Source organism: Leiobunum rupestre, chromosome 2 (genome assembly GCF_980474605.1).
Source record: "Leiobunum rupestre chromosome 2, qqLeiRupe1.1.hap1, whole genome shotgun sequence".
NCBI classification, from domain to species: Eukaryota; Metazoa; Arthropoda; class Arachnida; order Opiliones; family Sclerosomatidae; genus Leiobunum; species Leiobunum rupestre.
The window spans coordinates 22,396,316-22,468,404 of record NC_143385.1 but is presented as its reverse complement, the minus strand read 5'-3'; the positions used below and the strand labels follow the sequence as shown (position 1 = coordinate 22,468,404).

Sequence of the window (72,089 nt, the reverse complement as noted above, 5' to 3'; positions counted from 1 at the left end):
TACAATTTCGCCGTTAAGGAAAAACGATTTCATTCGTCAACATCAAAGCAACCTATCTTACTGGAGACCTAGCTAACTACGCTTTCTTTTATAACGCGACTCAAAAGTAAACAATCCATTTTGCTTGTCACAACAGCCAATATCTATCTATTACGTCCTGAATAGCTATGAACTAACATCTCATAAATTGAGCGAAAATGTCTCTATCGATCAATTAGGTCAAATTGGCGTAAGTGGCAATTCTATTTTCATCAAATCTCTTGTTAAATATATCATAGTATTTTGCTATATATTTCGAGGAAACAGTTATACCCAGAATGAAACCATTTCAACTTAAGGTGAAAAAGTATATGGAGTCAATCTACTGTAGATTGACCTGTAACAGGTATCATGGTCTCGTTTTGCCTAGAAAGGATGAAAAATCATCACCAGCTTTAGGGAATTAATCAGATAACAGGATATTTTGAATGTTTAGGGGGAACGAGGCTAAAATTGGTCACAACTTAGCTATTCTCTCTACATAAAAATAAATACATTTCATGACCATTTATATGATTTTCAATTTTAATTAAGATTTTTTTAAGGTTATTATTTTATTATTAATAAATTATTATATTATATCGTAATATATATTTTGCTTTTTAAAAGATAATTATAATAATAATAATCAGCTAGGCTAATCCCCAAGGTACACCACCTTAAGCCCAAGTCATCGAACGACTTTTATTGCCTTTAAACAGGGGACATTTTAGAACTTGTATGTGCAAAGATCGTTTCGTTTGTAAATTCTGATATCCCTTTTTAGAACAACTAAACTAGAAACATTAATTTGAAAATAAATTGTGTGGAGCTTTATGCTTACGATATAAACTAAAAGAGACTTAAAACGGTTTTAAATTCACAGTATATTTATTTATGAAATCAAACGTTTCGGAGGAACTCTTTCTCCTTCTCCGGGGACTTTTACAAGTCTGACAATATAATGGTAAAACGCGATCCAACATCCAGATTTAAACAGGGTGTCTGATTTTGTTCGTAAATGGGAAGGTAGAGTTTTAATTTTTTAGGCTATACGTATGAAATAGGGAACTATCAAATTTTTAAAATATAACAAAATTAGAAGGTTTTTCCGTTTCTAAAAATTAATGTTTGACAATTAGATGATATACAAAAACTGTCCAAAAAAGTGGTGCACCATACTTTAAAACGTACAAGTAAGATTGGTTTGGTTGCAAAACACCATATTCCGTGGAAAAAAGATATAACGAGAACAAAATGTTGGTCATATGATAAAATATAATTTTTTTTAAAATGTTTGACATTTACTTCGTGTGTGCCTTATTTGTATCTTATCATCATAGCACATTTGATTAGTCGATGATATACTTACCCCAAAAACAGAAAGAAAGAACGGCAGTTTCAGAGAGCTTATAGAGCTCGAAAGGTCCCAGCTGCCTTGATGTATCTTTCTTAAAATACGTCAATAATTCACGTATTCTCCGAAATCTTTCTCCTCACAATCTGCAAGTACCAAGTGCCGACAAATTTATTTTACACATTAATTTTATTAATTTCAGAAAATTGATGTTAACACTAGGCTTTTTCCTATGACAACAATAAATACTAGTGTGTGGTCACCAATTAATACGGTTTTTGAATCAGAATTAATAATAATATCTGGAAATCCTCGTAAATACATACTGGACCTGTTTTCAATGTTCGAGCTTGTAAACTACAAGGTATGTATATATTATGATTGTAATCTATACGCGTTTACAGGCCTAACTGAAAAATCCACATTTCCTCAACCATCAGAAATTATATATAGGTCAGAAACTTTTAGAAATAGTTTGTTTTTTAAACTATGTATACAAAAATAAAAAAATTTAAGAAACTGAATAAGGTAGTTAGACACTGAACCAAAATCCGGCGAATGTTGCAGAATTTTCTTGAATGAAAAATAGATATGAAGCTCTTAAGCCAAAGTTATATATTTTAAATCTTTTTTATGTTACGCCGTTAGGGGAATTAGATTGTAATTATTTTTTTTAAAAGAAGCTGTATCAGGCTCATTTCACTGTGTTTCCTCGTTGATAACGCCGAGCAATTACGACGCCCAGATTTCGGTATTTTAAACGACTCGATACAAATCATTTTGTATTGACAAGACGCTTGACCCGAAAGCTTGCGTTAAAATTTTTAAATGTTTTTAAAAATAAAAATTTTATTATTACTTTGTAATTATTTTTAAAATATAAACATAAATGGATAATTTAAAGATAAATTTGAATCAATTTTACAACCTTACACAGGAAATGAATTATAGATTTCTTCTTTTACCAATATAAGTAAATTATTATATTTATCCCCGTAATTTCCAGCTTCTTAAACCTTCTTTATCAGTAAAATCGTAGTTTGACAATTTTTATATATTTTACTCTACGTTAATTTAATGTATATTATATAATTTTATAAAAAAAACAATTTCTGTATTAATAATATTACATTATTATTTTACAGGTCTTATTGTTTTGGTTTTTTTTCATCTTGCTTTATTCAACACATTCATTTTTGTTGGATTTCTTATTTCAAAGGAAACAGCAACTGTTAAGTAGACATTTGGTAGGAAACCTATCCAAACTTGCAATATTTCCAAAACAATTTAGAGATTTAAAAGAAAAATATAAAGGTTTTATGCCACATTTTGGAATGTTTGTAATTACGGCGCTCTTTAAACGTAAGTTGCAATTCACTAAATGATTAAGGTTCAAACAAAAATCCCCTTCTTTTAAGACTTTCATAAAAAACCATGTAATAAATAATATTTTATTTCTATTAAGTAAGAAATTGCCTTGCATCTTTGTATTTCCGGTATGAGGTTTTTATTGCTCTTTTTGCACAAGGAATTTAGATTATTTGATATACGTTTCGGCTCCCTTAAAACGCTAAACCCACTTCCTCCGACACTTCTTTCTGTTAAACTACTCTATGCTTGTGCACAAGTAGTACCATTAACAACCATTTAAAAGCAAACACAATTTACAAAATGACTCACACTTTTAGGGTGTAAATCATTTTAATTTAAATATTCAAATAAGAGATTTCTGATTTGTTACTTTTGAAGGTGCTCTGGCCCGAAAGCTTGACTTTAAAGGGTAACAAAAGTGGTGTTTGGGGAAAAATGTTTAGGGGGAGAACTACTTTTGAAGGAAATAACTACACAGGAATTTAGGCGGAAAAGAGGCCTATCACGTGATTTCCGGTAAAACGTAGTACGATTATTTATAAATCGCGCTGTGTTTTTCTCGGCTTTTATTCTAGTCATTCAATTGATAAAACCAAATCTCCATTAGATTTATTAGTATTTTGCCATGGTATAAGTCGAATTGTTTGGGAACAAAAGGTAGAAATATCTGCTTGGGCAGACTGAAAAACCAATAATGTAACTATGGACGAGAAGGAGTAACATGCAACAATGTAGACTATTGTACAAGGCCTACTACAACAAGTCAAGTTGTTTCTCTACCAAACTATATAAGTGGTTTTTTAATCCTCTTAAAATACATTGTATTCTGAATGCTCAAACATTCTGTATATATTTTATATAAAATGTAAGGCTAGTCAAAACAAATTCAAAAAGAGAATTCATATTGAAACCTTAGACCAGGATAAAGATTCCAATGATATTGAAGTAAGTGTAGGTCAAATTATTGGTATTCATCAATTGATTAAAAGTTTCTACATTTCAGGAGGAATTTCGCGTTAGTATGGAAAAGTTGAAAAAGGAAAAAGCAATGAAGAGAACAAGAATTAATGGGAAAGGCAAGAAGAAGTCTGCCAAAGAAAACCACGGTGTGTTTCGAACGCTTTGGCCATCACCGAAGCTACCCAATGTTTGGAGGATCCGAAGAGAAGAAAAAATAGTAGGAAAGCTCAGAAGATTTCTACCAAAGATAAACCCCAGTGTGATACGAACTGTTTGGCTATCACGGAAGTCAACCAAAGTATTACGGAAGCTAACCAATGTTTGGGGGATTTATCTGCACCAAACGCAGAGTCAGTTACAGCTGAAGTATATGTTAATTCTTTAACAGAAATAGAAGCAAAAACTGCACTTAGCAATATTTTGAAGGAATTTAATTTAAAACTTGGTGATTATTTGGCATCAGGTGGATCATTGTCATCTTTCGCAATTTCTATACCACAAACCCCAACTCAACCACGATCATCGGGAACTGGATTAGATTTGCCATGGTGTTTTTGTGGAAATTGTATAGAAATGCCAACACCCATTGAACGCAAATGGTGTACAGATTGACCATAAGTTACCAAGTTTGATGATGTGTTGTTTCATTTCATTAATTATAGATACAATTTGATTCTAGAAATACTGGATGCATTACGGCTCCGTGTTATATATTTTATCGCTATATGTTAGACCGTGTAATGTTACCTATGGAAATGGCGGCTAGATATGTGCTTGTGGCAATAATAGATGGAGATACCAACAGATAATATCGACATACAGGACATCGATTTTTTACCTATTGGTGCTTTGGTAGGCTAGGTGCTAAACAGAGGAAGGTGGTTCCAGCCTGTTCAGTAAAACTCATTCGTTTGGAATATCCTAAGCCACCAGGTGCAAGATATACTGGGGTTTTACCAGCTCGTGCAGGGGCTTACAGGGTTAATTGAATATATTACTTTAGTTAAGAATAAAAAAGGTTTTATTCGAATAATAGGTTTTTTCATTGCTTGCTACATATTTTACTAATTTTACGGGTACAGCTAGAGGTCGACGGAATAAATAAATTAAGCGGCAAAATTTCGATTAACCATAAAAAGTTTGGTTAACTGTTTTTATGAACATTTTATACGAATAAACAACGATTTAACATGTAAAAATAACAGTTTTTTCGTATATTTGGATAATTTGCGGTTATGAATAATAATAAATAATTGGATAACTTCTTATTCAAACGCTGATCTCTAGGCACAGCTCTGGTATTTCTGTCATTAAGTCTGTTGACTCGAAAGGACTGTATTTCTGGTGTGCAAGTAGAAGGGTGTCTTTATCGGGGCATGGGACCTTTGCAATATTTTTGGCAATATTCTGAGTATTATCCGGATATATATCTAGACCACTGGTTACGTTTCGTTCTGAATTCAGAGTCAATGCAAGTATATTTCTCGCAAAATCATAAGATTTAGCTCATTTGATTGAAGCTAAAGACCATTTAGGACTTCCTTTGGAATATTTTGACTTAATTCTAAAAAATACCAAAACTTAAATATCCATCAGAGCCAAATAAACCGATTAACCATTACCTGTACTCCTCATTTTTTATGCATGAGGTCTATGTATATTTGAGTTAAAATCTAGTAAAGCAATAATATTTCTCACTATATAGTCCTTCCATCTAATTACGAAAAAAAAGGTAAAACTTCACTAATTTCACCTGTTTCCCCGAATCACTTACGTAAAATTTATTCTTTTAGGTGCGTATACTTCAGAATCCAATTGTGGAAGGATTCAAATGACCCTTTTTGTGTGTCTAAAACGAATATGTATAATATAATTCTTCTCTATAATTCATTATTACATACCTGAAATTTCAAAGTAATTAAAACTTAGAAGAAATTCCCGGTCAAGAATAAAACTCTCAATCTTGTTATAAAGACGACTTCCATATTCTAGCCAAGGCTTATCTCTTTCATCATCATCATCTAAATCACCATGCTGACGTTCTCCTAGTAACAACTCGTGCCTATTTTGAACATGATGCAAAAACCCAGCCCAAAAAACCTAAAAAAAATAATGTTTAAGGGTAATATATACAGTAATTAAAACCTGAAAAATCCCCTATTTCCCTATTTTTTGGTGGAAGCCCTGGATATTGTATTTTCTAATTTGAAAAAAAAATCTGATTAAAGTGATGTCCAATAATTGTATAACCATTTTTTTCCTGAATTTTTTTACACAATACGTTTTGCAGGAACCGAAAAAAACTAGAATGTTTTTCATGATTTGTAATTTTACAAAATCGGTTATTTTTAAATTTTTATGTAAGACTCTACCAAATAAATAAAAGGTTTTTGTCTCATTTTTATCACTCTTTTGAAACACAATTACATTTTTATTTTCAAAGTACGGGATCAACCTTAAAAAATTAAGTACTTAGTTTTTGAAATTTTAGTTTATCGTATTTAATAAAATTTTAAAAATAACAATTTTGACTTTATAAATTTTATTTTCCCGCCAAAATGTAGGTAAATAATTTTTCATTGCATTGTTACAACCTTGAATTTGTATGGAAATAAATATTCAGTAGACTAATCATGCTTTAGGAAAACTGTAATAAAGTTCAGATTTTAAATGACTAATTTTGACGTCGTCGTATATGCTGGTTTAAGTTGAGAAAGTAGAGTCCATTGACTAGTTTGAATTTTTACGACAGTTAGTTTCTACTGTTTTATAAACAAGACCTCGGTGAAAATAAAAAAAACAAGGTAATTATTTTCCAGGTCATCCTTTTTAGAACTTTTCATAAAGTGGCTAAAAACACTCACAAGATGTTCAAGAAAAAATAATTAATTGGTTACACAATACACTTGAACTTTTATTGCGAATATCTTAGGGTTGAGCCGGTTTCGTAATATAAACAATATGTATCACTGCCTGAGAACATTTCGACCATACATGGTATATTTATTTTTAGTTTGGTTTGACTTACTACTAAAGCGAAAAAAGGTACTGTTTCTCTTTTGGTTTTGTGTGTATCCCATCGAATGACTGGAGTAAAGAATTTTCACGTTCGGCTGTATCTTTTATCACCTTCAGATGTTAGATTCTTCGACCATTTTCAAAGAAATCTTTGCGGTTTTCCGAAGGTATTGGATCTTGGGTAAAAAATCCTGGGGTATACCCAGAGCTTTAAACAATTTTTGTTAGTTTTGTGACAGAAAATGGTAAAACTCTTTCGTTTGAACTGCTCTTAGCTCAACCATTAAACATAGTAAAACGTTTTCGGAACTATGTCATGGTCTCTCTTTGTTATTAATATGCAGATGCGTATTTGTTGGTAAAGCATATTTTTTTTTATTAAAAGAGGGTAAGTATAAGTTTGAGATTATTTTGCAAAAGCAATTTAGTGGCCACGAAACTCCTCTTTCTTTAGTAGACCCAGTAATAAGATTCTCGAAAATGAACATATATTTTCTTGTTTCACGAATACAATACTGCTAATTTTAAAGCTATCAATGTTTTACAGCGAGTCAATTCCTTCCGCAGAGTCCCGGAAGTCGTTTGTTGCTGGGAGTATGGATGAGCAGTATTTTCTTCGTTAATCAACTGCTAGCTTCCCATATCATCAGCGATATGGCATTTATTGGTTTACCAAGGAGAATAAAGACTTTGAGAAATATCATTGAAAACCCACATATAACGCCGTTAATGGAAAGGAATGCTTCTATATTCCTCAATGTAAGATCGAGTCCTTTATAATCCTAAAACCCAACTTCTTATTGACATCATAAACCGATTTGTTTTCCTATTATGAAATGTAAGTTCTATTATTGAAGTGTAGAATCCTTCTCCCCAAATTAATTGGTGAAATGTTTTTCGTCGTTATAAGCACAAACAAATGAAATATAAATAAAATTTGGATTAGTTTTGTTTCCGAGGCCAAATATTACTTTCAATTTGTAATCTAAGTTATACGACGGTGAAATTTCTGTCACGCAGCTCAACGGAAACTTAAGTCCTATTGAAAAAAGGTAACTCTTTACGAAAATGGTGTAACAAAGTTTGAACCAAATTTGATCAAAAATTGGACAGATCAAACGGGGATCCAATAACAGACCTCTCTTGGTATAATTTTGGATCCAACTGTTATCTAATTGGGATCCAGTCGGGATCTTGTTTTGATACAACTTTATTTGATCAAACTTATTTGGATCAAACTTGGATCCCATACTTAGTTTAAAGATTTTTTTGGATCCAAATATAATTATTTTGATTATTTGATCAAGAAATAGTTGGTCCTTATTTGATCCCTTCCGGTTATAGCTTGATCAAAATTGGATCCATTGCCCAAAACTGGATCAAGTCATTTTCGAAAGGGATGTGCATCAATCAGCCCGAGTATGTGTTAAAAAAATTTACGAGATTTCTTGCGTATGTTTTCCGCACGCTCTGATTAGCGTTCTTAATTTCCAATTGCAGTCGCACGACAAATTATTTTTTCGACAGTCTTTAAAATAAAAGAAACTGTAGCTCAATAAAGATTCTGTTTGCATCCTCACCAAATAAATTTGAAAGATACACATTATTCGCATGATGTACATTTATATATAGCGAACCTTTGGCTATCAAAACTGTCCAAGATTAATTTTTTTAACTACCAGGAAGTAAAAATTAAATCCTCCCAATAAACTCCCAACGAACCACATTATTTTGACAAGCCAAATAAGCTAATTGCAAGTCAAACTTATGACTTTGGTATGACTAAGAAAAGTCTTGTAGACGCACATTGTTTCATTCACGCTGGTATTCCCAAAAGGTTTGTAAGTCTTAATTATTGTCTCCTATACGTCTTTAAACAAATTTTTTGGACCTTGTCTTAAACGCAAATGGCTGGGACTTGAGAAAAAAACTAACGCGTTTTAGGATCTGATTTACTGTGAGTACAAGCGATATAGTGAATCGCTTTTAATAATTTTCCACAGAAGTCTGATAAATCGCTACTCATGAACATTTATCAAATAAATGCCAACCCAAAGAAATAAAATTTTCACTGGCATTATTTTTAGTTATTTGCAAGTCATCTTCAACCTTTACACGGGAATTACCATAAATACATTTTGATTATTTTTATTTAGAAAATTGGAACTGCAGAAGAAAAGTTGATCATGAACATTGCGAAGAAAAAGAAATCAGTCATGAGATTTTTCGAAATTTTTAAATTTCTCGACACAGATGTTCATGATGGTACCTCCGTTTACATTTTCGAGCGTTGCATGACAATTGTTAAAATATCCAAAAGTAAGAAAAGGAATTTCCATTTAAGCAAACCTTGCTGCACAGTTTCGCTACAAGCGTTTTCCATTAATTCCAATTTGGATACTTCCATCAAAGAGGAAATCAATAAAAGGTAATTATATTTTGCTTTACCTTTAAGGCAAAAGATAACAATGGAACTTACTTCACGTTTAATAGCACGGTCGTTCTATTAACTGTATACCTGTAACTCTCGTCATTGTATTTTTTTTAATTTTAGGTAGAGTTAGTAGAACTAGTTAATAATTTAGAGGCGTATCATTTTTTATTAGGTGGTGACAAATCTTTTTTCTTGGGTTTTTCGATTAAGCAGAAAACATGGTGTATATGTTTTTATCATCAAATTATGTTCTGATATTAGTCTCTGGCTGTTGTTTGCTTAAACGTTCCATCATACTTAAACTTCGATGGTGTTCCTGTAAGAAATATATCAAAAATTAACGCATCAAGGTAGTATTTAAAAACTTAACCACGCAAAATCAAGATAAACATTGTTGTTTTTTTAAATACGTACATTGTGTAAAAAAATAATAAAGTATGTAGTAAAATAAATTATATTCATTTGGAAATAAATTTCACAGTGATTTTGAACCCAGTAGGTGTAGACACGGGGTAAGTTCGAACTCGAACTCCTCTCGGAACAGTGTTTAACATAAATCTTTGCTTTATGCACTAACTGGAAATCCAGAAATACTCTTCCAGGGACACACTAGCATTGGAGCTGGTCTCACGCCATCTCAAATGAAATGGGACAACATTGAGCATGGCGGTTAGCTGAAACTTCATTGGTGTTCTGTACGTCAATTGGCAAAATTGAACAAAACGTAAAACGCTGTTGTGGACCTTTAATATCTGTCCCTTCCAAGCCGTAGTATTTAAAAGAATAAACACAGTTTTTTCAGTTCGGAGAACTGTTTTCGTATATTATATGTCCCTTTATAGCTACGATAAGTGAGTGTGTTGCACCTCCGTTAAACTTATATTATGCAAAGTCATTTTTAAAACATTCTTAACATTTAAAATAGTTTAAAAATACAGTTACAATACGTTTCGCCCGAAAGAATTGTATCACTAATTGTTAAGCAAATTTTATATGATTTTGACTTATGAAATTTGCATAATTATCAAGTGGCGGTAAATATTTAGAGCTAAGTATACGTTCTTGGGCGCCATCAAGCTTGGAATTAAGGGTCCCAACATCAGTATTGGATGGTGATCACGTGAAATAGTAGCGTTCGTACCCACATGGGACGCACCAAACCTATTAATAATATCGATTTACGCGGTTTTCACTCTAAATATCCAGTTACGTGGTTTCCGCTCTAAACATTTAGTTACGTGGTTTCTGCTCTAAACATCGAACTACGTGGTTTTCGCTCTAAATATAGGATAAATCTTAATAGGGCAAATAGGATCTAGGGACAACTTTAAATTTTTTTAGTTTCCAAAATCGACCGCGTGGAGGAAATGTCATAAATACTGCTCTGAAAATATGGTTATAATTCCGTTTCTATTCGTCTACTATATTATCTTAAGTTTAAGTATCACCTTTAACCTAAAGTTCCTTTTCCTCCTACCGAAGGAGTTACGTGGGTTTCGCTCTAATATCGAGTGACGTGGTTTTCGCTCTAAATATCGAGTAACGTGGTCTAGTAGTAACTTTTGCAATTTCTAATGCCCTTGATCAGTTTCCAAAATCGACCGCTTGGAGGAATTAGGAATAGCTTCCAAAGCCCTTTATCAGTTTTTAAACTCTTAAAAAGGTTAGGTTGTTTTCAACCCAAAATGGGTTAAAATTCAGCCCAAACCTGGGTCCGTATTTACCCAAACCAAAATTTGGGTTGTTTAGACTCAACCCATTTAAGGTTAAAAAAAATACTTGATTTTGCGTTGAAATCTACCCCGCCTTGGGTTGAAATTTACCCCGCCTTGGGTTGAAATTTAATCGCGTGATTTGCCGTGCAGCTAGGTAGGTAAATTTTAGACCTGAAAATTTCCGTGTGCCTATACAGGGTGTTACGGATAAGAGTACCGAAACGTTCTATATGCATTCTATGGGTCTCTATGAGTAAAAAATATCCATTAAACAGGGGTCCTAAAGTGCTTAGTTTCGGAGGTATGGGCTCCCAAAAAACTACCCCAAAACCCGGACACAGCCTTAAATCTGGCAAACAATATTCTTCCTTGAACCAAATTAATTTCATTAAACTATCAATTGTTTTTTATCCGTAAGGCGAGAAACTTTAATAAAAAGTGGCAAACGTTCATTAATGTCCTTTTAGAAGTAAAATGAGTTTGGAGACAAATACAAGCCATTTTAATTTATTGATACGATTTTAATTATTTAATCGAAAGATAAAAATGTCTTAAAAATTCTAAGGGAATGGTTTTAAAATTGTCTAATATTGTAGCTAATATGGCACATTGGTCCAGGAACGCTTATTGCACGGACGGGCTCCAGAAAAATGGGTTAGAAGCTTTAAGATTCAACCAGCAGTAGATTCCTAAAAGACTGGTGTTAGATCGACTGGCGTTTGAGTCTGTAAATAGACGGCTAAGAGAAATACAAGAAAAACTCCTATAGTAGATCCTTTAGTTTCTCATATTTTCTTAAACGGTAAGGAGTTAGGGCCTAAGACGTTTCCGGAAATCACGACATTGGGAGCCTGTGGAGCGGAAACGGTAGATTTCCGGAAGTTTCACCTCATTCAAACGTTGTTCCGCACAACGAGTTCTATCAATTAATAAAGTTTGGCTAAAATTCACCGAAACCCATTTTCAATGTTAACCGTGCGGGGTCCTTTGGGTTGCAGTGAGACAACCCAATTTTTTTAACTCTTCATTTTTAGGAGTGTACAAAATCGACCACTTGGAAGAAATAGGAAAAGATTCCATTATGGAAAATGCATGTTATTTTCAAAGTTTAAAAAAAAATACTTAGACGGAAGCAAGTGTTTATTAGGGGTACGCCAAAGCACAATCTTATTTACACTTTTTAATATAACAGAATTTATGTAGCTCAACTGCTATCAACCGTTAATTTGAATTCTTGTTTCAGGGTGTGTGACGCACTAACTTATAGTTTTCAATGGCGCCCTTTTTCTCTGTAAAATCACATTAGTAAATTTTTTCCGTCGACAAAAATGTTGCCAAACAGATTTTGGCGGCCCCAATAGAGTGACGCCCGGTTTAAGTTACCGGCCCTCGCCCATGTCGGTACGCCACCGTTTTGAATAACTACCGAGTTTGGAACAAACCAACATTTTGTTCCAAACATAACTAAAAATACAATCGTATCAAAACTGCCCCTCTAAATTAAAAAACTATAGCTAAATTTACTTTGTGTTAAAACCTAAAATAGATCTGCCGCTATTCTTGTAAAGTTTGTTTTGAGAAATAAATGTACTTACCAAAAACACAGCAAATACACAGGCCTAGAATTCGCGTCTTAAATCAAATTTTCCTAACAAAACAAAGCGGGTCACGTGGGTTTAAAGGTCGCATGACTCGCATCAATCCAATAGAATTTCGTTCAGTCATTTTCCTCTCTCTGGATTTACACTTCCCCAGCGTTCATTCCCCCAACGGCCTTCCTGAGATTCGCTTAGAGTTTTATTATCGAAGTTAAAATTACGTAGTCCTTTTTAAATCAATGATTTTGCAATTCAAATTAATGGGAGATAACTTAAAACGTTCCAATGGGAGTAGTTTGAAACGTCAAGAATCCAGTGGTCGTCTCAAAATTTGTCTGCAACGACTGGTTTTCTTGCTGCAATTGCGCAATTGATATCTCAGTGCTCGGGCCACAAAACATCTCATTTTCGGTTTAATAGAATTATGATTCGCAAAGCCATTACAGGTGTAGATGAGGTACGATCGGCCCTCGAAAGCCATACCATTGCCCAAGGTGGGACCCAGGGGTAAGAAAAAACACTAAAGCTATCGCTTTACTTTAAAAATAAGTGCGACCCTCTTAGCAGAGCTGTTCAAACTAATCGATATCTCTTTAACCCAGTTCTCAATATCACGCAAATAAAAAAATAAATACATGGCGTCATTGCAGTATCCTAACAGCGTTTATAGAATTTTTCATTTTCGAATTTGCGTAAATGAATTTTGAAATATTTGTATTTTGCCTAAAATGTCATTATTTTTGTTTCGACGTCTATTCTTAATAAATTCACAAATGGAACACAGTCCTGGCGTGAGTATCACCAAGGTCAAAGAAGTGGAAAGGGTGTATTTCAACGTATTTTCCCAAAATTTTGCTTGGTTGCATTTCAAAATTATATTTACGTTTTTATTGTTCAGATTGGTATTATTTATATTTAATTTTATTATTATTGAGATGATTTTAATTGTACACTTGGTTAAACTGGGTGTTATTTCAATTATAGTTATATGATCATTTTTTATATTTAACCCTTAATCAATATATTATAAATGTGGGCTTCCAGACCACCGCACCATTTCATTACAGACACAAACAATCGCAAGTGGCGATTATCAACAGAAATATATAACAGGGTGTTTTGAACGCTCTGACTAGACATTTTTTTAGATACTGCAAGAGACAGAGTTGTGAAATTTTCATGGTATTATTTTTAGTATAGGATCGCTTTTAATCCAAAATTCGGAATAATCGGAAATAATTTTAGGTTTTTGAAAAAAAATATTTGTTTACTGGTAGGTGCTAGAAAAAACTTTTCAATGAGAACGTTGTAGAGTGCTGTCATAAATGTTCAAAGAAATTTGTTTCATTGGAAAATAACACGTTTTCACAAAGATATGAGCTGATTAAAAAAACAAGCTGTGCATAGGCGCATTTTTGTAAGAAATGTCTGAAAGATTTAATTGGGCATTTTATTCGAATACATATCAGAATTTTACAAAAGATGTTCTATGATACCTCCGTTTGCCGTAATACATGTTTGGGAACAATGATGCATGTTTTGAAACGAGCGTCTGATCATATCAGGAGTGACAAGTTCGAAGGCTGAAATGATTATCTGACGCAAATCTTCGATGTTCTCAACAAACGTCACGTAACTTTGTGTTTTGATGAACCCACACAAGAAAAGTCCATCGGAGTTAGGTCCGGAGACCTCGCAGGCCATCTAACGTGACCGTTCCTGCCAACCCAACGATGAGGGAACTCGTTGTCAAGATGGTCCACTATTTACGTGGGCGGTGTGCCATCATGTTGGTACCACATCTGTATGTAAGCTTCCAGCGGAATATCTTCTAAAGCGTCGGCTATTTCATTCTGCAAAAGCGCCAAGTAGCGTTGTCCAGTATGTCGAGCTGGGAAAAAAAATGGGCCAATAATTCGATCATCGAGTAAACCCGCCCAAACATTTAGTCGGAGTTGTTGTTGAGGATGGTAATGAAAACACTAGGGAGGATGTTAGTCACCCCACATGTGGGTGTTTTAAAGGTTGAAAGGCCCATCTCTCCGAAAGCAACACTCATCGGTCACCAGCATTTGATTGATGAAATTTGGATTCTCATCAGAGATCGTTATTAGCAAGTTTCAGAAATCAAATCAACGTTCCTTATCTCCTTCGTGCAGAGCTTGGTGGAGGGTCGCTCGATACGGATGGGAGTTGTAATTGTGAAGAGTGGTACACACGTAGTTCGTCGATAATCCGAGTTCGTTGCTTGCACCTCTGACGCTTTATGTTGATGCTTTGATGACCTGGTCCACGAAATCTGGGATTGACGATTCCGTAAGTCTGAAAACATGAACAGATCCAAGAAAGGTGTTGCGGCTTCGTCTTCTATCTGGATATCGAACGATGAACAATTCACTAACCCTATGCGCGTTACGATCGGCTTTACCATAATATCACTCGACCATAAAAGTACGCGGCTCACGAGAATAATTTAGTGGCATGTTGATTACCCTCAACAAACGTTAGATAATGGTTGAAAACCAAAATATTTCACATTAAATACTAATTGAAAGCTTGACTTTTGTGCGTAGATGGCCTTCTGATACTTTTAAGGCCTAAATTGGAGTTTTGGTAAATTACATGTACTTTTTTTTAAGGAATTTAATCTTTTAACTTGGTTTCTTTCATTTACGAACTTAAATGTGAAGGCTTTTGGCCCCTATGGACAGCTTGGTTTTTTCATTAGCTCATATCTTCGTGAAAAAGTGTTCTTTTCCAATGAAAGCAATTTCTTTCAACATTTTCGACACCACTATATAAATTTCTCCTTGATATTTTTTCCTAGCACCTCCCGGTTATTTTTTTTTACAAAAACCCGAAATTATATCCATTTTTTTGAAATTAAGGATTTAAAGCGATCCCACACAAAAACTTATACCCTGACAATTTATCTCTGGCAGTTTCTGAAAAGAAAATGCCCAGTCAGAGCAATTCAAAACACCTTTTATATATGTCCACATCATTCAACATTTTTCTGTTTTATTGCTTAGGCCAAAAAAAATATTTTTAAGTTTTCCATTTATGGGATAATAAGACTATACTTTATGGAACGCAGCTAAGAAAAATTAAAACCAGTTTATTTATTTAAGGGATTTTTTTTTTCATTTCTTGGAGGGTCGAACTTGTATTTTATACCCACTGTCTGAAAGATCATCTGTTAAAACGAGCCGCGGTTTATTTATAAAGTGACCAGCAACAATCCCCTTTAGATTATGCTAATCTTGAATGAAAAAAATTTAATTTTCTTGATCTGCAATAAATAAAGAAGTTCATACTCCCTTTAATGAAATCATATATTATCTTGGACCTTGTGTTCATTTGGAAGCTGCTCAGTTTGACCAGAAACATATTTAATTTGGTCTATTAATACAATTCTTTATTTTAGGATCCTCGTCTATCTGGAAGCTGGACATCAAGTTTGGTCTAAAAATCAAATAATGTTAAAGGGAAAATCTTTTTTATCACAAAACACACCGTTGGTGGTTTATTACCCAATATCAGTCGTTCACACCTCTCCGTCTTTCATTTTTTTTACTAATTGGATGCACAGTATCTTTCGTGTCACTCGTTATAGAAAAACTCGTTAGATTCGGCAAACATTTACATTGTTTTAAACAATTTACTACGAGGGCTTAAAAGCGAAACCCTGAGAAATGAGCTGTATGGAAATGTGTTAAAGTTTCGAGCGTCGAAATAAACAGCTTATCTCGTTTTGTGAAGAAGCGATCGGTGATGCGTGGATTCGCTCTTAGCAAGTGTCGCTTATCTCTCGAGTTTTTATGGTTTAGTTATTTGCCAGGTCATAATCCAAATGCTTCGTTATGCATGGCCACCATAAGTCTGCGGCGCATAGAGTCAGACGAATAGATTAAAAACCGACCTGAGAGACTTTATAGCTCCGAGCGTCGTTGAAAGCAAAAAAGTTTTAATCCTCGTATCTTCGATCCAAAATACACAAATCTCTTGATAAAGCTTGGATAAGTCTGCACCTGAGATGTTTAAGATTGTGCTGTCCCTTTTAAGTAAATTTCATTAGTTTAAAGTAGTATAAAAATGAGAGAACTGCCCCACGGAAAATGCATTTTCCCATAGGATTGTACAGGGAATATATGATTTCCCGTTGATTCTCTATGGGGATTTAATCAACCTTGAACGACCTTGAAAAGTACCGGCTCAAAGTGGTTGCATTCGCCGGTACCGAGAATTCGAAAGAGACCGTCGAAATATTGAAACGTCAAATCGAAATAAGCTCTCATGTTTCGGCGGGAGTAAAAGTACGAAAGTGGCAACGGGATTCATAGTCGAGCGTTGAAGAAGAACGTGGGGAATCGAATGATTTCGAAGCTTCAGTCGGCAATCTAGCCGTCTAATGTGTACGGGGTTTCTAATTTCTACTAGAAGCCGATAGTTCTTACGAGCGACTCGTCGGCGCGTCGAGCCTAGGGGTGCAGAGTCACCTTTAAGTCATCGTCATTCAAAGCGCTTACGAGAAGGTGAATCCTCATTCAATAACAATGGGGAATCAAAACGCCCTTGAAAAGTGTATTCGTGGGTTTCGTTACCGTTCTTTCACGCTCGGTGTGGGAGGAATCAGAGAGAGTCTTCGGGAGAACCCGGATAATGTATACGCTATCGAATTTCTTTTGAGGGGAAAAAATATTTCGCCTGTGTTTTTAATAGAATACAAAATAAACGTGCGACAAACTAAATCTCCAAGTTTGGGCTTGATTAATAATTATGGAATTTCTCGTGAAAAGAAAGTATTATAAAACAATTGAAATTTCTTAGGGTTATGATTTAAATGGAAATTTAGGCAATTAAAGTGCAAAGTACGAAAAAAAACATATATAGGGAATGATTTCCCTCCAAATTTCATTAGAATATTTTGGTTCTTGCTACTTTCACGTTTTGGATTAGGGAGTAAATCGAAAATGTAAGTTTATAATGTCAAAAATGTACCTTTGATTTCTTTCCCAAATGAATCACGCTCATGTAATATTTATTCAAGGTCAGAGGAAAGGTCATATATCGTGGAAGTCAACTTTCTCAGAGCCCGTGGTGAATATATCTTAAAAGAACTCGCGTACTTGAATGTGGAGACCAACTAAAGTGGTGTGTACGCGTTCAAGCCACCGTTCCCGTATCACGAACTAAGTTTGCGAGACAAAAGTCAATGCTCGTGGATTTCTCGCAGTATTTGCAGCTTACTATGGAACGATGGCGACTACCACTTGGAGCAGTTGCCTGACATTATTTCATTAATATCGGCTAAAGCATCGAAGTTTTACGCTAAAGGACACCAAAAATGCAGCATTCTATCAAACTATTTCAATAAAGAAATCATCAATGTTGAGAAGTATAGTTGTTCCAAGTTAAATGAACTACCCATTTTAATAACTCTAATTGTGCAATTATCAAAGCTTACAAATTATCGGTATGGAAAAAAAACTACGATGTAGCGTAATAAAATTGAATTTTTCCTCTTAAACTATTTGCCTGTTCATATTTATTGATAGTCTTATTAAAATCTCAGCTTTCAGGCGCCATAATTTTCTGTCGCCGTTAGAAATATTTGAAAAATATCATCCCGAGTTTCTAATTTCTTATTTAATTGATTTTTGATCCAGGCTTTCTTAAACATAACAAAAACTTCAACCAAGGTTAAAATTCAACTAATGCTAATAATACATTGTGCCCTTTGATACCAAAATATTTTTGAAGAGTATAAAAATCCGTGTCACAAACAGAATAACTATATTATCTGCAGAGCAATAGTTTAATCATCTCACGAAATGTCTTCTCTGGATATGAAAGTCACCGTCGCTGTGTTACGGTACACTGCTACGATAGGAGTCATCCCCGGTACACCCGAATTACCTATACTTTCATTCAGGATGGTCGAAGTTATTTTACGAAAACATCATAAAGGTGTAGCATCGACGTACATCTCCCATACCATCCAAACATATCAAACATTCGAAACGCTTTGGGACCGTCGCTTATGCAAATAATCAAGGTACGTACATCAATTAAATAGTTTTTAATATTCTTCTGAAAAATATTACTAATAATTTTATTTATCAATAATAGATCGAAAAGCTTGATCCTAATGTCTCCCAGGAAGAGGATCTCATGGCATCTATGCTCATTTTCTTCTCTTAATGATGCACCATGCGTGTCAGCCTTCGCTTCGCAACAACGACTCCTTCAGTGGTTCCGCCTTCAGCTCCTACACTGGTGTCCCTTCTATCTTTACCCTCGAGTTCGACGTCTGATCCTTTTGCTTTCCTTTTGGATCCATCATTCTCAGCTTCTACTTCAGCCTCTGGTTCAACTTCTTCGGGCTTAACCGAGTCTTCAGCTTCTGGTTCAACTTCTTCGGGCTTAACCGAGTCTTCAGCTTCTGGTTCAACTTCTTTGGGCTTAACCGAGTCTTCAGCTTCTGGTTCAACTTCTTTGGGCTTAACCGAGTCTTCAGCTTCTAAGACCGAGAAGCGCAAGAAGAGAGGCTCTGGCATCAGAAAAGACGTTACCCAGAAAAGGAAGCCGGGAAAAACTGATTTCAATACTGATTTAGAAGAACTCATTGATTATGAAAACATTGTAAAAGAGGGTCTATTGTCTTTGTAAAACAAAAAAAAATAAAAAAATAGAACTCTTAAGCGGGAAATTAAGATTTTATTTGAATAAATCCCATATAAAACATATCAATTTGTTGTACTTATTTCATTTCGATAATAGGCATTCTAAATTACAAAAGGATTATTTCATTTATTACATCATATGACATACTATAAAATAATATAATAAAGCCCACACCGATACACCTTTAGACTTATTACAATAAAAGGGACACTCCGGTTGCGAAAGCAAAATGACGAAGGGAATGAGGCTGAAATTGAATACGGAAAGTCAAGGTCGCATTAAGAGTATATAAGCTTCTCTACCACTTAGTCTCTCATTATCAGTTACGGGAGCCACCGAATAAAGCATTTGCAATGTTTACGTGTACCGTATGCTCGAAACAGTTTAATAAAAAGTTTAATTTAAACCGTCACGTTCGTGAACAGCACGAAAATAAAAAATATGATTGTGTTGTATGTGGGATTAGCTTCGCTCGGAGACAACGATTGCTACGCCACTCGCGTATTCATTCTGAACCAAATGAAGAAGATGCAGAATCTCTTCCCCCCGTAAAAAAAGATTCATCCCAACCAGATGCCGAGCCCTTTCGGTGTAACATCGAGGAAGTGTCCGTTCTGGAAGATGCGATTGTTGGTTCGCGATATACCCCGAAAATAACTCAAACCGATCCAGAGATTCTTATCACGGCTATTAAGCCAGGTTTATTTAAATATTTGGAAAACAATTTACGTAAAAAAAGGGGCATAAAGTGGAATATTTTCATTAACGCCCAATACGATCGTGAACTGAACAACGGGGAAGATGTACAAAGTTTCCCGTACTTCCGGAGTAGAAACCAAACCTCGCTTACACCTGAAGAGATACCCGGTCAAATAGACAATTGCTTAAAACAAATGAGTAAGGCGGCGGAAGAATTTGAAGACAGAGGCAGCGGATGGATCATGAACCACAAAGTTTATATCAAAGTGGACATAGTTACGTACATGCCGTTGGTCGGCGGTTCATATATAGAACTGCCCCCGTTCGTTCGTAATTGCAAAGGCGTCTTAAACCTAAATTCAAACGACGAAAAATGTTTTTTTGTGGTGCATCCTCGCCAAACTTTATCCCGCTAAAATCCACCGAGAGAGGGTGGTCCAATATAAGCCATTTGAAAATGAATTGGATTGTTCCGATATATCTTTCCCTTTCACGCTTAATACGCTGAAACTAAGAAAGTTCGAGGAAAAGAACAATCTGTCCATTAACGTTTTCGGTTTCGAAAATGAAGTGTTTCCTCTACACATCATTCGGAAAAACAAAGTTCCCGAAGAACGGCAGATTAACCTACTCTTTCTCGTGTCAGGAGAAAATCAGCATTTTTGTTTAATTCGAGACTTAAGCCGCTTGTTGTGTAAATTCACCAAACATAACGGCAAGTCGTACGTATGTCAGTTTTGTTTACATAGGTATTCCGGTGTTAATGCCGAAAACAATCACCGATAACATATTAAAAACTGCAGTCTTCACGATCCGCAACTGATAAAAATGCCGAAAAACGACGATAAAATTTTAAAATTCTCCAAATACGATTGGTTGCAAAAGGTACGTTATTAGTTATAAATTTGATCGCAACTTTGTTAAAATTTTTACGAATGAACATTCTAGGAACCGTACGTAATCTATTCAGATTTTGAATCTTTCATCGATAAATTTAACACTTGTTTGCCGGATTCTGCCCTATCATGTACCACCAAATTGTCAGAACATATAGCGTGCGGTTTTAGCTACGTAATTGTTGGTCCAGACAGTATGATAATTATCTTCCATAATGTACCCAAATTTTGTTCGTTTTTAAATTTTGACCGTCTTTAGGTACACCTAACGCACCCGTCACATACCGAGGAACTGACGCCATAGACGTTTTCCTCGAAAGCCTTTTGATGGAAGAAGAAGTAATTTCAAATTTATTACTAAAGAATGTCCCGATGGATCTATCTCCGATAGAAATAGAAAATTGTCGAAGAGAAACTCATTACTATATTTTCTCGGAAATTTTTACTCTGAAGTATCCACCCGTTAAAGATCATTGTCATTTTACAGGTATAAGGTTTTTATTCAAAGCCCTACCCACGTTTAATCACTTTGTTTTAGGTCGTTTTCGAGGAGTGGCTCATAATAGTTGCAATTTGAAGCTTAGAATTTGAAAATTCATCCCCGTTATCATGCATAATTTATCACGGTACATTAATGCTTTCCATTTCGTTATATAATAGTTAACTAACAAAATATTGTACATTTCAGTTATGATTCCCATCTCATTATGCAGAGGATTGGATTGAATAAAGACGAAAAAATTTCAACGATTCCTTCCAACACGGAAACTTATATCAGTTTCAGCCTCGATCGTTTGCTATTTATCGAATCAATTCGTTTCATGCCGGCGTCGCTTGAAACTCTTATTTCCAACTTGGCCAAAGGAGGTGCCGAAAAATTCCCCATTCTCAAATCATTTTATCCATTCCATCAAGTAACCCATTTGCTCAAGAAACTAACGTACCCGTATGATTATATGAGCAGCATGGACAAATTCGACGAAACTCAATTGCCTTCGAAAGAAGCTTTTTTCAACACCTTAACTGATGAACATATTTCTGATCAAAACTATGATAACGTACAAAAATTGTTGGATGCTTTTAAATTGAAAAATTTGAGTACATAATAATTTGTATTAACAATTTGTGAAAAGACATATTTATGAAGGTTATTATTGCTTTCAGGTGAATTACACGATTTATATGTCCAGGCGGATACCTTACAACTGGCCGACGTATTTGAAAATTTTTGCAATATGTGTTTCGAGTATTACAAGCTTGATTGCGCACACGCCTTTACGGGGCCAGGGTTCGCCTGGGAAGTCGCCTTGCATATGACAAAAGTTAAGTTGGAACTTCTTCAAGATATAGACATGCACCTTTTTATTGAACGGGGAATACGAGGGGGTGTGTCTATGATCAGCCACCGTTTCGCTGAAGCCAATAATCAACACATACCCGAAACATTCGATCCCGATCAGCCTTCTAACTATATAATGTATCTGGACATGAACAATCTTTACGGTTTCGCCATGGTTGATTATCTTCCAACCAGAAACTTCGCCTGGGTACAAGTGAAAGATCTAATATCCTACACCGTAAACCACGTACTTGCTTTATCAGACGAGGCTTCTTACGGATTCATTTTGGAAGTTGACTTGGAATAACCAGAGGAACTACATGAAACGCACAATTGCTACCCGCTTGCCCCCGAGTCTAGAAAGATTACAATCGATATGTTTTCTAATTACTACAAGTTAATGCTAAAAATCTAAAGCTTCCTTTGAAAGAAACCCTTCCTACGCTCGTCCCATCTTTATCCAAAAAAGAAGGATATGTACTTCACTATCGTAATTTGAAAATTTTATCTTTCAACAAAGAACGCTGGCTCCGACCCTTCATAAATTTTAACACCGAAAAAAGGAAACTCGCTAAGAACGATTTCGAAAAGGACCTATTCAAGCTTCAAAATAACAGCGTGTTCGGTAACTAATTCAATTAAAGTTAAATTTAAAAAACTTTTTAAAAAAAACTTTTTTTTTTCATTTTCAGGAAAAACAATGGAAAATTTAAGAAACCGAATAGATTTCCATCTAGTTCAAACAGCGGAACGTGCCATCAAAAAGCGTCTTCGTCGGCATTTGAAAAGTTCACCATTTTTCACAACGAACTGGTGGGCATTCAAATGAAGAAGAAGTCGCTGACGTTGAATAGACCAATCTACACGGGTTTCACCATTCTTGACATCTCGAAATTATTTATGTACCAGTTCCACTACGAGTACATCCGAAAGACGTACGGCAACAGAGCACGACTACTTTTCACAGACACGGATAGCCTAACCTACGACATCCAAACAGAAGATATCTACGCCGATTTGCAGAAAGATTCCAACAACGCCAACCAAAAGGTCATGGGAAAAATGAAGGACGAAATGGATGGTGTCCCAATTCGCGAGTTTTGCGGTCTCCGGCCCAAGATGTATTCCATCTTATCGGAAAAGGGGGAAAAGAAAACAGCGAAAGGAATTTGTAGACGTGTTGTTAAAAATAAGATCAGGCACGCTAATTATTGCGATTCCTTGTTTCAAAATAGGGTTACAAAAAGCACCATGTTAAGAATTGCTAGTTCAAAGCATAAAATTTTTACTATCTCACAAAATAAAATAGCTTTAAATCCATGCGATAACAAAAAGTATATTTTAGGCAATGGTGTAAGTTCTTTATCATACGGTCATAAGTGGATCAAATTAATAAAATAAATGTTTCATTGATTTTAAAAAATTGTGAAATAAAAAAATCCATGAATATTATTGAAAATTTATTGAAAATTTTGAATACATAAATTCTTTAATCATCTTATCATTGTCATGTTTATTTCTTGAAAATCTAGTCACGATATCAAACATTTTTACACCCCGACAGCGATTAAGGGCAAAATACACGCAAAAGCCACCACACGTCGCACTGAGGCTTCCCTGCAGTTGTAATGAATTAAAAGTCACAGTTTTACTATTTCTTTCGACAAAGTCATTAAAGCGAAACATATCAGGACTGGTTCCGAAGGAGTCGAAATGCTCAGCGTTATGATTACTTGAAAAGTACAATGCAATCCAATGCTCGCCAGAATTCTTTGATGTCGCCGTGTTTACGATATAAAGAGATGGGAAAGTCGCAACGTATTTAGGTAATCTATCCGCGGCGAAAACTCCTCGAAATAAGTCTTTAGTGAATTTATCCTTTTCCATAATTTTAGTTAGCTGAAACGTGTCCATTTTAGTTCAAAAGTACGGTTCTGTTTTTATCAACTTCAATCAGACTCTGAAATTCCGCGTAGACAATTACGGCAATAGTTTCGGGTAAAGCTGATGCGAATTTTATTTCAAGCCTTAAATTTCCGTTTCTAACTAAATGAAAATGAGCGGCGTTGCTCATCAAATCAGCCGTCAAATCGTACACGAAAAGGCAGTTCCCACCAACGTAATCTTCTCGACTTATATGATTTCCTTCGTCAATATTCCACTGACCAGTTTGAAGAAATAAATTAGCGTAAGCCTGTATGTAGCTATTCTCCGCGAAATTAGGAGTAAGCGGACGATGGGGAACGCTGTTTCCGTCCAGAAACAATCCAATGTGGTTTAAATTAAAATGCTGAAAGTTATATGGGGATAATTTTAAATCTCCTAGGAACGCGGTTTGACTAACCATCCCAATGACGACCTTATTGGGATTCTGTCCGGTAAATAAATGATCTTGAACCACACTCATGTTTCCTTGGGGGATCGAAAATGAAGTGCATTCGGTGCGCGTAATGGGGTATTTAGCTCTAGCCATCTGCAATACTTTCGCGTGAGATAACGGTATTTCCGGAATTAATTTAACTTTCCTTAGATATAACGAGGCAGATTTGATATCCAATTTGCATTTGACATCAGAGTGTAGACAAAATTCCGTGTTGGGTTTCCCGAAGACAAATTTTAAATCCACTAAGTATAGAAGATAGCGAGGTTGCTGACAAATGTCTAGATGGAGAACGCCGATCATATCGATAATTCCCTTTCGAGCAAATTCCGCTCTTTTCAAGAAGCCTTCGTTATTCCGAAAGTCATTAAATTTGCTCGCCGTGTCACGATAGAATAAGGAGCTGGTCAGATGACTCGTTTTAGCGGAGTCACCGAAAGTTAACATTGTTTGAATCATACTTTTATACGGATAATTTTAAGCCGAGGGAGTGACTGATTTTTCTTTTAAAAATAAATGAACTTCGGGAAAGAGGCTATGCAAAAACAAGTTGACGGGTGCGATATTATCTGCTGCCGTAGTAACCGTGCCATCCGCGGCAATCACGGCTGCTTTAGGGTATGTTCCATTTTCTTTTTTCACTTCCACCTGAACGTGAAGAAGAGTCTGCGACAAGTCCACGTACGCTTCAGAATTTCCACTAATACAAAACGTTAACGCCGAATTGTTGGTAATGCTCGAAACGGGATTGTATTCGACCCATTCGCCGCCGATAATTCCCGTTAGCGATAACGGGACTTGAAAAAGGTCCAACTCGGAATTCACGCACCCGCTCGAGTGAGGATATAGTGCCATTATAATTTTTTATGAAAATATGTCGGAGTAAGAAAGGCACGATGTTTTCTTCCTCTTGGCTTTAGTTCGAGTGATTTTACGGGGTCTAGCGCGCTTCTTTTTAAGTCCAGATCCCGTCATTTGTTTAACCGCTTCGGCGGCTGAAAATAAGGCTTCTTTGCCGGCGGTCTTTGATCTAGTTGTCAGGGCTGTTTTGATTGGAATACCACTCGCAACATTCGTAACAACGCACAAATAACTCTGTGGTATTATCCGATTTTCGTCTTTTTCTTAACACTTTTTCGATTTCAAAAGCGCACCTATCCAAGTCTTTCCCCACTTTTTGAACTTCTTCCTTGTAAAATATTCCTAAAATGGGTTCGGAATTTAAATCTTCTAGTTTGTATACCGGAGGGTCTCTCGGCAGCCGCTTAACAACCCGAAAAAGTTCTTCGGAATAATTTGGAAAGTATCCTTTTTCGAACAGACCCTTGTTTTTGCTTATTCTGACAATGTCACCGATTTCGAAATCGTACGTTGTTGGAGGACTAAAGTCAATACCTCCGTAAAGATTTTTCCGAATTATTTTAGAATTTTTGGGAGTTACTTCGACAGGTTTACATTTAATAGCTCGATGATAACTGTTATTATACGTTATAACTAAGTCCTGGATCACGTTTACGTACGTATTTGTGTTTTTCCCTGTGAAAAATCGATGCATTCTCGATTTGAGCGATCGAATAAAACGTTCGACGACACTGGCTTTAACTTCCGAGTTCGTCGCGAAAAATTCGATTCCCCGGGATTGCAACTCGGATTGAACCGCTTCACACACAAACTCATTTCCATGGTCACTCTGCATTCGTTTGGGTTTCCTTTCGCCCTCTAATATCTTTTTCAGCGCATTCACTATAGTATTTCCTCTTTTGTTTTTCACAGGCTCGACAAAGGCGTATTTGCTAAAAATATCAATGCAAGCGAGTATGTAACGATATCCATTGTTATGCCTAGAAAGTTTCTGAAGGTCAATTAAATCCGCTTGCCATTGTTCGTCAATGCCGTATACTATCGTCTTATTTCTTTTGTACCGCCACTTCGAATTTTTGTGTAACGTATAGGTATATTGATTTTTCAAAAATTCCCGAACTTTTTCAACGTAACTTTAATACCCTTTTCTCGAGCTGAACGTAATAAATATATATCTCAGTTTATCCATAATTGGTACTGTTTCCAATTGTGGGCGTTGCGTGATACCATAATAGGAAATCGAACAATTCAATTATAAAAAAATTAATATAATTAAGACGCCCGTTTGGATTTTTGGATTTTCCGAAAAAGATTTAGTTAATCTGAACATTATACTTTCAGCTACGACTTCCGTACAACCGTCCATTGTGAGATAGGAATTGGAAATAAATACTCGTAAGATGCGTTAAACATTTTATTGGTAAATACAATCAAATTGTCACCCACTGTTGTTGTCTGGGTGGTGTAGCGTGATAAGATAATGTTTTTAATGAATTTATTCTAGCGGGATTCTTAATAAACTTTTTCGGTACGTTATTGTTTTGCAACGTTTCGTAGAAGCTATTAATCCCAGTAGGGTCGACATTTGATTTGGTTTTCCTAACCTCGTCGTAAATTAAATTTATAACGTTTGATCCTGAAACAATCCGACCCCCAATTTCCATTTCACCAAGTTCGTTCCACGAAATATATCGTAATGTCCAATTGTATAACGATCTTGCGTCAGTGAGCATGCTTGGCGGAATAGATGTTGCAATTTCTTCATACCAGGTTTTTTTAACTTGCCTTTGTTTTTCAACTGGTTTCCGATTAGAAATTAAGTGTCGTTGCAAAGTTTGATTATATAATGTTAATTTTTCGGATCCGGACATATTTGGGTTTTCGAGAATAGTTTTCATTTCTTTATCCAAAGTGGGTGTTTCTGGTTCCTGCGGAACCTCTTCGAGAAAGGCATTTTTCATACGACGTAAAGCGTCTTCGGACACCAAAATCATTTTGCGAGCCATTTTACTTATTAATGGCACGGTTTATCGCTGCACCGGCAACTGAGCTAACGATTGAAAGTAGCGGAGCTAACAAAAGTGGCAGAAATCCTCCCTTCTGCACTAGAATCTGCTTTCTTTTCGTCAGAGGAATTTTTCTACAAAGATGGTGTAACGCCTTACGATGTTTCTTCAACGGACTCTTTTGGGTATCTGTTAGTTGAATGTTCCCACGTAATACATTTATACAGCATTCGACCAACGCTAGAATAGCGTCCCGATTCGCTAGCTTGATGAAAGCTTTTCTCTGTTTCGCGTTACAAGTGCACATATATTTAAAAAAATTCAAGTTTTTGCAAACTCTTTTCGACGTTGATATACTCATTTTTATTATTTCGGCACAAAAATCGCCGCTTCGTCTCCCGGTATTATTCCCGTTCGTAGCCGATATTCATCTGTGGTGTTTGGTTTCAAGTCGATGAATAAATAGCCGTACGGTTTTGCTACTGCTTGACGAAACGATGAATTTGGTGTTAGACGGATAAATTTGTTTAGCAATGTTTAACACGCTCGAGACGTCTCTAGCCGAACGGAAAATGACCAGGTACAGCGAATTCAGATTGAGCGTTCGAACTTCTTTCCCTGATAAAACATATTTTGCATTAAAATAAGTACCGAAGTGTTCCGATGGTATGACCCTCCGATAAATAAATTGGTAACGTCTTTGTTATCAGCTATTTCGCATAATAGGTCGTCAAGAATTACGAAATTCCTAATCGATGGATCTAAATTATTTGGATTTAACAAACCCTCGTGAAACTCAACAGTAGGATTATGTTCCATCACCGAATTAAATAATTTTTGTTGGTACTCCGTATAGCACCAAACTATTCGTTGAGGTGCGGGAGAAATACACGACTCATTATGTTTTATTAATTTCGCAATAAAGTGAGACTTTCCACACTGAGTGGGCCCTGATACGAGCCCCGTGAAAGGATGTACCATAACTGGGTTCATGTTTGCAAATGAGCTCGGAAATAATTGAATAAGTTTTAAATATGAAATTTTTATTAATACGCTTTATACATCTTCAGTTTTATATAACATTTTTGTGGCGTTGCACATAATAAATGCCAAAATATTATCGCTGAAATCCTCGCTTAGAAATGTATCGAGTTTTGAGGTTATCTCGGAATAACTTATTTTCTCCATTGCGTCAAACAAATGCATGTCTAAACGGGAATTCCAATCGATCATCAAACAATCATGTTGTCGTTGAGAAGGATGATCAATTTCACATCCTTTACATTGCTTATTTACGTAATCCGTAATTTCACCTAGTACAGTGCCTTTTATTTTACGAAATACGCGTTTGACTTCGTTGTGGTAAATCATAATTCCTTCGTATTGGTCCAGCATCGCCATCCAGGGGTACCGCGTGATCGTGAATCCTCGCTTCGTCAGGTAGTGTTTCCCGTAGTTTGTCCCAGTTCCAAGGACCAGTTCTCTCACGTCGATCACTCTTCGGTTTTGAAAAATGCATAGCTCGACACGTCTAGTTTCCGATCCTTCGAAGAACCACGTAGAGGGTGCCGTAGAATCGTCTTCTAGAATAAAGTGATCCGCTCGCTCGCTCTCCATAGTTGTTTGAATTGGTTTTCCGTCAAGGCAATGCCCACACTACCGTCTGAAGCACCGATGTTGATATTGCCATCTGGGGTTACGGACACTGCTTTCGTGGTAGAAATTGGGAAAACTTTACTGGCGTTCCTAGAAGATTCGTATTCGTTAATAATCATATACAATAACAATCATACTGTTGTTCAAACTTACATTTTAGTAGTATTCCAATTCCAAGATGAGGCACTTCGGGTTTTCAAATTTTTAATGAAACTTCTGTGGCAGGATATCCTTTTATATAAGACTATGTTCGTGTACTTTGAACCACGTTTCAATCATTTGGCATCCATAATACCCAATAACTTGCAGAAATCTGGACACGTTGAGCTAGGTACTACGAATTTGTTTAAACAGATATGATAATTTTTCTCGTTATTACATTACTACCGTATATGTTTTTCTTCGCCAAAGAAATTCGATAGCGTATAAATTACCCGGGTTCTCCCGAAGACACTCTGATTCCTCCCACACCGAGCGGGAAAGAACGGTAACGAAACCCACGAATAAACTTTTCAAGGGCGTTTTGATTCCCCATTGTTATTGAATGAGGATTCACCTTCTCGTAAGCGTTTTTAATGACGATGACTTAAAGGCGACTCTGCACCCCTAGGCTCGACGCGCCGACGAGTCGCTCGTTAGAACTATCGGCTTCTAGTAGAAATTAGAAACCCCGTATACATAAGATGGCTAGATTGCCGACTGAAGCTTCGAAATCATTCGATTCCCCACGTTCTTCTTCAACGCTCGACTATGAATCCCGTTGCCACTCTCGTACTTTTACTCCCGCCGAAACATGAGAGCTTATTTCGATTTGACGTTTCATTTTTTCGACGGTCTCTTTCGAATTCTCGGTACCGGCGAATGCAACCACTTTGACCCGGTACTTTTCAAGGGCGTTCAAGGTTGATTAAATCTCCATAGAGAATCAACGGGGCATCATATATTCCCTGTACAATCCTATGGGAAAATGCATTTTCCGTGGGGCAGTTCTCTCATTTTTATACTACTGTTGAAACAGAACTTTGAGTAAATGCTTCCTGTCTTGATAACGTGTTTCATTTCAAGTAGAAATTTCAACATCTTTAAATCTCATTAAAAAGTTCGCGGAATTAAGCTTTGTCTCTTCCGCTGCTATCATAGAAGTCAGCTTTACTGAGGAAATACTTTTTAAAATATACCCCGCATCACAGAAATCGTTCACTGGAGTTTGGTTAACTAGTGGCTACTTGAACTGGTTTCGAATAATGTGTTGTTGATTTCTATGTTCAGAAATTGGTCTCGAAAACCATTAACTCCGCTACTTCGAACCAACAAGATATTGTAAGTCGCTGAAATCCAGTAATCGTGGTCTGATTATTTCGTTCGACGTTGATAATATTAACCATGTAGCTATACTGACCATTTCCAACTTCAAACTGACAAAACTCTAAGAATTGGTTGCACGTGGTCTTTCAGCATTTTCTACACTGGTGTTATCTTGGCGGGTACATCTCCGAATTGCAAATTATTTTCTTGGGAAAATATAATTCCTGAGTTGAGTGCCCAGCAAACCGGGTCCCGCCCAGGCCCAGCTGGAACTGGGCAGGCCTAAAACGGGTTGGTTTTTGTAGTTGCTTATCGGATTGCCTTAGGTTCATCCAGATTTAAACTATATCGGACTTGGGCTTTGTGTGTAAAAGTATGTGGATCATTCCACACAGAATCATTGAATGAGTTCACCATGGATTAGAGTGTGAGCTGTTCACGCCGGCACTCCGGCTTTTCCCTTATTTTGGGCGCGCCGCCTTCGATAGATGAATTTTTTCGGCGCTTAATGACATTTTGAGATATGAGTGTAAAAACATAAAGTCAAAGGAGCCCCCCCCCCACCCTTCATCCGCCACTGTTACACCGGCTAGCGCCGCCGCCGCTGGTTAAATTATCCTTACGCGGCCACCGTTGAAGGCTCTTAAAATGAGACACGCCGCCGCTGATCATTTTTACATCGGCGTCGGACTACCATGGATCAACACCCTCTGGAAAAGTAAAAGTAAACAGTTTTTTCTTTAGGAATTAAAAACAATTTGGCCTATTATACTCAATATGTGGTGCCACAAACCTAAAGATACTCAAAATTGGTGTAAAGATTTCACATCTTGAGTTATAGACCCATACTTTGGGAAAAAAACTAACTTAAATATTTTTAATTAACAAGTATTTAACTATTTCCGTATTTGACTCCTTAGTGTCGAAAATTAATTTAAAAAGAAACACAAATTTTCAGTATTTTAATAAAAACACTTGTTTTGTATTGTAACGAATATCGCTTATCTTAAAGAAAGTGTCGGCTTGACGTGTACTAGCTCTTTTTTAAAACCTTTCGCTAGCATTGACATAAAAACAAGATGCTTAAGTTACATATTTACCCAAAAGGTGGAACATAAACGAGAGTGAGTGGCTCGTTTGTAAATTTGGCAATAATTTAAATTATTTTTCTACCAAAATATTTTTATGTGATATATAAGTTTAGTACATGTATAAGTTGTACCATTCTACATTGCTTTTTTGACGACGTTATCCTTTCGTTATATTCATTTTTAGCTTCGTGTGTCAATTATCAAACTTGGAGTAAAGATGTTATGAAACAATGGACGGTTGAGTTTGTGTGCTCTGTTTTGTTACTTACGATACAAGCACCAACACATTCTAAGTTCCCATTTTTCTTATGGTAAATGGCGAATGGATGATACGTTGCTTGTTGATTTTCCCAGTGGAAGCCCTGCACGGCATCTTGCACCAACAACGAATAAAACTACTTCTTTTTCTTGCATCGTGTCTTTTAATTGACGAAAAAATGAAGCTTGGGCTTTCGCAATGAAGTGATGTGCTAAGCCTTTTTCAAAAGTTGGTTCCGGAGGTAACAGGAGCCAGGTGGGCTTCGAAATTTTCGTGCTTGGTGTGGACAGTCTTTTTTTTATGAATTTCAGGCTTGGGCCTGGTTTGGTTATGTCTCAAAATAGGTAGGACCGACTCGCCTCTTTTTTCCACAAGTGTCCCTTTCTAGTTTTTCACTGAAGTTTTTATTTTTAATTTGACAAACCCTTTATGAAAGAACATTGTGAGGTAATTTGATCCTGGTTACCCTAAGTTCAGGTGGTGAAACTATAACTTTTGCGTTAGTGGCTCAGACCTATTTATAACGATCTGCCGACTAACAGGTCTTTCTTCAAACATCCAATTTAAACACTTATCCTCCAGAGGCTTCGTTTGCAAATACTTGTAGAATATTCTTGTCAATTGGTTTTTTAATTTGAATGTCAATAACAGTTGTATATATTAACAAGTTGGCCAGCTTTCCAAAATATACCTCTCCTCGGAAGAATTTGTCCTGGGGTGTATTAACTACTGGACACGGTACTCAATGATATTTCGCAATCAAAAGTATCCTCCAAAATATTGTAATACCGGTGCTATCCAAACCAGTAGATTTTATTTTATTTTAATTATAAATATTACAAATGTTATTACATTAAACTAATTTAAAATATCAATAGAACAAAAACCAACATAAGACCCAAAACGTTATTCAATTATCAAAGCAACAAAATGAGAAATATATAATATAAAATTTAAAATTATTAGAACTCTCACGAAACGTAAAATATACGTGCAGGAAACTATTTTATAGAGAAAAACCAACTCATTGCATTATAGGTCTTAAACAATCAAATTTATATGGAAAAACAAAAGTGAAAACCAAAACTATAAGTGAAAGCACTAATAAAAACTGCGGGGGCTCATGACTAAAATCCAACGAACCCGATAAAAATCAATGCATATAAAAATTGTAGACATGAACTATCCCCCCAAATTATCAACAAACCAGAAAAATAACCAATTGAAAAATATATAATAATAACCCAACTAAGTAACCAGTTAAATAAAATACTTCGGAATCAAGAAAAATTCAATCTAATTACCCACAGTAATAAACATTGTATTAACAGAAATATGCAATATAAAATATATAATATTAACCCAATCAAACAACAAGGTAAATCAAATACTTCAAATCAAGAAAATGTCAATCCATTTACTCTTGGTAATGAAAAGTGTAATAGAAAAAAACAAAAGCACCTTACCAAAACAACAACGTATATCTCAAAATATAAAACCACCGTAACCACATTAATGAAAATTTATCACACCTTTAAAGCCGATAAAAAAACATGTAAAATAAATTACGAAGTTACGAGTAAAGTATGCAAAACGAAAAAAGCGCGTAGTTACACCACTTGAAATTCTATTCATAAATGACCCTTAACGTTCAAAAGTACCGATAGACAAAAAATAACTAAGTTCTACCCTTTAACCCTCTTATATATGCTGACTGCCCTAAAACAAGATTTGACCTTTAAAATTCAATGCGTAAAACAATTTAGGACTTAAAAAACTATTAATGAACAGTAACATGTATTGGTGGTTTTGTGGTAGAACACTCGCCTGTCATGCAAAACGATCGCAAAATTATGCTATGAACATTTGGTGGAAACCCTACCATTTGGACGTTGAGAAGTTCACCGTAACCCTCAGCACTCGGGCCGTCCCAAATGTCGAACATTCTTCACGTTCAATCACAATTTGCAAAAGAAAATTATAATACACCCAATTACAAAAAGCGGGCGCTTTAGGATAAAACCTTTCCCCAAATTCTAAGAATCTGGTTACACAGACATTACACTTTACTCTGAAAATGTGAACCCGTTCCCAGCCCAGACAGACACACCCACAGACACCCTCACACACCCACACCCACCCACAGACACGGTGATTGTAACACCCCTCCTAGGTGACTATGTCCCCTACGAGAGGTAATAAAAAGAGAAACTCCAATTAATTAGTATTCTGGTTTATGAGTGAAATCAATTGTTACCTATCCGAGGGGACGAAGTCCCCTAGGAGGGGTTATACAATCACCGTGTCTGTCTGTCTGTCTGTCCGGCGAAAGCGTTCGCATTTTCCGTGCAAAGGTTAATCATTGTGTACGCAGTTTCTCGAAATCTCTGCGTTCGCAGTTGCTAGGACTGTTGAAGGGTTGGCAAAATCACCGTGCGACGGTGAGCGTTAACGGATTAATTGGCGGTTGGGTTTGGTTTGGATGTTTTTTTTTTCGTTAACGCTCACCGTCGCAAGAGTTTTAACTCAGTTGGATTGGATATTTCGTTATTGCGTAGTTTATGTGTAGGGTGTTATGATGGTTGTGGGTGTTGAGTTTGATGTGTTTGTACGGGGGTTTTCTCTTCAACTTCTTCTTTTGGGACGGACCGTGTGCTTAGTGTTATGGCAACCTCTCAACGTCCAATGGCAGGGTTTCCACCTATTGTTAACGGTATTCGTCTTAGTATCAATTTGCGATTTCTTGGAACAGGCCGGATATCGAACACGGGTCTGCTGTGTTAATTAGATTTACACTAACCACTGAGCCACCGACGCTTGTCCTTTACGACGTTATAACGTTTGGTACTGTAATTTATTCTACATAATTTTAAATATTTATAAAATATATAAATCTTATATTTAATTAAATATTTATAAATTATATTTATCTTATATTTAATTAAATATTTATAAATTATATTTATCTTATATTTAATTAAATATTTATAAATTATATTTATCTTATATTTAATTAAATATTTATAAATTATATTTATCTTATATTTAATTAAATATTTATAAATTATATTTATCTTATATTTAATTAAATATTTATAAATTATATTTATCTTATATTTAATTAAATATTTATAAATTATATTTATCTTATATTTAATGAAATATTTAAGTATGTTAATGTACTTAACATTGTTACCATGCGGATAGTTCACCGCCAAGCCATTGACTTCCGTACGGAAAATATTAAAGTAAAGGAACCATTATGATAAAGTGGGTATTTTTAATAAACGGATGAATACAATATCTGTTGATATTGTTTTTTGAACTCTGGTTTTTTAATTTTTGTGAACTTTTTCGTATGGAAATTTAAAGGTCAAATCTTGTTTTAGCGCAGTCATCAGATAAGATGGTTAAAGGGAAGAACCCATTAGTTTTTTGTAATTTATTTCGTTTTTTCAGTCTTTTTTATTAGTTTTCAAGGGTAATAAATCATTTATGAATAAAATATCGAGTTGTTTACAACGTGCTCTTGGTCTGGGTTTTTAACTGGGTCGTCATTATTTCGTAATTTATTTTACACGTTTTCTTGACCGATGAAGATGTTTAATGCAGTTCATCTATTCGGTTCGTTTGTTTTATATATAAAAAGCCCTTACTATTCCGTCTACGGTCATTTATTGATATACGAGCTGTCGTTAAGTCAAGTGGCTTTCTGTGCTTTGTGAATGGTAAGTTTTTCGCTTCTTGTTAATTCATTTTTTATTGTTGTGGATATTTCGACATCTACGATTCCTAATGCAGTCATTGATTTCCTGGGTGTGAGGGTCATAATATGATATTGGAAATTGGATGGTATTGGTCTTTTTCACGCGGTATGTGTCACAATGCCAACAGGAAGTCTGCGAGTCATCCACTACCAGATGTCGAATAAAGCTATTCTATGGTATCTTCATGAAGGGCAAGTGTTGAAATAAAATGAGCTTTAAAGATGCGGCAAGTATGTCGTAAGCGAGAAAAATACAAATACCCTCTGTAGATATTTATTTCATTAAAATTTGCTTCGTATTATATTTAACTTATAATTTTATTCTGCAAATAGGTTTAAATTCTATTGTGCATTGTTTTAGTACGTCTTACTCGCTGTTGTAACTACTTAATTTATATTATTCTGAATAAATTGAACTCGGTTGTTTCGTCTCAATTATTTTAATTAAAATTAAAATTTTAAACAGGCGGGATTAAACCGGGATTGCGTTTTTAGTAAGTAACTCTGTATTGCGGAGATATCTTTAAGGGTCATCTCGAGAGATTACTACCACGAGGGACAATTCTTCCGAGGAGAGGTATATTTTGGCTTGCCAACTTGTAATGGTTAATGCTTTATAATAAATATATATAAAGAAACGTTTTTCTTGACTTAACGAATAGAAAAAAAAGTACTTTTTAACCTTTACCACTTTTCATTCTATAAAAATTATTTAAGGTTTTGCGTATTATTTAACCATAACAACACGAATAAAATGTTTAACTACTTCACAAAGAATTTATTTCTTAAATCAGTTTAGTGTTCATCGAGAAATTGAGTTACATTTAAAGTTCAGTGAAATCGACTGCAAGGAAGCTATGCTCGGTTCGCTCCAATTTAAAAAATTGTGACTAATAAATTAAATAATTTTTAACGGATTTCATCAAAAATGTATTAATTTAAACCTAAGGAGAGTACTTTGTTAAGACAATTTTTAGCGTAGCTGCAAATGTTCAGCATGCTTCAAAAGTCAACTCATATACTCTAAAAATGTCCAGCCCAGTATTTAATTGATTCCATAAAATTAATCCATGCCTGTGACGTGCTCCTTTCTTGCTCTTCTTTCTACCACGATGGCCGCGGATCGTTATAATATATAGAACTATCCTTCATTATTATAAAAAAATGTTTAGTGGTCTATTTTACTTATGAAGTTTCAAATACAAATTTGTCTATTGAATCAGTTTACTAATAGAATATATTATTAATAAATCTAGACCATATATGTAATAATTAAATTTACGAAACCAAATAAAGTTTGTATTAACAAGGTTTTTTATTTTATCTTTTTAGGTTAAGTTGAAAATATATCTCTTTTATAATGTAATAATTAAAAATTGGGTTGTAGATATTAATAAAAGGAATGTTTTTTGTCAATTTCTATATATAAAAAATATTTACACAAAACGAATTGTAATAATACAAGTTGGTGCAGCTCCTTATAATTACACCTTAATTGATTTGCGGTTTTGGTGTATAGCCAGGTATTTAGCCCATGTGCGGTGATTTGTGCAGTACGTGAATCGTTCAATTGGTTCTGTATTAAATGATCATACTCTGGAATATATATTAAATTTTATTTACATATTTTTAATTTTGGTTGATATTTACAACACGAAATTGTTTTTAAAATGGGGAAATTGAAGAAGCAGAGCCAAGGTTGAAGAATGGGAAAAGGAAGCAATTGGTGCTGGGCTTGAAGCTAGAATGGGTTTGGTCAAGAGTTATGGGAATAGTGAAAGCTTTTATAAACGAATAATAAATAACCCTTAGACATAATTACATTTAGCAGTATGTCTTCTCCTTTAAAATAAATGTAATTAATATTATTAATTACCCTTTCTCTAGCTTTCACATGTAAAAAAATGATTTTAAAATTTCTATGAGCTAGTATATTGGAATATTGACAAATGTCCATAGTAACAATCATGGCAAAATATATTAGATTCGGACAACTCCTTGATCGCCCTTCACCTAATTTGATTTTTATGCGCTAATAGCAAAATTCAATTAAGAGTAAAAAATACTAAACTTTCGTTGTCAACTTAAACAATCAAATTTACAACCAACATCATGAATTATTGAATATTTAATAGTGAATACACGAACAAACCGATCGTAAGCTGTTTAAATATAGTTTTTTTGGTATATTAGAGAAAAAACACGTAATTCAGTACCAATTCCGTCATACCTCGACAATGGTTCGTCCTATGGACATGTCGATGGTCGCATTCGACTCAGCGTGATATTTACAATCGGGAACAACACCAAACACGTTCCAATTCATTGAACACAAATTTTGGGGGCAACTGCCCCCTTTTGCCCCCTTGCCCCTCAGAAACTATGTTGTTCACTCCGCATGGCTGCGGACTCATCGGATCCTCAAAGAAGACACAAAAATAAAATTTTTAGGCCACATTACAATAAATCAACAAGCGATATTTCATCTGAGAAAAACTTAATAATTATTGGTATTTACAGCGTGACCGGTAATTAAAAATACACCAGCAGCGCAGTTGAATGGTAAACAAAGTTATGTTAAAAATAATCTGCCAAAAGAAAACCTCTTTCAAGGTAAAAAGGCTTAATATAGAATATTTAAGTCGTGAGCAGCCGCGGAATTGAAAGACCTGTGCAAATGGAAACCGCACCATTGAGAAACCGCGCAAATGATAAAACGCGCAAATAAAAACTATCTGCGCAAGTTGAAAAATTTCCCGATAAGGAATGGTTAAAGGATGAGTGTGGGGGGCGGAGTGGTAAGCACTTTCACCTCGCAGCTAGAGGAGCTTGTGGCACTGACTATAAACACGAAACAACTCCTTCTACGATGAGTTATCTCCCCACTGGTTAAAAGCGGTTCCTATTTCCATACTTTAATTGTTAGTGTAGGGAGCCATTGTCTCGCGTGGCATGTAGGGCCAGTAACCACCGTCTCACGCATTTTAACACGAGAACCGAAATAAATGCTTTTAAAGGTCGTTCGATAATTTGGGGTTAAGGGTGGGCCTGAATGCAGCTGATTATTTATTAATTATAATACCCATTTTATTGCTGACTTTTGACCTAAAACCATTATTTTGAAGAAAACTTAACTAGCTCATTTCTTTTTCTCACCATCGAATTTTCTTAACGATGTATTAGAGGAACGGACCTGTTCTGTGGCTACCGAGATCTCCAGAACTGACACCTCTAATTTTTATCTTGGGGTTTCGTCAAAGAACAAGTGTATTGAACTCTTCTTCTGGTAGCTCTGGATATGTTGCAAAGCGCGTTTCATAAAATGCTTCATAGTGTTGAGATCGGTACTGCGACAGAGTTAGCAATAATTAAACCCTACTTGTAATAACTAATGGCCCTGCGAATGTTTAACTTACTATTTGACATTGGATTTTTCTCCAAAATTGCTATTCGATTCGTAATTTAAAAACTGCAACGAAGATTCAAAATATTTGTGGTTCAGTTTCGAATATCAAATCGAACCTTCCAACTTCGAAAATCCTTAACCAAATACCAAATCGACCTTCTTTCGGAAATGCGTTCAAAGGGTATACTCGATTCTCAAGATCAAACAATAAACAATCAAATCGAAGCGAATCGGTGTTTAAATTAACTCAAACGGTTGATTATTAGCGACTGAATGCTATCGTTACGCCTTCTGTTGGCTTCCATCGAAACCTATATATTTAGCATATTAGCAGATGCTTTAAGCGTTTGGCAACCTTTATCGTAAGGATCTTTTATGACATGCAAATGTGTGAATTATTTAAAAAAATGTATATAACCCTTGAATTTAAACACCGCGATAGACAAAATTTGAACGGTAATTGGTTCCGAAATTGGCGCGCTGAAGTATAAGCGCCTATGTGTGAGAGGAATAGGTACCACGGGAAAATTGAGTGAAACGGGGAAAAGGCGTTTTCAGACTACTGCAATTGAAAAGCGCAAGTCACTCATAATCTTTTGACATGGTCAAAGTATTGTTAGTGATACAATGCAACACTAGACTAATGTTCAGACAAATTTGTTGTTGTTGAGCCCTTACAATACTCGTGCGTGGGTTTTATTGTATGCACTCGGGCCTGATATGCGTATTAAGTATTTTGTCTCAAAATAAAATTGCCTCATCGACTGTAAACAAAATTCTGGAGAACTGGAAGTTATTATTTACCCAGTTATCCAACCACAAATAAAATAAATTCGCCGAGTTGTATGAAAGTGTAACTTTCAGATATGTCCCGCACTCTGATTTTCATATCCTCTTTCTTCATAAGAGATCACTTAAATCATCATACTTTTCATTAATTAAATAAAAAGTATAACGTTTGAGAAAAGATAACTCTAGTTTTAAAAACTACATTAAAACGCTTTATGAAATTGATAAAAATGTATTTTTTGGATAGTGCTAATTTGAGATTTAAACGCGTTTTTTTAAATTAAAACAGCAGCTTTTGTTATTTGTTAGTAACTTGATCGTGTGACCAAGTTTTTATATATTCTACAATTAAATACTAATTTGTTTAATTTATCTTTATCGGGTGACATGTCTGGTTCATTCGTTTTATATTTGGAAAATTCGTTAATGGAACGCTCTGCCTGTTCTTGTCTATAAATGTCAGCAACTGACAAAAGTAGAATATATTGGAAATTACGATAATTAAATTTGATGGAAAAGTAAACAACAACCAATCCGATGATATTTCGTAGTTCAATTTAATGTAGAGCTCAATCAAAAAGAATTGTTTTTAGAGTGGCACAAAACGTTTGACTGAGAAGAATATATGACATCTGTTCCTTGTCCTTCTTGGTGGGGAACGTGGTCACTGATTTTTTAAACATTTTCCAGTTTCAGAACTGAAATCAGCGGCGGAATCGGGGAATCGATTCTATTGGTCCTCGGGTGACTAAGTTGACAACCAACTGATTTAATTTTAACATTTTGATTTTTATAAAAAATAAAATTAAATGAATCATTGACTCGAGGGGCTAACCAATCTAAGAAAGTCTGTACATCGAAAATTTAAAGTGGAATTTTTTTAAGAAATAAAAAGTAAATTTATCAAAGCATATATTTCTAAATAAAATTGGAAAGCTCCCAAGCTAATATTAAAAACAAGAATTAAACTGCGGCATTGTTTAAAACCATGAACAATATTTTAAAAGTGAAGCGAGAGTGTTGGAACTGATTCGAGAATTACCTTTTAATTGATTTTTAATTTAAAACAATCCAGTTTATTTTTTCAATAACATTTATGGTTAAGACCCCTGGTGCTATTAGTTTAACAAGATTTTCAACAATGTCGTTTATTCAATATTTAAAATAAATGAAACTAAAGACGGCGTGTGTGGATGTCTTCAACGCCATGCAGGTAACCTAGATATAGAGACAATGAAAACATTCACATTAGTATTATATTAACAAGGTTAGTTGATTTTGGAGAAGCGATTTCTACTTTAAGGACGTTAAATCTTCAGAAAAAGGCCAGTAAAATTAAAATTTTTCTGTCGGTTACAACAAAAGGACGACCGTCGCTGTTAAAAAAAGCAGCAATTGACAATCTTTCTTAAGATTGGCCCTTCAAATGGCGTGTTTTGAAAATCTTGAGCGGAGAGCTGCTTATTAGTGATTGTTTTTGATTAACATATATCATTAAGGCCTTTTCGTGAAAATTTAAAAATGAGCTTAAGTAAATTAAATTGTCCTAATTATTTTAAATCAATAGCTCTTCGGCTTCAAAAATAAAAATAATTTAAAATGAAAATAGCTTATATTCTAAATTATGGTTATATCTGGTAAGATAAAGTCGTGCTACTTTAGTTAAGAATAAAGCTGCGCTTACTTAAAGGTAACTGTAGTACCAAGTTGTTCTTACAAAAGCTTTGATATTTTTTGAGTTATTAACATTGGAAGCATGCGCAACGTTTAGTAAAACGTTCTATGAAATTATTTGTTGGTCTCAAATTTTATTTTGAAACTCAAAGCTTTGGAAAAGATAAATATTCGGAAAATATTAATTGAAATTTGCTCTTGTGGCTTCGCAAATAAGTGAAGTAATTAGTCTCGAAGGAGATGAAATTAATTCAATAATAGATTTGCATATTGAAGGATCTTACGCATAGTGCCATATCTCCTATAAGGATAACCATTTAGCTAGCTAACTATGACTGGTTTTACAAGGAAGTATTTTATAAGTGTTTTAAAGCCCGCATTTGCATCCTCAAATGTAGGCTTTGTCCCTAACAGTCTTTCCCTTTACTTCAGAGAGTTATCTCGTTGTTTTGGGCCAACGCTGCTCGGGAAGGTAGGGATGACTCATCCTCGCTCACGTCGTCCACCTTTGGAATTCTCCGAAAGTGGCGACCTCTGACCCGAAGGGTTAAGAGCGGGGTAAAGTTACCGGTGACGCTTACTATTGCACCACAGTGAATCCGCTTTCACCTCCAGCCAATTAGGTTGGAGACTGGTAGCGTCATCCGAGGGGCCCGCGATATAAGGGACGTCGGGACAAAGGACTAACTTTCTTGGTTACGGACTCCGACCTAACCAGTCATATCTTTTATATTCTCTCTTCTAGAGAAAGTTTAGTTGCTAGACCGTGTAATATTTTTTAAATATATATAAATATATTATTAATAAAGGGTATTTAACAGTTTGACCCTCGTACAAGGTTTAAACATAAGCCGACAATTTGTAGGCTTCACAGTGTTAGGAACATAACGTTCGTATATGTTCAAACGAATAACAAATTATATGTCTAATATGCAACTGCTTCCTCCTATATTATTAATAATATTACTAATTTTGAAAGTTCCCGAGATTTACCAGAATTTCTGCGCAGTTCTGATGAGCCCCAGTTTTTGAAGAGAATGAGAGTGAATTGAAACTTACCATTCATAAAAAAACAAAACTTTATGGGGGCAATTTTTTTTATAAATTGAATTTATCTAGAATTGTTTTGTTTGAAGTTTTATAACTTAGCTAAAATTTAATTGTTGGTTTTTTATTTAAACGCTAACAGTGCTAATTAAATCGATGATTTCATTTACCTGACTTATTCAACTGCTCCAGGCAATCCTTAATAAAAATAAATTAAAAATACAATTATTTTAAAATGAACGCCACAAGATTAATATTAAGAGAAACACCGTGACAGACAAACATAAAACGATTAAAATTAAATAGTTGATAATAATAAAATAAATTTTGAAACTCAAAAAACGTTATTGAAAAATAGAAAAAAAATAATTTAAATTTCTTTTTCAGTTCAAAGTCTAATGTCTTAAAACATAGAAGACCCAAAATATAACTGACATCCGTTCTGATTGCCACCAAAGCCATATCATATCAACTAAGTTTGCTACTTTTATTATGCTTTTTTTATTTTACCAGAAAATACTTAAGGCGTATCGATTTTGATCAAAGTTTGATTTACTCGCTCGGTAATTGGTAAAAGTTATTTTAAATTATTTTGTATATTTCAAAATAATCAAATCTAAAACTGTAGAATTTCTCAATTGTAAGTTATTACTAAATTTTTTCACTTGAAAATTATTCCAACTGCCTTGAACTTGAGCGATTAATGTCGCACAGTATTAAACTTTTATTCTTCGTTCACTGTTTAAAAATTAATTTTCTAGATTTTCGTCCAAGGTATAAGGGAACAAACTTAACCAATTATATTTCGACAAATGAACCTTACCTCTGCTGCTGAGCGAAAGATTTTCAATTCCTCTGGAAAGTTTTCAAATTCAGATTTATATTTGCTTAGCTCACATTCGAGGAGTTTTTTCTGTGAAAAGTTTGAAAAATGAAGGTTTTTATGGTTCGCTTGTAAAAACAATAATGTGTTTATTTTAACGGAGAATATTTAGCGTGCGTTCTTCAACCAAGTGATTGACGACGCCTCTCTGCTTCTAATATTTCCCCAATTTTGCCGTTTATGGTCGGTGGCTTATATTTTTTGCTGACTTTATAAACATTTGTATTGGAATTTATCTTGCATTATCAAAAGTAATGCGGAAGAATCAGCCATTGTAGAATCAAACTGAGCAATTATCACGCCTCAGGCACTAGACGAAATATGACAAAACCAACACTAAACGTTTTACAGTTAAATCCCGAGTAAACTAGTCAGGAATTCATACCTCTACTTGGAATGCTTATCGAATCAGATTTTCGTATCAATGTGGCTGACAGTTTTTTGACGACATTTTGTTAACTTAACAAACCACAACGCGAGAGGGGAGCGCGCGCCAAGGGGACTTTTTATCTCGTAGGCGGGGCCAAAGCCATCACAGTGATCTAACCGTACGCGATAAGGCAGGATAAGCATTCCAAGTAATGGTATGGATTCCTGGTCTAATAAATTAATTTCTGAAGCTCAGCGAATTATCCGCATTTAATATATCCAATTTAATTTTAAGCCAGATTCAAGTTAAGCAAGAAACATAATAGAAATGAATCTCATAGAATTGCATAAGCGACTTTAATCCTCATGCTGCAGAAAGCCAAAGCTGATTTGTGGCCGTACTTTGGCTAATGCCGATGGCGATATTGATGTACAAAATGATTTAATTAAAATAATGATTTTTTACTATGATCAAGTAGATTTCTACTTTTAAAATTTAAATTTCAGAAGCTCATCTCTTAACTTATTGAAGGAGATAGCCATTGATTGTTTTTAAACACTATTAAAAATTTAACTTTCTTTATTTAGCATTCGGGATTTCAGAGAGTTCTATCTTTAAAAACGTTACCTTCTTATTAGGTTTGTTCAGGGCTTTGCACATTCCTTTATCATCCAAATGGTATCCAATTTTAATTTTGCAGCTTACTGGTATAAAACCTCCCTGCGTCAAAAGAGCACGTATTAAATCATGGTTAGGATAGTGATATTTTAAAGAGCATAAACGTAACTGATAACCTATAAAAGTTACATTTTTAATTATATTGTCCAAATCTGTATTAATGAATTTGCCACTGCATTGCAACCTTTCTCTTCAATTGAATATTTATTACAAGAAAAAAATGTTTTTGAACCAAATATCGGATGAAAATTATTTTCGTTCACCGACAAGTTTTGGTTTTATTTGTAACAAATAATAAAATAAAAACATTCAGCTAAGCTTATACCCAAGATCTAAGTTGAGGTAAATTGCATAGGAGGGTGGTGGAAAGAACTTCATGCCACGCAGGCCAGTAGCTACCTACACTAACTATTATCGTTTACCGCAGTATGTTTTATGGAATGGGGAAAGCGAAGCCTCTACAAAAAATGTCTTAAGAAATCTTAAGAAAATCCAAGGAAGCTCGTAGTAGGCTATGGAGTTTTGAACGTTTGGAAAAACTACCTTAAGAACTCTTTGGGAAGTTAAAGGGAAGGTTTGTGAGAAATCGCTTTGGAATATATCGTGAAACTATTTTTTAAGATTTCTGAAAAAATTTAAATGGAAATTTTGAGAGGCAACGTTTAGACAAATATAGGGAAAATCGGTCTGTGAAAAGCGTATGAAAAAGGAAGGGAATTTAAGAAAAGCATTTGGTTTTACTGGCAAAATTAATCTGCACAACTCTTAGCATTAATTAAGTAAAGTTGTGAAAGAATTTAAGTTTGATTATATATCTATTTTCCGAAAGACAACGGCCCAATATTAAACTTTCTGAAGCCCAATTCACACTATACAATTAATTGGGCCACTTAATTGAAACCAACTAATTGTAAGCAAGAAAATTGAATAGTGTGAACAGAAAAATTGTAACCATTGTTCCAACTTTTTCTGTTCACACTGTACAATTTTCTTGCTTGCAATTAGTTGCTTTCAATTAAGTGGCCCAATTAATTGCATAGTGTGAACTGGGCTTGAGACATAGGAAAGATGTCAAATCGAAATAGATGGTAAAATTTTTTACATTCCGCAAAACAAATCCAAATATATAATCAATATTCAGTATCATTTATCTCTGCCTAAAATTCTTTGCGAAATATTTAAGGAAATGTGAAGGGAATTCTTCAGTAAACGTTTATGGAATGTTACGGAAATGTAATGGTAGTCTTTAGAATATACGTTTTAAAATAAAAATTCTTAAGGATTTCCGTAGAATGGATTTTAAACATTTCTAAAGAAACTCGTAAGACGTTCTCGGACGAGATGGGTTTTTTCTATGGTTATTTACTTTGAAGCTTGCGACCACCTAACTATGTTACAATGATGTTTTAATGCAAACATAATTCTTAAAAATGTAATACCGTGAGATATACGACCATCTTCTTTAGGAATTCAAAATAAAAAATAATCTTGCATGTGATTTCACCATTTATTTGCGATTAGGAATAGTTTCATTAAAACAGCACGAGTTCCCGATGATTTTTGATTACAACCATTAAGTCATAGTGCGTCAAAAATGCAAACTATATTTTACATAAATGTTGAATCTACACAACGATAAGGTTTCGTGACTTATTTTTTCTCCCAAAATCTAGCGATGACTGCAAACTATATTTTACATAAATGTTGAATCTACACAACGATAAGGTTACGCAAGATGACATGCTATTATCAAATTATTACGGGAGTAATAGGTATTGGAATACTTGCCCCGAAGCATTTTATTGTAAACTTCTGGTATTAGGGAATGTTTTTATCAGTAACAATTACAACGTAAATATATATCAAATATGTCTTTCCATAGAATGTCATATCGTCTCAACTGTTCGCTCCTAAGGGTTGCTCACGCTTGATTCGAAATGGTCAATTTTTTTCTTTTATGTTTCAAGGGTCTAACACCAACGTCACAATTTTAAGAAGTGGTCTTATGTCCTCGTATTATATTTACTCTGACTTTTGACTTTAGAGTCAGTTTCACGGTTTGAAGTTCTAGTTCCTATACTTTTGTCCATGTCCACGTAGTATATTTCTTGAGTAGATTTTCTCGAGGTAGATTTTTCTAAAATAGTTCATCTACTTGAAAAAAAGCCTCGTTTTCTCGTTGCAGTTTGTCTTGAATGTACAATGGAGCCAAATTAATCTGATAAACACCGACCGGTGGCTCTCTTAAATATTCTAATGTTAAACGAGGGAAACGGGGAAAATGGTTTACTTCGATATGTGCCCATCTACCATTTCGTCTGTGCAATTGCTCTACCTCGACATAAGCTTTTACGACATTAGCAGTTTGCGCTTTTTCGAGGATTGTCCGCGCCAGTTCTACTTTAGCGCCTTCCATCTCTATTGTACCGTGATAACGATTCATAATGCCTCCAGCTATGCGGTAAAAATCTCCAAGATGAACTACGTGCGTTATTTGTATTGTGCCACCGCACAATTTAAACTTAGATTTGTAATGCCTACTTCTAGACTCAACGACCCATCTGCATTTTGAAACTTATCTGGATTCATTGGCTTCTTCCGTCAATAGTTGTCTTTCGTGTGGTCTTATTAGAGAAGGCATTTTATACGTATTTCCATCTCGTTCCAATAAAGAAAGAATATTCCTGTACCCTCTGTCAACGATTAAAATGTCATTGTCTTGAAACCAGTTTCTCATTTCGGCGGCGTCATTCTCAAACTACTAGCGTCGTTTTTTCTGGAGTCTGAACATTTAGAATGTCTTCATCCGTACCAACAATTAAAGCAGGCTTTAGTAGATGTCGGCGCTTGTGCACGCAATATGACTGGCGCAAAACTCTGAAATTGCTACTTTTGGGAATGTAGGTGTAAGTCCCATCAATACAAACAATCGCTTGGCGCATTTCTGGTTCCGGGTTGTATAATTCATTCGCAAAATCTCTTACGTGATTACGTATAAAAAAAGCCTCTCGTTATTGCGTGAAACCCAATGTTCGATGGTACGAAATTAATGATTTCTGAAACTTTGCGATGGTTAGACTAATATTTTGCCTACATGAATAGTTGAATAATACCGACAGAAATTCATCTGACAGCCCTTGTCGTAATTTGCATAAAAATACCAAGAGATCTTTCTTTGAAACATATCTTTGAAACGCCCCTTCGATTACAGGATCGCAGTAAGTAGACAACTCCCTAAATTGTTCCTTAGTTATTGGCGAAATAGATTTGAACTCTTCATCGGAAAAGCTATCTTCGCCACGAAATCGCCAATCAGCACAATTTTTAGTTGTGACCCGAAGACACGAAAGAAATATCGACAGTTGATGCCCGTTGAAAAAATACGGTCTGCTTATGAACCTTATTCCTGGTGACAAATACTGGAAAATATGTCCTCTCTCGTCAAGATGTATTTGACAGCACCTTAGTAGTTCCGGAATATAAATGTCCCTCGCGAGATAAACTTGTACTCAACACTCATTTGATAGAACATGAACACCTTCAACGGCGTTACAAAACAAACAAGTTGAATTTTGTGTTTGCGTTAATACATTTAGCCTTAGGCAAAATGGGTCGTTCCCTAACACCCGAATTTCATTATTAATTGATCGCAGACAGTTTATGCATAATCTCGTAGCATTGGCAACTTCCATAGCAGGACGGCCAGCTGCTTCCCGCCGAGCAATAGCATTGTCACGTTTAAGTAAATGTTCTTCGGAATCTATACGAGCCATTTGTCCCGCATTATTTAGAATATTACATATATACGTAGCAGTTAAGTCGGTTTCTCTTAGCCATTTCAAGTGACGAATTTATAAGATTAAAAGATTAAACACTTAATATAAATTCAAAAGAAGAAATTATTAATCGTAAAATAACCAATTATTAAAAAATCTAAATCAAACTTTCCAGCCTTGCTAAGCCAAAAACCGATATGCAGTATTTTAGAAGTATTTTCTCCTAAATAGATAGTGGTTCTATACAAAATAAAATCAACAAAATGAGGTGTTATATACAAAACTTAAATGACAATAATATTCAACTAGCGCTGATTACATAAAACATAAATACATGTACACGATTAATGATTAAAAAACACTCTGACCACTAGTTACAAAGCAACACAGGGTAATATATTTTTCAGAATAACGTTTGAATTACAACATTATTGTAACGTTGTTAGGTGGCCACGAGGTTCAAAGTAAATAACCATTGAAAAACCATCTCGTCGGAAATTGAACTCAAAACGCGCAGAAAAAAAACCATGCGGCCGACATAACTTCTTACGATAATATGTAAAAAAACATTTAATTAAAGTGGTATTAGTCAATTAAGACTATACTATACTCGCGACTACCACTTTAGGACCCGCTTGAGGATGAACGCTAGATTTTTGAAAATATTTTTCCATTGAAACAGCGAGATCTATCTACATGCCAATTTTCAGAAAAATTCACGGAGAGCACATTTCCTTATAAAACGTGCGGGGTCCGTTGGAATTGATGTTTGCTAAAATAAAATTGGCTTTACGTTTTGCTGGCAGAGCTTAGGCTTTACGTTTTGCTAGGGTAACATATATAACATATATAAATATTTTTGTATTTCTCTATTCGTGTCTTTAAAAACCAAATCGAAGACAAGTTTGAAATCTAATGCAGTTTGATACATATATTCATATTCTTTTCATTTATTGCTTTGAAAGTGAATTTTAGATATTCTTATTTAAAAATGTGACGAAAGACAGAAAAATAACTTTTCTATCGGATATTTGAAAAACAAACCTTTTTACAAAGAAAATACTCCATCAAGGTCATTAAAACTAAACATATACCTTCGTAAGCCCGTGACAGCTTGAAATGGGACCCGTTTTACGGCTTTTCAAAAAAAATGAGTCATTAATCCGCGTTTTGATATTTTTATTTTTAACTAGCTTATTTCAAATATTTAAAATAAATATCATTATATAGCTTTAAAAACATTTTTTATATTTAACATTATTGGTAAAGCATTTCTCAAAAATTTAGAAATTGTTATAAATTTCGAATATTTGACTTTTGTGATAGTTGCCATTCAATATATTTCAATAGAAAGCAGCCTCTGGGTCTTACCAAAGAAGTATTTTAATAAATATTTAAAAGAAACCCTTTTACAATATTTAAAAGTTGTCTATTTATGATATCTCCGTAATGGGAATGAAAGCTGGGCCAGTTCAAGGTTATTTTATTTGCGAAGATCGGTAAGAGATTGTGACTTCTTATTTTGTTTTCGATTCTTCCGTTATTTGTCTCATTTGAATGGAACTAATCTCTTTCATAAGAGGCGCATCTACTACTTCTTTTTTAGATATAAATTTCCACCGATCACTTTTTAAAATATAAATCCGGTAACGTCTGTGTTAAGTACGCTTACTTACCTTGTTCGTGCCTCGTTTTGTTTCCATGCAAGATATTAAAAACAACCATACATCTTTCGCTTCTGAAAAAGAACGCCAGTAAAAATCTGAAGTACGAAATAAACCAGAGCAAAGCTGAGTCTAATCGTTTACGGTTTGAGAAAAGGTAGCTAACAAACCGATTTTATTTGGCGCTATCGCGTATTTCTTTTAGATTGTTCTAAAACAATACCATTGTTTGTCAATAAAAGCGCGTTTCTTAATATAATATTTATCCAGGAAAAACCGCATTTGATAGGCTTCGCTTTGAAGCATTATTTTCAAAAAGCGATATTTCTAGCACTCGATTGAAAAATCCTCATTCAGTGAATAAAAATTATTAGTCACTCGATCGGTTTCGTTTCAATGTTCGGGCGGCGATTACCAGACAAATTGATATTGACTTAAGGAACATATTGACCAATAAATTCAAGTTCACCAATTCATAGAACAAAAAGTTAAATCAAATGAAAAATACGGAACGTAGTTTGAATTTTAAATATGGAAAAGTTAATAATATCTCAGTCAACCTGAACCCACGACGCACAGTCTGCAACGCGAATTAATATACAGGGTCTTTTTTTTGCTCGGAAAAGTGTTTTTTTTCAAAAACTATTAATAGTACCGATTTCAAATTTGGAAGGTCAATTCTCTATACCGGGGGACATCAGTTTGATAAATTTGAGCGTTTTCGGTAATGTTTTTCACCAATTTTGCAAAATTATTTTTCGACCACTAGGTGCGAGATAAAAAATTTCTATTATAAAGTTGTAGGCCGTCATCGAAAACCCTTAAAAATTGTTCACTCGACGAAAAACAACTTATTTATCAGTGAAAATTCGAGCTTGAAAAATTTACAAGTTGGTGAAGCCAAATTACGATTGTTTGAAACGATAATTGAAAAGGGAACAAGTCTAATACAAACGTAGTAGAGTTTTCACACTTGAAAAAATGTACACGTTTGGTTTTTAAATGCAGATATTTTATTCACATAAATTTTTACAAAACATTTTCAATAATATCACCATTGGCTGCAACACAGGTTTGTGCGCGGACAATTAAGTTCTCAAACGCTTTCTCTACCATTTCTGGTGTGACGTCTCGGCAAGCACTGATTATTCGTCTAATGAGTTCCTCCCTAGTTTCAATGGGCGTGGCGTATACCTTTGCTTTAACGAATCCCCAGATATAATAATCCAGCGGTGTTAGGTCAGGTGACCTTGCTGGCCAATGCACTGGACCATTTCTCCCTATCCACCTTTCAGGAAACTCGTTGTTGAGGTGCTCAGTTACTTGCCGGGAAAAATGCGGAGGGGCGCTATCTTGCTGAAACCACAACTGACGTCTTTCAGCCAATGGAAGGTCGTCGATTGCGTCACTCAGTTCGTTCTGTAGAAAATGTAAATACCTTTGGCCGTTGAGGTTCGTCGGCAGGAAAAAGGGACCAATCAAACGGTTTCCAACAAGTCCAACCCAAACATTGACCCGTTCAAATTGAACCTGGTGATCATATTCAAAACCCCAATGTGGGTTGATGTCAGACCAAAGATGGCTGTTTTGATGATTAAAGGGCCCATCTCTAGAAAATGACGCTTCGTCGGAGAACAAAACATGGCGCAAAAATTGTCTATCTTCTTGTACAGCATTTAGTAACCAGTTGCTAAATTCATAACGTCTTTGATGGTCTCCGTCAATTAGTCCTTGGTGGAGCGTAGCTCTGTATGGGTGATAGCGATTCTTACGAAGAATTTTCCACACACGATTTGCAGAACAACCCAAATCAGCAGTGGCGTTAGCTCAACTGTGACGAGGATATGCCACAAAGTACGCGAGTACATTGTTCTCGAAGTCTAAATCCGGTTGACCCAATCCGCGAAACCTAGGTTGCAAGTTACCAAATTGATTGAAATCGTGAATTGCTCGTCTTACTGTATTTACAGATGGTGCTCCATTTGGATGTCTTTCTGCGAAGATTTCAGTCACTCTTCTAAGGTTTTGCGCTGCTTCTCCATAGTAAATGGCAACTATCTCGGTACGCTCAGCTACTGAATAACGAGGCATTGTTCGAAATATTATCAAACACTGATATTAATCTCCCAAAGTTTTCCTATAGCCTCGTGTTTTTTAAATCCGGTCGTTTTTTTAACCAAAGTTTCAACTGGATTAGGTAATTCGGTTTCAATTATCGTTTCAAACAATCGTAATTTGGCTTCACCAACTTGTAAATTTTTCAAGCTCGAATTTTCACTGATAAATAAATTGTTTTTCGTCGAGTGAACAATTTTTAAGGGTTTTCGATGACGGCCTACAACTTTATAATAGAAATTTTTTATCTCGCACCTAGTGGTCGAAAAATAATTTTTCAAAATTAGTGAAAAACATTACCGAAAACGCTCAAATTTCTCAAACTGATGTCCCCCGGTATAGAGAATTTACCTTCCAAATTTGAAATCGGTACTATAAATAGTTTTTGAAAAAAAACACTTTTCCGAGCAAAAAAAAAGACCCTGTATACTAAGTTTTGTTTAATTTTGACTTCTGACACTTTACAAAGCGTGGGAGCTTAAGAAATATGACAATGAACAATTTTGGTCCTTTGACCAGGCTGAGCAACATATTTTAATTAGAAATAAATCAGTAGAAAGGCATTTCCAATGTACGTTTCAATAAAACATCTTTAAGGTAATCGCCCAGAAAGAATATTTTCGACAGCCAGGACACGCAAATTACTGATTATATAGTGCTTGTTGAAATAATGGAAACTTTTCACATGTATACGGTATGCAACAAGTGCTTCCTTTTAACCCGGTATCTTTTCTTTTGACATCCTGAGGCTTAGAAAAAACACGACGTTCAGTAAATTGCAGGTCCTGGCTCTAGAAATATTACTTCTTGACGATTTCCTTGAAAATGTTTTATTTAAGCCCCTATTGAAGAAGTTCAATTGCTTGGATTTGGTATAAAAAGTTGATTTGGAATTAATTTCACTTCCAAACAACTTCAGAACCACCACCTTTTGGAGAGATTGCATTTTAACTTTAAGAAGAAGATGCAGCTAACTTTTACTTTACTTACTATGAAAAACAGATGTTGAAATTTACAGTAGAAATATTTTGACAATATTTTTACGCACGTTAATTAAAAACAAACCCCATTTTCATATCAATAAAAACTGAAATCAATAACTCTACATGAAAACCAAAATGAAGTCAGAAAACAAAATTGTCAAATGCTGACCGTGACGGCGGATCTTTCGCCTATATACTGATTTAATTAAATTTGAGGTAAAGGTGAAAGATATCAAACCACTTGGTATTGGTAATTTCATTATTTTGCTACTTATTTACCAAAATTTCGGGCCTTCGACGAAGAATTGTACCCTTAAGACTGCTTTTTTACTGAAGATGGTGTAAAAGATACACCTTGGCAGACAATCTAAGAGTTTACGAAAAACATTTTTCCAATTGAATGAGACAAATTTTGAGCCGCGATCAGTGGCGGTCTAAGGGGGGGCGGGGGTAAGCGGGGGGCGGTACGCCCGGGTACCAGGGCAGTAGGGGGGTGCCATCGGAGAAGCTCGAGGGGGGGGTGCAAATCAGAACGATTAAACTTGAAGAAGACGGACCCGTGGAAACTTCTGCACGGTCCTGGGGGGTGTCACAAAACACTGCCAACGCCCCGGGGACCCAGCCTTCTTAAGCCGCCACTGGCCACGATGTTGTGTATGTTTCGCTATTTAACGGTTTTATAAGTAGCATTGTAAACTGCCCCGGTGGTTACTTCACTCCAAAGAGATGGGCAGTATACTTCTGGTCGTATTCGGAAAGTAATAGTTTAAAAGAATCTTACCGCAATATGCTTGCGATATGGCTTCCAGATCTTCGTCATATTCGTGTCCTTCTTCAACTGCTAAATACACTTGGACTAGAGACAGTAAAATCAACAGCAAAATACATTTGTAACGATATGGCGGCATTTTATTTTCTAAATGATTTTTACGAGCACGGAAGCGAAGTTATTATACATTCGAATGTAGTCTTACGAATATATCATTTGCTCACTTTAATTAATATGCTATTGTTATAGAACACAACAATTCTTCCAACATTTAAATCGTTAGAGCTGTAAAATATATTACTAACAGCTGTTTTTTTGTTATGAAAAAGAGGAACTAATTCACAAAGGAAGAAGAAAAACCGTTGTTTTTTCGGGTATTATTAAGTCATCCTCTATTAATATTGAGCGACTAGCGTAACATTTTAAATGAAATTAAATTTAAAAAAATAATTTTTCCAACTACATTTAGGGTCACAGTGCATTAACACTCTTAAAAGAAACGGTTTTCAAATAGTATATGAAGAGTCTTAAATATATTAAAAAACACATTCTTTAGAACACTCGTAAGTGTTTTTGTTCCAAAGTAGTAAAGTACCCTAAATTGGGAATTATCACACTTGAAAGAGAGTATTGTAGAACACTAAAGGGAGTAGTGTAATACTACAAACTAAAGGTAATCGGTTAGAAGTTATTACAACCCTGAAGATAGTAGTTTAATACCACAAACAGTGTAGTAAAGTATCCAAAATGGAGCATAAAGCACCCAAAACAGTGTAAACAAACTAACTAAAACGAAAAATGCTATTCACGGTGTAGGATAGCATATTTTATAAACCTGTTAAGTGTAAAATATGACACAAGAAAAAACACTAAAAGTTTAAAACTAAATCTTTTTTTAAAAGTGTTCTAAACTCGGGCAACTCTCTAACAGTTCCTCATTGGATCTGTGGAAGAATATATATTTTTGGAAATTTCACTGGGGAGGTTTTAATAAACAATGAGTTGTTTAACACATGCGTTAACAAGATATATTCAAAGTATATTATAATATTTTTATTAGGAAAACACTTGACGCGATAGTTTTCTCTCTTTTATATCAACAGTATCAACGATATTATAATCATGAGAGCTTAGCGAGGTTATATTTATATGATAAAATTGAAAGTTTATTGTCAACTACAGGACAATAAACCATGTTTGCTCAGCTGCAGCTCGTTTAACGTTTGTAAGCAAAAATTGACCTTTTTATTGATTTAATAGTGATTTCGATTAAATTAGATGATTAAATATCTCTCGGTTGCTAGCTCTAAGGTTCTTTTTTGAAAAGTTGGATGAATATACGAAAAAAACTCTTTTTGAAGTGCCTTCTTTTCTCCGAGGGCCCCCTTTTTTTACGAGCCGCTGTTTTATTAGACCCCCTTAAGATGGAATACTTTGGGCCACACCGCTAAGTTTTAATTGAACGATGTCGGCCCCGGTCTTTTTCTTCTTTGGGGAATATGTTTTATAGCCCGCCTCGGACCCCTTTTTTTGTCAACCCTAAGGGTTTATTAGGTCGACCCTTTTGTGTATCTATTCACAACTATTTTCGCCGACAAACACTTTCCCCCTGTAACATTATTTTCAAACACTTTCACCACGTGCAAAGCTATCCGTCTTACGGAATATCCCCCCTAAGGGGCAAAAGGTAGCTAGTAAATTGCCCTTAGCCACGGCCGTAAAATACGCAGCGGGTGTCCTCCCTCGCTAGCTAAAAGTGTCGTTTTGAAAAAAAAAGAGCCGAGTGTATTATAAAAACGGTTTATTTGTCTATGACATTAAATTTACAGTACATTTTTTTTCTAATAGAGAATGAAAAAACGCTTAAAGGTAAAACAATTTATTTTTAATATATTTATTGTTTGTAGAGACCATGACGAATAAATTGAACATATTTTGGTTGGCAACTGTTTCTTTAAAATCTTCAATAATTTTTAATGCCGTTACGTAATTGGTAGCGTAGCGTACAACGGTATCAAACCTTTCATGTTCAACTGATAGAAATAAATTGTTTGGTGCGCATGGTTCTTTATACAATATTTCGTAAATATTACGATAATTATCGGTTATCACGTGACCCATTAATTCGAATAGTTTTTGGCTCACTTATGTATTTATGATATTTCTCGCAACGATTTGTTTTTTCGTATATCAACATATTGTGGTCAGGCCTACTTGTTCATTTATCTCTGCTTATCGCGAGTGACACTTGAACGTATATCTTATCTCGTTTTTATCATACGGAATAAGTTGAAATGATGTAAAAAGTCATAACCTGGGCGGCGCGCGTGCGCGGATTTCCCGGGGGACGCGGTCTGGGACGCGGCGCGGTTAATTTAAATTCAAATGAAAACATAGATTTAAGTATTTTGCGCGGTTAATTTGAATTTGAAACATGGATTTGAGTGTTTTGACGTCATTGAATATTCGTTGTTAAAGTAACGTAGAATGGAAATATTTTTAAACTTCATTTTAATATCATTGTAGTACTTAAATATGCTTGGCACTTGAACCTATATCACGATTATTTCTTAAAACGAATATATATCTAAACTCTACTTTTAATGCAACAAAATACAATGCCGATATTCAAATATTTAAAAATGCTTAATTAATGTACTAAGTTACGTTTAAAAGAAACTTTTGTAACAATCCCAATATGTAAATATAGGTATAAAAATACGATAAAAACAACTAACCTATATTTTAAATACGGTAAATTTAAAATACCTAATTAATGTACTAAGTTACGTTTAAAAGAACCTTTTGTAACAATTCCAATTTGTAAATATAGGTATAAAATACGATAAAAACAACTTACCTATATTTTAAATACGGTAAAATACAACTCTTATACACAAATATAGTCGGATAGATACTATAATATATTTCAGATATTCAAATACATAGAGAAACAGTACAAACACATATACATTCTACTTTTAATGCAACAAAATACAATTCCGATATTCAAATATTTAAAAACACTTAATTAATGTACTAAGTTACGTTTAAAAATTGAACCCATTTCACGAGTATTTCACCTAGGTGAGAGATAGCGCACGCGTGCGCGGATTGGGGCGCGGTTAATTTAAATTTAAAACATGGATTTTGTTTAAAAGTGACGTCATGGAATATTCGAAGTAGCTGTTAAAGAAAATTAATTTTAAACCCCATTTAATGTAATTAAGTGTCTATTTTAATCAATAAGATAGAATCGTTAAGTACTTTGCGGGTATAAAAAGAGGGAAAACATTGAAGTTAAATTCCATTTAAGAAAATGTTTGTTAAAGAGCATCGAATCTGAATTTTACCAGTTTCTTGCGTAAGACGAGTAAACTGAAATTGTATTAAATTTTTCAAATGGTTCTGAAGCCCTTCAAATGATCGATTTATTTTTTTTAAATACTAATGGGCTAGCGCCTCGTAGGAAGGGCCCTTTTCTAAACTAGCGCTTACTCGGAATATTCTTTTGGCGTCGCCACTGATTTAGCTTGGGAGAGGATGTAGGAAACGAATGGGAAAAGATTAAAGAACAAGTTTTTTCGTGAAAGCAGTTATTCTATTTATTTTAATTTTCTAAAAATTTTCTCTTAACTAAAATTTAAATAAATGAGTTTTGTAAACCAATTTATTATACAATTTATTTTTTTTGGGATAAATTAATTCTTAGGGTTTATGTTACATAATTTTTTGTCACAGATGTAATTTATTTATTTTTTATTTGTTTATGATATGTCTGAATGTCATGTTAATTCTTGGGCTTACAGCAGCTGGGCAACGTGGCACCGAATGGAACCAAAAATCATTTGTGGGCGGGTGCATTAGAAGTAAAGATCCGTCCTCCAGTTTCAGTGTTTTCGTGTTGTGGATGGATGCCTTCGTTTGGTTTAATCTTTGTCGTATCAAATCTTTATGCCGTAGTATAAAATCTCTTTTCTGCCCCAATGATATGGACGCAATGGGAACGTTTTTGTCAAGGTCAGGCTCGTTATCCTGATGTTCCCCTATGTAATCCTTCCCATCTTTGTAACGGTTTACTAAAACAAAGTTGAAGTCAGCTCCGGCTATTTTGGACACTAGTTTGCATAGTTCTTTCAGCACTGGTGGCCACGGTTTGGCAGGAAACGTGTTACCAGAATAACTATACTTCAACCCATCGTTTCCGAACGCCACCTGTAGACGTGGAATCTCGCGCCATTGTCCATTGATTTTAACCTGAGACATTCGACCACTGAAATAAATAATTTGTTTTTCTAAAAAAAACAATAGTTCTTTTGAAAATTCTTTGTCCAAGAGATTGTAGTATGATAATCTAACACTTTCGCCAACAATTGAATTGAATTGAGTTTTCAAAATTTGATTTGTACGCATATGCAACGATGATAAAATTTTTCTTTCTTCCGAAAAATTGCTGGAATATTTCCTATGAAATATGTTAATATTAATATTGGTACAAGTTCAATGACGAAGAAATTGAACTTAAAGGCCGAGATCCTAAATTTGATTTTAAAGTACACTAATTTAACCACTAAGATTTATTTTGACGAGTGCCAGTTTGAATTGTATGACCGTCAGCTCTGACTTCTGTGACCATTGTAGATCTCAACATAACATATAAATTAACCACCAAAATTTCGATTAATCGCAAATATTGCGGTTAACCGTTTATTTACGGATATTATCCGTGAATAAACAACGATTTCACATGCAAAAAATAATTTATATTTGTGGTTAAGTGTAGGTTATGGATAAAAATAAAATAAACGGTTAATTTTTATCGAAACGCCGAGCTCTAGACCATTGTACTTAACTCATAGTTGGTGCCATAAGTCTATAATATGTTTCAATAAGTGTGTCACTTTAAGAAATATTTTTAACTGAGTTACGTCATCACGGTAAGAAAACTTTCCCCTAGCGAGGCGCTGATAAAGGCCACACACTACACGATAACGAGCGGACGCAAACAGGATATGTTTTGCGTATAAAAATAAGAAGTGACAGACTTATGAATCAGTGGCGTAGCCAGAAACTCGCCAAAGAGGGGGTCTAAGTATGTTAATGTTAAGAGGGGGGTTGAGAAGGCGGTTAAAATTTAGTACAGTCAAAGGTAGGCCCAAGGTTGGACACTGAACCCCCCCCCCCTTGTCTACGCCACTGTTATGAATCAATATCATAAACTTATGTTGGTACGTATAACCTATTCAAGATTTTTAAGAATTTCCTTTCAATCATTCAAACACGTCTAAATGAGTGGAGCTTTAAATTTGAACACGATAATTCGAAGGTGATCTCGGGATTTAAGAAATCCTTTGTTTAAATACGGTAAAATCTCCTTACATTGTTTTCTTTGTCGAGCTTGACACCATGTCATCACAGACCGCCTCATTGCTTCTCTTTTTTGAGTCATTCAGTCGATGAACACCGAAAAGTTTTTCATACAAGATTCGACCTAAAAATCTTAAATTTTAAATAGTTTTTATGAGATTGCTTATTAATATCTTAATTCAATTGGTATTACTTATGAAGTTTGGCCCCAATTCTTTGGACTACCAGGTGACCGAAAACGGCGCGGATACTTCCGGTCCATTTTCTATACACACTTCAAATTGCGCCCATCCAAGATGTTTTGGGTCCACAGTTTTAGGCGACAGTTTTGCATCCCTCGTTGCCTTCCAAAGCACCAAAGTAGTTTCATTTCCATTAACATCTTCAACCACTTTGGCTGTTGTCCAAACGGACCCTATCTTTAGAACTATCTCCCTAAAATATGGAAAGAATTATAATCGGTTTTAATAACTAAAACCTTTAAAAAGAAGAAAAAGGAAATAGGGATTTGGCACTCTATATCGATATTAGATAAGATCACCTATAACTAGACTATCCACTTAAAAATAATATGGGTGGTAATTAAACAACAATTATTATATTCGAATAACTGAATTTTGTACACTATATCCAACAAATAATTAGGTTTTTCAAAGAAATAAATGTGTTCAACTCCATCCCAGTAACTTACTCAGAAAAGTGATTTTAAAATTATAGGCATGCGGTAAACTCAACTACGTTATACTTTATTAGTAAAATACGCCTAATATATTAAAATGTTATTTTCAGGACGCGCCAATTTTTAAATAATTAAAATATTTAAGGAATGCAGTTCTACTTACATTGATCAAACAAACTCCAAGGTTGATAACTATGATAACCACTTAACTAGGTTTTAAGATGTAGCTTTGTATAAAAAATAAGCTTTAAATAACCCAGAAAATCAAATCAGAACTTCACAAGTAAACAAAATACAATTCGGTGGACGGTATTTATGCGAGTGGTTTCCGGTCAATTTTCCCCCGCGCGTCACTATTTTCTTGGTAGTTTAGCAACTCTTTCATTGGATGATCCCCGTAACCAATGATAGAGAGAAATAAAATAAGCGTGCCCACTCCCGCTTTAGCCTTTAACCTTGAACTAATATCCGTTATTCGTTCAAGCTTTAAGTGCGCGAGGGGGGAGGTCTCCGAAAAATGTTTTTGGGGACACAATTTCTACGACGAAACTCTGTGCCGATCCGTTCACTGTAATAAAAATATTGTCTGTGCCTAGTAAAAGTTAAAATTGCAATATATTTTCTACTTAAAAACTAAACTACCTATTGTTTTAGTATCGGACTTGGTAGTAAACCGGATCGTTTGGGCTTACGCACAATTTTTAAGGCAGGGAAATACTAGCTAAAAATAGCATTTTTGCAAATACACGATTTCCACATGAATTAAGAACTACAAACATTTCTAAACGAACTAACAGTCAAATTCCTATACACAGAAAAAACTGCGTTTAGCCTTTGACGACAATTTTAGCACCACCTAATCACATATATTTCCAACACATATTTAAATGGTTTAAAACCTAAATTCATAGAGGTTTTTTACATAAACGCCAAAATTGTAAACACTTAATTAGTGTTTATGATGCGTCGTTAAACGTTTATTTTGGCAACGAATAAGACAAAAAACGTTTTTCTAAACATGCCGTTAAATTGTGATCTTATATGTTTTGGGGGATATGTATACAGAAAAAAAAACCACGTTTAGCTTTTAAATACATTTTTCGCATAAACGCGTTGACAATCTATACACTTAAGTTACTAAACATGTTTCTTTATTTATCAGTGTTGCATAAACATGTTTAAGTTTCAGATGTGTTTAAAAAAGTGTTGCATTTTGTCATTTAGAAAAAAATTTATATCCTAAACATTGTTTTTTTTTTTTCAAATAAAGTTTAATTTATTTTTTGTTTAGAAAAGAAGGGAAAGGACAGATAGAACAGCCTCTAGAGGCGGCGGGGTGGCACTAATGACCTCAAGCCTCTTTAAAGCAACCAAACTCCAGCTTCCAGATATTCCTCACCTGGAACTGGTAGGTATTCAGATAGCGTGGGGGCACGCCAACCTGCAAGTAGTTTCAGTCTATAATCCTAAGGGTAATGCGTCACGAAGCGAGCTAACTCTTCTGTCGTCACAGCTAAAGGCTCCGTTCCTCATACTAGGCGATTTCAACGGCAGACACTATCAATGGGGTGATCAGATTGTAAATAGTCAAGGAAAAGCTATATCGGATTGGCTACTGGCCAACGCCAATATGGTTCTCTTAAACGATGGGTCTCCTACGCGAACTTCTACCAACAATAATTCCACAATGATTGACCTGTCCATTGCAAGCTCAGATATTGCCGCTGCGCTAAATTGGCAGACGCTGCTAACTGGAACAAGCGACCATCTCCCGATATTGATAAAACTACCCACCACTCATCCAAAAGCGCCACCAACAAGGCCACGCCGCAAGTGGTTCTACAACCGTGAAAATTGGGCGGATTTCACCAAGGAGGCCGACTACATTGCGCGAACTACCCCACGGCTTCTAACCACGTGGGAAGTAATCCGAGAAGTAATCACCCACCTAGCAACCTCACATATACCATCAAGCACCTCAGGGAATTCTCAGAACCACCAAGTAAAACCACCGCGGTGGTCACAGTCCATCGCCTCCAGTCAGAAAAGGGTAAATAAACTTAGAAGACAGCTTGTTACTCATCCCACTCAGGAAAACAAGATCATATTCAAACGGGAAAGGGCACGACTGCGACGCCTAGTCAAAAGAACACAATCCCAAAGCTGGCAAAATTATTGTAACACGATAGGATCATCTACTAAAGCAGGCGCCGTCTGGAGGAAGATCAAGTGGTATACGAAAGGCTCTCAACCCGTTTCTACAACGCCAACGATTAAAACCCCTAATGGACAGCTGACGACATCGGCCCAGGAGACTGCTGAGGTTCTGATTTCATATTACTCATCTCTATATTACACAGACAACCCGTTATCCCACAACCCATCGACAAGATCTCCTACCAATATACAAAACCAGCAATTCAACGACTCGTTTACATGGCGCGAATTCCAAACAGCCTGGTTGTCACTGAAAGATACCGCACCGGGCAAGGATGACATCACAAACCATATTCTGAAATATCTACCAGACACCTTTCTGCGACTGTTGCTACAATTTTGTAATGTATGTTGGTCGACAGATACATATCCTCATACATGGAATGATGCAATACTACTGCCGTTTGCCAAACCAGGGAAGGATCCCCAGGAACCAAGCTCGTTTCGCCCAATTGTCCTCTAATTCGCTTTAAAGAAGCTATTTGACAAGATGGTGGAAACTCGATTCCGTTTTCTGTTGGAATCAGACTCCCGGCTATCCCAAGAACAAACTGGCTTCCGGAAAAGTAGAACCCCCTTGGAGCACCCACTTCGTATCAAGGACACAGCCGAGGCTGCCCTCAGTACAAAACAATTCATGGCAATAGTATTTCTAGACCTCAAGGATGCTTTCGGCAGTATATCCACCGAAAAGCTATGTAGTCTGCTTGAAAGCCACGGATATACCGGCCACATATTCAACTGGATCAAAAACTTGCTCTCCGTCCGGAAAGTTCAAGTCTTCCTCAATGGAACACTCTCCCACCCGGAAGCCTTTAACATGGGACTCCCACAGGGAAATCCGCTAATCCCATTGCTGTTCAACTAGCCATTGATGGCATATGCCGCGATCTTCCACATAATACTTCAAAAGGTCTGCATGCAGATGACATAGCGATCTGGTCGACTAGCTCCAGCCTAACTCACCTCCAACGTGAAATTCAGATGGCACTGAATATGATAGCGTTATATATGGACAAATGGGAACTACATCTGCAATACTCGAAATGTACCTACCTCATAATTACTCGGAAAAGAAGAACAGACAATGATTTCCAACTACATATTGATGGGACCACCATACATGAAGTATCCTATTGCAGATACCTCGGCATTATTTTCGACGAGAGACTTTCATGGAACAAACATGTGGAGCAAACCGTTATACAATGCCAAAAGCGGCTTAACCTCCTAAAAGCCATTGCTGGAAAGACCTGGGGAGCGTCTCACAAGGCACTGGCGGCCATATACCTTCAATTTATTCGCCCAAAATTAGACTACGGGTCGCTCTTATACTCATCTACAAGCAACAAAAATATTCACCGAATGCAGGCAGTACAAAACGCAGCCCTGCGAACTATTCTAGGTGTTCCACCATCCACCCCAATAGCTGCTCTCCACAGCGGTTGTGGCATCTTGCCTCTTCAGGACAGATTTCGAGAAAAGGAAGCCCTATATTTAGCGCGTCTATTATCAGTCGACGCGAACTACGACATAAAGGAAGTGCTTCTACCCAGACTTCCATCAATACACAGACAGCCTCTACCCAACAGACTGCTATACATTCAAGAGAAAATACGTCCAAACATGCCACAAATAGCCCTCGCACAAGCCGAAGACAAAGCCGCAGTGGAATCGCCACCGTGGGAGTCGGTAGACCATACCCACAGAATTCTGTCAAAATGGCTCATCGGGACCAAATCAGACCTCTCTAATGCACAGATGTACCAAGAATTTCACTTCAATCTGGACCGGTGGACACGGAATCCAAGCAAGACCACATTATACACAGATGCCTCCCTCTCCATCAGAGACGGACCTGGCGGGATTGGGATATTCTGTCAAGATCTTAATATCAAGACAGCAATTAGGGTAAACAGCGGCCACGATATCTCCCGGCTCGAACTCCTAGCTGTTCACTACGCACTAGCATTAGTTACTCCACACACTACTAATGTAGTCGTTTGCTCTGACTCCCAAAGCGCCCTGGCAAAAATTGTATCACATTCCTCCGCTGACTGGCTAATCACAAGCATTACACAGACGCTGACAACACATCCCGACATATCACTGATATGGTGTCCGTCCCATTGCCGGATTGATGGATACGAGGAAGCGGATTCGTTAGCTAAACAAGCAGCGACCACTGCGGCCTACGATTCAGCGATTTTTCTGCCTTTCACAAAGACGACACTACAAAGACTTCATAAAAACGCATTCCGCAAATATTATACAACTACGTGGGCCGCAACTTCCGAAGCCAAGCTCCAACCACTCCGCCAGGAATTCTTCGCCCCCCCCCAACCGCTAGATACCGGGGACATCGGTCTCGTTGCGTCTTAGTCAATCTCTTTCTATGTCGCCGCTTCCCTACACGGCAGCTCATACATCGTCTCCACGACAAAACCATATCCCCATCATGCACGACATGCGGGGTCACGGAAGATATTGAACATGTCGTCATCAGCTGCAAGAGGTTCGCCCATCTGCACAGCGCTATACAACACAGCCTGCCGATCAATACCCCTTTTGACATTAACCACATCCGACACGCCATATACCTGGGGAATTTACTTCTCCTAAACTCCCTTCTAGCTGTTCTGAAACTTTATTGCAGACTAAATAACAGATATCCATTCCACAAAGATCGACAATAATATTTCATTACGCAGATGCAGTGTAAAAAGCTTTCGCTGAAAGCAGTGCTGCCGCGGCGCAGATCTCCGATGGCAGCAGGATGGGACCTCTTCAGGCCAATAGCCACGGCTATACCTCCCAACTCGAACACCCTCATACCACTGGATATAACTATTAAATTCCCTGAGCATACCTACGGACGAATCTCGGGAAAACAAGAACTAATGGAAAAAGGCATACAGGTGGCAGCAGGGGTCATAGATCCGGACTTCAGGGGAAACATAGCCGTTCTCCTCTATAACATCTCGACGGAGCCTATTCAGATAACATCAAACCAAGCTATTGCTCAACTAATCTGCACGCTTATGCCAGAAGACATGTCGCTATCCGAAGTCCACTCCCTTGACACCACCGAACGCGATGCCAAGGGCTTTGGCTCATCGGGGACTTGATGCTCTGAACTGTCAACGTAGCTACGTCTATGCATAGAAATTAAAAGATCGCTACCATTCCTTCCAATAGAATTTCTGTAGATGACTCCTAACACACCACACCGAAAAAAAAAACAAAAACAAAAAAAACATATATTCTTACTATTTTGTACTGTGGGTGAGAGGACTATTTGTCCCATGCACCGTCATTGAATAAATAAAAAAAAAAACAAAGAAGGGAAAAACGCGTGGCAATATTTCAACTTTTTATTCTACCACTAATGAAGACTCGCGGGCCGAAAGGTCTCTAGTTACCATAAAGCTCTAGACACCCAGTAAAATAAAGATTTTGCATTTCCCCTCTATTCTAAACAAAAAATAGTATTATTGTACCACAGCTACAAAGCATTTTTCAATTTATAAAATGTACTACACATGCAGCAAATTAAAGACACTTCAAGGAAATTTAAGGTAAGTAAATCTAAGACGTTCAAAACAAAAAAGAACATATAAAATAAAATGTACAAAATTTAAAATAAAAACTAGTACAAAGCTATCTATTTAATGAATAGAGGCGCTTTTTTAGTGAGTTTCTCCATTGATATTTCGACTAATAATGTCGCTCCCAGAATAATTTTAATTTTGATCGATAGAGCATTTACAGGTGTACTAATAACGTTAATTTCATTAACCTCTCCCTTGTCAATTTTTATAAAATTCAAATAGAATACTACCCTATGCCGGGCATGGTCCCGATAACGGCGCGTTTTTGGGTAAGCTTACGTCATTGATATTTCGATCAATTATGGCGCTCCCAGAATAAAATGTATTTTTAACGATAGAGCATTTAAAGGTGTACTAATAACGTAAATTTCATTAACCTCCCCCGCGTCAATTTTTATAAAATTCAAATAGAATACTACCCTATGCCGGGCATGGTCCCGAAAACGGCGCGTTTTTGTGTAAGCTTACGTCATTGATATTTCGATCAATTATGGCGCTCCCAGAATAAAATTTATTTTAAACAATAGAGCATTTAAAGGTGTACTAATAACGTTAATTTCATTAACCTCTCCCGCGTCAATGTTTATAAAATTCAAATAGAATACTACCCTATGCCGGGCATGGTCCCGAAAACGGCGCGTTTTTGGGTAAGCTTACGTCATTGATATTTCGATCAATTATGGCGCTCCCAGAATAAACTGTATTTTAAACGATAGAGCATTTAAAGGTGTACTAATAACGTTAATTTCATTAACCTCCCCCGCGTCAATTTGTATAAAATTCAAATAGAATACTACCCTATGCCGGGCATGGTCCCGAAAACGGCGCGTTTTTGTGTAAGCTTACGTCATTGATATTTCGATCAATTATGGCGCTCCCAGAATAAAATTTATTTTAAACGAAAGAGCATATAAAGGCGTATAAATACCGTTAATTTCATTATTCTCTCTCGCGTCATTTTTAAGAAATATGAACCCTAGCACTTATTCCCCAGTTCGTTTTTCTGTAGTTCAGACCAAACTTCCTTTCCCGCGTCGCGTTCCCACGTTATCCAGAAATGTACTTTTTAGAATTTTCGTTCTGGCAAATTCATGTTGGTATACATTTCTTATGTCATATTTTCCTTGAAAAGTGTATTTCTATTGTGTCGACCGAGGGGCTGATCACTCCGCGTAATCGGTGTACAGAGCCGTACCTTTGACTGTACTAATGGGATTACGCGTAATCTTTGAAGTCCCTGCCTTCGGCAGTGGTAATCTAAGCGTAATCCGGTGTACAGATTTTCTAAGAGTGTTTAGCCCCTCGGTGTCGACTTTGCACTACATTTCTAAAAACTCCTTATCTGCCTAGGGGCCCGGGATCTCTGAAGTCCGGCTCTGGTAGTAAGTAGGAGAAAGTATAGTACAATTCAAATTTTTAAAGTTTTTGCAAAGATAATCTTAGGATTAACGATCCTAGGGCAGAGGAAAAAATCCCAGGTAAAACCGGCTCTGGTAGTAAGTAGGAGAAAGTATAGTACAATCCAAATTTTTAAAGTTTTTGCAAAGATTAACGATCCTAGGGCAGAGGAAAAAATCCCAGGTAAAATAACAAGCTGTTGAAAATATATACCCATATGCCACGAGCTTGGGAGAAATACCAAGGAGTGGCAACATTGTCAAAGAGGGAAAAAGAGAGCGACCTTGATTTTCGATCCCGCCTCGTTCATTCACTAGTCTATCCTGAACAGCGTTGCCAACAAACGGTTACCAAAAACACGTGCCGTGGCTTAACGATTTTTACCGCGGCTTTAAAACAATCCGCGGGTTTCCGCGGAATGACCGCGGTGTTGGTAACTCTTGGTCCTCGGTTCTCCAGCAGAGTTGGGCAAAATTATAACTTTTGGATAAACTAAAAATATTATCAAACCGAAATGACAATTAAAATCACAAAACAATATTTGATATTAATTTATAATTAGTTGTAGTGTGTTTAATCTAAATTAGTTATCATTCATTAGGCAATGTCTGATAAAAATACGGTAGGCTTAGTGCTTGATTAGAATGATAAACGATAATTATTTATCCTTCTTTATCATGCAACGAACGTTAACAGTAAATAATGTTTTACTCATTTACCTACGGGAAATAATTATAGCTAATTTATTTTATTTTTTAATCCACAAGCTATAAAATACTTTTCTTACATTGCCTTTTTTCAACTGGTGATAAGAAATGAATAATCTTTTTAAAGTTTTCAAAAAACGAAAAATAAATAAATTTAGAAACAGGCGATAAAATTTGTTTATCGCGATTGGTGGACTGGCTGTCGTGTAGATTGAATTATTGCTTCTGACATCATTAACCACTAAGCCCTCATGGAAGAGTGTTTTTCGAGTATCTCGGCATCGACAATTTTTGATGGTAAATATTTCGAATTTTTGAAGTATGACGCTAATAGCCCGAACACCGTAGTTGCCAAATGCATCCTTTGCCAACCAAAAGAAATATCTTTAAAAGGACAGGTCACATCATCGTCGAATTTCAAATCCCATGTTAAACGTAAACATGGCGACACGTCGTTTATCGAGTGCGTCCTCCATTTATCAGAACAACGACTGCGCTTACGTGCAAGTACATCGCATCTAAATAGTAAAGATTTACCTAAAAAACGACCCAAAGTTTTCTCCCAAGACGAATTCGACTCTAATGTTCTAAATTTCGTAATACACGCGATGGTACCATTGCGCATAGTAGAAGATCCGTTTTTCAAACAAATGTTTGAAAACTTAGGTGTTTCAAATGTAATTAGTCGTCGATCACTTGGAAGACAAATGGACCAAAAATTCAAAGTGGAATGCGAAAAGTTGGTAAGCCTATTCAGTAACGTGAAGTACGTTTGTACCACTGCGGACATTTGGTCGTCACCCAAACGTAGTTTTTTTGGGGTAACTGCTCATTGGGTAGATACAAATACATACGACCGAAGGTCGGTTGCTCTAGCGTGTAAACGGTTTAGAGGAATTCGTGAGATTTTAGCCGATATTCACAGCGACTTTGGGCTGGATGCTGCTAAAATAATTGCAACGGTTACAGATAACGCTAGCAATTTTGTCAAAGCGTTTAAAGTATTTGGAGTAACCATCGATGATTGCGACAAGAACGAAGATGAAGTTCCTGACGACTATGACTGCGTATCGGTTTCACTGGAAATTTTTGCAAATTGCTCGGAAGATAAAATAAAAGCCCTGCCTAAACATTTACGGTGTTGCGCTCATACCTTGAACCTATGTACGACTACTGACTTGAACAAAACAATTTCTAGAGAAATTGTTAGAGTTAAACAAGCGAGTAACGAAGAAGTGTTCTACATTGTGGAATGCCTCTGGTCGTCCCAAATCTGCCGAAATTATCCAATCAAACTTGGGGCACTCCCTGATAAGACCGGTACCGACTAGGTGGAATTCGTTGTATGATTCCCTCAAGCAGATACTTCACTTAAAACCAAAACACGGCGACCTATGTAAATCCTTAGGTTTGAAAACGGCTATTTTGAATGATGACGAATACACGTACATAGAAGAATATTTGAGTTCTGTTGAACCTTTAGCGGAGGCTTTGGACATTCTTCAAGGCGAGAAAAATACGTACTACGGTATATTTTATCCGTGCCTAGTGTCCTTACGCCGGAAATTAGAAAAGCTAAACCTTGAATGCTGTCAACCATTCGTCAAGTCGCTATGCGACTTTCTCGTAATCTCGAGTTATTAGATTTTTGGTACCTTTATTTTTCCGATACCGTAAGTATATTAAACTACCAGAAGTTAGTCGGTATTGTCTTGGCACGCGGGGAGAAGCATACGCCACCTCGAGTGAAAGAAAATAAACTAGTTACCCACCCCCTCCCCCTGGTTACTGTTTATTAGCCGCCTTACAACTAGCAGGCCACGCGGACATTTCAAGAAAGTTTGGTTTTGGCCGCTTCGAGAGTACCCGTCGCTATTTACGTCGGGGCAATGCTAAAGTAAAAGTTTCTCCGATTCCACCGGCTTTCGGTTAGTTTAATAGACTTTTTGCAATAATTCAATTATGTTATTAATGTTTGGTTTTGGTTAAAGTTAACATGTGGAGACATAGGCCTAGTCAGAAGTGACCCCGTGGGTCGTTAAAACTAATATTTATACCTCAAGGTATCACCAACATTTAACTGTCTGTCTTAAGTCTTTGTATTTAGTAATTTCTTCTTATTCAAGGGTGAGCTCTATGAATGTTTAGTAAGGAATAAAAGCACTAGATGGTAACAGCGTTTCAATTTTAAATTTGATTTTCCCTTAGCTTCACGCTGTATTGACCTATTCTGCACTAAGGAAATTTTTTGTAACCAGAAGTTAATTACTTTTTTCACTCCAAAACAAGTTTTTTAACTAATCCCATCTTAGCCGTAAATTAAGTAAATGAAAGAAATTTTCTATGATGAATTTTAAAAGGGTAGAAAGCCTAAAACTCAACACTAAAGATAAATTTAGAGCTATTCTAGTACGCGAAACGGTAACTCAATTCTATAATTATAATTTTAATTATTATTAAAAAAATAATGTCATAAATTGAAAATCTAATTTCTCCGGAGCCTAGTCTTATATCTATTTATATCAAAATAAAACAAAGCGCAGCCTTCTACCTTAAACCGTTTTCGCACAAAGTTGTTCGTAAAATTAGCAAAAAATGTCGTTTCGAGCGCTGCGTTCAAGTTTGAGATTTAAAAAATAATTAAACGGTTAATCAAATATTTCAAACTGGGTTATCTTTCATAAACATTCTTTAGAAAACCTAAATAACGTAATGGGTGAATCCCTCAGAAAATCTTAGGGGTGTATAAGGGAATCTTTATTTGGGCTTGAAAGGTTAAAAATATTCATTGAAATAACGTAGCTGTAAAATGAAATAGGACCTAGCGCTAGTAGTAGCGCTTTCCTTTTCAGAAGTCTACCCGTCAGATTAACTTCTAGGTAGCTTCGCGACTCTTTTGCAAATATAACATATTACCATAAACAATATCCAATTTTGTTTTTAGATTTCAAGAGTTTTGGGATTTTGATTCGGATAAGGCCATATTTGCAGCTATAGCCGCTCTTTCTTACCCACGATTTAAAGACAGATGGTTAACTTGTTTTGAACCACTTACGCGAGAGAAACTGCTCAATAAAATTAAACGTATTATCAGCGACAAATTAAACGATCACTCTACCGTGGAACCAGAACTGAAATCGTTTGAAAATGATGGTTTCTTTGAATTTGACCCAATACCTCAGACACGGGAGAATTATTCATCTTCAGCGGAACTTTATTTATTGCAGTTTTTTCAAGATTCCCGATCCGATTTAACAATGCTTAATGACTACCCGATAATAAAGGACATTTTCTGGTTATATAATACTCCATTGCCTTCGTCAGCACCAGTAGAAAGATTGTTTTCCTACGCAACTATGACCAATTTGCCCAAAACTCGTCAACTTTCTGATACAATGTTTGAGATGAAAGTTGTACTTAAATCAAATATGACCAATAATATTGTTAAGTCTTGAAATGTATAATGCGTGAACTTGCCAAAGTGAATGGTATTAAGAGGATATGTTTACCAATATTAAACTGTAATATATCAAAATAAATATTTTGCCATCCAAAATTATTTTAAATTGTCATTATTATGTCAGTATCATAGGTAACATAATAAAAATAAGTATGACACTTCCAATTGCTTTAATGATAATTTTCTAAGCGAGCCTTTTTTCGACACTGATACTCTCTTCAAGCTGTGACTTGGAGTCACAACTTAATAACCGTCCTTGGCGAATACTTTTGGTTAAGAATTTAAGCCTAATATCTGAGAGCACGTCCTGGAATAGCGGGAAAATTTGGCTTTGTTTTGAAGTTCGCGTGCCAATCATGCCAAAAAACCTAGTCGTGGTGCCGAATAAAACCTTTTTATAATTTTTATCACTTAAGCCAAATATTCCGCTTATTTCTCGATAAGCAGATATTTTGGCTTAGGCAAAAGTCTCGCATATTTTAGACTCTAGGGGCTCTGTACTGATAAAACACCTTGATTGCACAATCACTATGAAAATCAAATTCGTTGTAAATCTCGTTAATTGTCATACTTATTGGTATTATGTTACTTATGCTTGTATGTAGATACAGGGTAGATTTCATAGTCATAAAGTTGGTTTCTCAGCACACTGTGCACTTCTTGGCGGACGGGGAAGTTTACCCAGCTTAGCCGAACTAAAGGCATTTTCACACGAGCCAACTTTTTGATCCAACTAGATGAGTCAACTTGAGTTGAGTAAACTAGTTGGTTCGTGTGAATAAAAGTTCGATGAGTTGATCCACCAAAAAAGTACGCCAGAAAAAAATGGATCACTGATCCATTTTTGCTGACTCAGCATTTTGATTTGAAAAGTTGGCTCGTGTGAAAAGACCTTTAGTCTCCCCTGTGGACAACCATTGTGCCCCGATAAATATTTTCCGTTAGTCAGAAACACCCTAATGCGTAATATTTAGGCTGGCAATAAGTGGCTTCTTGGTGGGTAGCAGGCGCGAAAAAAATATTTCGGCACAAGGTTTGGCCAAATTGGCAATGCCTTTAGGTAGATCTAGAATGCATGTT

At 35.7% G+C, this 72,089-nt stretch overlaps 4 protein-coding genes and 2 pseudogenes across 4 annotated transcripts; 3 read left to right on the top strand and 3 right to left on the bottom strand.

The window, feature by feature from the left end:
• Positions 1 to 24,007: 24,007 nt before the first annotated feature.
• On the bottom strand, positions 24,008 to 24,919 carry LOC149956340 (uncharacterized protein F54H12.2-like). Its single transcript, XM_090166866.1, has one exon. The coding sequence runs from the start codon at positions 24,917 to 24,919 to the stop codon at positions 24,008 to 24,010; it is 912 nt and encodes a 303-aa protein (XP_090022992.1).
• Positions 24,920 to 40,631: 15,712 nt separating this feature from the next.
• LOC149956339 (uncharacterized) lies at positions 40,632 to 53,709 on the bottom strand. The gene is made up of 6 exons (XM_090166865.1): positions 53,583 to 53,709; positions 49,716 to 49,777; positions 44,213 to 44,305; positions 43,156 to 43,245; positions 42,503 to 42,530; positions 40,632 to 40,829 (listed from the first exon to the last, which is right to left on the bottom strand). The coding sequence occupies exons 1-6, from the start codon at positions 53,707 to 53,709 to the stop codon at positions 40,786 to 40,788; spliced, it is 444 nt and encodes a 147-aa protein (XP_090022991.1). The 3' UTR covers positions 40,632 to 40,785.
• Positions 53,710 to 57,329: 3,620 nt separating this feature from the next.
• Positions 57,330 to 57,836, bottom strand: LOC149956338 (DNA oxidative demethylase ALKBH2 pseudogene; annotated as a pseudogene).
• Positions 57,837 to 62,323: 4,487 nt separating this feature from the next.
• LOC149956337 (uncharacterized) lies at positions 62,324 to 62,701 on the top strand. Its single transcript, XM_090166864.1, has one exon. It carries the CDS (start codon positions 62,324 to 62,326, stop codon positions 62,699 to 62,701), a length of 378 nt encoding a protein of 125 aa, XP_090022990.1.
• Positions 62,702 to 62,829: 128 nt separating this feature from the next.
• Positions 62,830 to 64,215, top strand: LOC149956336 (uncharacterized). The gene has a single exon (XM_090166863.1). It carries the CDS (start codon positions 62,830 to 62,832, stop codon positions 64,213 to 64,215), a length of 1,386 nt encoding a protein of 461 aa, XP_090022989.1.
• Positions 64,216 to 64,544: 329 nt separating this feature from the next.
• On the top strand, positions 64,545 to 64,961 carry LOC149956335 (uncharacterized; annotated as a pseudogene).
• Positions 64,962 to 72,089: the final 7,128 nt, after the last annotated feature.

Bases quoted from the DNA above. Each gene is read 5' to 3' on its own strand.
- LOC149956337 (XM_090166864.1), top strand. From the start codon at position 62,324: ATGGTGGAAACTCGATTCCGTTTTCTGTTGGAATCAGACTCCCGGCTA.
- LOC149956339 (XM_090166865.1), bottom strand. From the start codon at position 53,709: ATGCCGCCATATCGTTACAAATGTATTTTGCTGTTGATTTTACTGTCT. The intron at 49,778-53,582 runs GTAAGATTCTTT...GTTCTTTTTCAG, and splicing joins CATATCGCAAGCATATTGCG to AAGCGAAAGATGTATGGTTG. The intron at 40,830-42,502 runs GTAAATGAAATC...CTCTATATCTAG, and splicing joins GGAGCAGTTGAATAAGTCAG to GTTACCTGCATGGCGTTGAA.
- LOC149956336 (XM_090166863.1), top strand. From the start codon at position 62,830: ATGATAGCGTTATATATGGACAAATGGGAACTACATCTGCAATACTCG.
- LOC149956340 (XM_090166866.1), bottom strand. From the start codon at position 24,919: ATGTTAACTTTCGGTGACTCCGCTAAAACGAGTCATCTGACCAGCTCC.